The sequence below is a fragment of the Echeneis naucrates genome, chromosome 13 (genome assembly GCF_900963305.1).
Source record: "Echeneis naucrates chromosome 13, fEcheNa1.1, whole genome shotgun sequence".
Lineage (NCBI taxonomy): Eukaryota > Metazoa > Chordata > Actinopteri > Carangiformes > Echeneidae > Echeneis > Echeneis naucrates.
Window position 1 is genome coordinate 3,079,923 of NC_042523.1, and position 59,683 is coordinate 3,139,605.

Genomic DNA, 59,683 nt, shown 5'->3' on the forward strand with positions numbered 1-59,683 from the left:
TGCACTACTCCCAGTTGAATTTACCTCTGCTCAGACTGACACACAACTGCAGGGAATGATGTCATCATATGCAATTACAGAGATACACAGAGAAGTTAGCAACTGTGCAAAAAGATAAAATGTATCTGTTATGTATAATCCAGAGGTTATAGAGTCTGAAAAAAATGTAACACCTGTGTAATGCCTTCAAATCCAGCCTTCTTTTCCTGGGTAATGGAAGATGCGATAGGTGGACCATTTGTGGTCATACCTCATCCAACATGCATTGCTCGCTGAATAAGGCAGAAAACAACAACTGGCCTGAGTATTTTATCTTTAAATGGAAGTTTTGGGTCAGCAGGCATATAAAAACCAAGCAACTGAGCCACCTGCATTTTAGAGAAAGAAAGTTAAAGGTTGTCGGGGTTGTAATAACACAAAAGGTGAAATCCACTGTTGGCCAGACTGTCTCTCATTTCAGTTCAGCCTTGGAGGGCTAATGTCTTCTAAAGTCAAGCTCACGAACTCAACATCAGATAGCATTTTAGTGTATAATGGACAGTGTTTTGAATTGTACCCATGTTGTTAACTGATGGCACCTTTCCAGGCTGTAGCTGTTACACAGTGAGAGGACAGCAGCAGTGTGACAGTTGGAGGTGGCAGGCAGTGTTTTGAAAAGAGAATCCCACCTGAACAGAGATAAAGGGGGGATTGGTAAAACTTTTGAGGCCATGGCCACATGACTGCTTCAGCAATGTATCTATTTGCTTTAATGATTTTTAACAAACAAGTCACATTTGGTTTCTAGCTGTCATCTGTCTTTTCCATTTTCACGATGATCTTATAGTGGTTATCTAAGCTACATTATTATATTTGCATTATTGCAACTCTTCAAATCACTCTTCATAGCAGATACGCATGTCACTGGTGTAATCTATAAATTAAATGTACCAGGTTCAATGTTAAGATCGTGATCAGGACTGCTCTCTTGCAGTTGTGGCCAAATTGCCATCCCACGTGAAGTAGTTCAAGTATCTCATGCTTGGTCTCAAAGGAGGATAATATTTAGCTGTACATCGTCAGAACCAAAGTTAAAGTGTATTATTGTGGTGAAAAAGGAGCTGAGCTGGAAGGCAAATCCCTTGTTTATCAGTTGATTTTTGTTCCACCCCTCACTTACTGTCATGAGATTGGGTGAGTGACTGGATCGGGCCTACAAGCGGAGTCAGTTGAGGTTGTTCCATTATCTGGATCTTCTGCCTTTTGGACTGCCCTCCTTTGGAGGCCCAAGCATGTCAAACTGGTGAGAAACCCTGTGTAAGGCCCAGAATGCTGGAGAGATCTGATCTGGGAACACTTTGAGACTTCACATGGACGAACTGCAAAATGTTGCTATCAAGTTCAGGCAGAAGGACTCAGAGTGGACACAATACCAGGCGAAAGTTTAAGTTTTTAATTCAGAAAAGGTCTGTATACAGTAAGGCAATCAGACATCAAAAACGTTATGAAAGTATCACACAAAAAGGCTGCACTCAGAAAAGTCAATTAATGGACGTAGGAAAAGTCCAACAAAGACGTTGAGGCAACAGGAAGGAAGAGAGGGATTATATAACACGATGGGGAGACAACAAGACATAAAAACATAAGCTCTGTCATACAGGAAAGTTTTAAGCCTGGTCTTGAAAGTTACTAAAGAGTCCGCCCCCCGGACTGATACTGGAAGTTGGTTCCATAGAAAAGGAGCCTGATAACTGAAAGATCTGCCTCCAGATTTATTCTTGGAGACTCTAGGAACCACAAGTAAACCTCCATCTAGAGAGCGGAGTGGCCTGCTCGGACAGTAAGGAACTATGAGCTCTCTGAGATATGATGGAGCTTGGCCATTAAGAACTTTATATGTTAAAAGAAGGATTTTGAATTCTACTCTATATTTTACTGGCAGCCAAGGAAGAGCAAGGAAGAGTAATGAGTTACAGTAGTCCAGCCTAGAAGTTACAAATGCGTGTTTACAACTCTGGGATGGATGGCTTTATCTGCTTTCTGGAAAATACACTAGCAGGGCTGCACCACATTCCATTCCCGGCTACCTTTGCATGTGTTCTTCACTTGTCTGTGTGCGCACTGACACTTTGAGTGACCATCAAATATAAAGGTCTAAATAACCAGGTTTATCAGTTAAACATCCTCTCTTGTGTGCAATACGAAGACTGGGAGGACACACTGGCGGAAAGTCGCTGAAAAATATGGTGCGCAGATAACACATTAACGTAGGCGAGCAGCCGGTGTGTGTGTGTGTGTGTGTCAGTGTCAGAGTGGGCGTGGCTTCTAAACCACCTGCAGCAGGTGTTATGGCACTCAGTGTAGTTCCTGTTGCACGGTGAGGATCGCTCTCTTGCAGGTCTGCTGTTATCACCACATTCAGCCCCAAACCTCACCGCAGTTACAGGAAGTGCCCAGGGACGTTTGGACTGCTTTTTCCCGCCTGTTCCGACGGGTTCAACGGTTCCAAGTTTCCCGAGATTAGCCCATCCACCGGCGGGTAAGTGAGGCATCGTCCAAACCGTCACCGCTTTGCTTTTCCGGTTTACGTGTCTACCTGTCTTGTGTGTCAATTGTTGCGAACTGCTTTGTCGGTTTTGTTTGAGGAAACAGATTTGAGTCGCTTCCAACAGAAACGCCCGCGGTGCTGTTTCTAGAGACATGACGTCTTACGTGAGGCTGTGAGATGTAAGTGACGCTTTAAGAACCGGTTTTATTAGTGTTTGAGCTGCCATCAGAGTGTGCGCCTGTTTGTGTGTCCTTTTGTCTTTGTGAGTGACCGCTTTGGCTTATATACAGGGTGTTCATAAAGTGTCTTTACAACTTACAAAATGTATTAAAGAAATGAACAGAAAAATATGTGGAAATTATTACAAAATGAAGAGTAGATACAGATTTTTTTTTTCTTCTACATGGGCACCATTACTTTCACGAAGCACATCAACACGGTAGGGGAGAGCCAGTATGAAAGTAACAGTTTTCACATAAACGTCATTTTCAAAGATACGGTTTCAGACCGGAACATTATTTCATGATGATAACCTACTTGCACGTGTTGTCTGTCAAAATCAGGTCCTATATCATACAAACGTGTTATGACTGCGTTGCAATTTGACATCGAATGGAGGCTGCGCATTGCTACTTTCGACCTCGTTAGCCCGGACGAAAGTACATGGGTGGGACAAAAGCAACACGATCAAATAAACTGGAATTGCTTACATTTTTATTTATTTTTTCAAACATCGGACAATTTCCTCGTTAATTAGCAATTGCAAATATGTAATGCGCTTTCATAATTTTATTTACTTCAAATATGTCAAAAGTAGGGCAGCGGCGGCGTAGTGGTTAGCGCTGTCGCCCCTACAATAAGAATGCCATAAGTTCGGTTCGGCCAAAGTAATGATCGTTACTTTCGTCCCGACAGTGACTTCCAACATTTACGCCAGGTTTTCTCCTTAACCTTAAAACTCCGACATTTGAATCTTCAGGGTATGTTCGAAAACTAAATGACCTGTCAAATCACCGTGTTACTGTCATATCGGCTCTTCACTACTCTATTTCTTGCCATGTTCGCTGTAGCATAGCCTCATTGATGGTCGCAATGGCATCAGTGATCTTTGGCTTTAGGCCAGTGATGTCCCGTATCTTTGTTCGACACACAAGATCTTAAATAAGTTCAGGGGGATATATCTGGTGAATGAGGTGGCTAGGGATTATAAACAATTGAGGATTATATTATCCTCACATTTTTATGTTGCACTACTCTAGATATCGTAATATCGCACAGCACTAGGTGGAGGAGTCTTTTATCCATTTATCATATCTTCTATTGAATGAATGGAGTGATGTTAGCGGTCTCATTTTGGAGGCAAACTCAGTAAGATATATATATATATATATATATATATATATATATATATATATATACACACGAAGGTATTGATTCAAGTTGTTGATTTACTTTTTATTAATGTTATTAATGAAACCTGAAATGGTCCAACAGATATTTCCATCATGTTAAAGGAAAAAAAAAATTGCTACGTTAAATATTTCTGTTATAATGTGTGTGTGTGTGTCTGTGTCCTTGTCTACACAGTTGGTATGGCCCTTGGTTCATGAAATAACACTGTTTTGTTTTTTGTGGGTTAAATTATCACTGAAACAATAACATGATGTCACTGAGCTCAGGTGAGATAACCTGAAGCTTTTAAAAGTGCGACAGTGTCACATTTCATGTAACTGTGTCACCTAGTGTTTCACTACAGCCTGCAGGGTGTGACTTTGACCTGAGTTGTGGATGTTTAGAGTTACCTGGGAGGCTGAATTGTGTTGGGAGATCTGTTTCACCTAGTTGCAAACTGTAACTATTGTGATCTTGAATGTCATTTTATGTTCGCCATACACAAAATATTTTTCTATGAAGTGTTTGTATGTAAAGTATGAATTCATTGAAATACCTATAGGGCAGCATGGCAGCATCTTGGTTAGTGCTGTTGCCCTGCAACAAAAAAGGTAATGGGTTTGGTTCCCGGCGTGGGGCCTTTCTGTGCGTTTGCATCTTTTCCTCATGCTCGCGTGGGTTTCCTCCAGGTGCACTGGTTTCCTTCCACTGTCCAAAGATATTGGTGACTCTAAATTGCCCGTAGGTCTGAGTGGAATTGTGAGTGGTTGTTCGTCTCTCTGTCTCCATGTGTTGGACTTGTGTCCTGTCCAGGGTGTACCCTTCTCTCACCCAATGTCAGCTGGGATTGGCTCCAGCACCCCCCATAACTATCACAAGTTACCAGCGCTCAAGGTATGTCTCAGACATAGGTGACGAGGTAAATATTTGTTTTCAGACATGATCCCAACTTTCTTATTCTTGCTGAAAAAATTGAAATGAATCCCATCAAACTTACTCATAAATTATTCTTCCTTTTGAATGAACCGATTTGGCTCCTATCCACAGTATAATTTGCTGGAAGACAGACCCTGAAATGAATCTCCTTGAGAAAGGATACATAAGAAGTACTGATAGAAAATGGTGTGTGGGAGGAAGAAGGACAGAAGGAAGGCTGAGTGTACAGCAACAGAGAGAACAGCAGTCACAAAGGTGCAAAAGTAATAGCAGAGCAAGATTTGATCTGGTAAGTTTTTTTTTTTTTTTTTTTTGAAAGGCATTCATTGTGTTTTTATTAGTGTTGTTGAGGCTGCTGTGTGTCATTATGACTTAGATTACCTTTATTATGTGCTGAAGCTCCGCCCCCTAACGCAAAGGGCTGCTTAGAGTCTCAGTTATCTGCAGGCTAATGTCCCGTGTGATGGCCATAACAACACAATATTAGTACACCATTAAACAGCCTGCTACCTTTCACTTTATGGCTGCTGTTACCCGCTGCAACACTGTCAGGTAGCCTGCTTCCACTACAGGACTGGTTGGACAGGGCATTTTTCACAAATCTAAAGAAAATTCGATCAAACATGCTAGCCTCCCTGAGTTTTATTACTGTTGATGTTCATGCTGCAGCCCTGCTGTCTCATCAGTGAATGAATACGTTCGTAGGTTTTCTTTGTGGAGTACCAATGTTCATGTGACTATGACAAAACATGGCTCACTTCATTTGCTAAAGAGGGCTACATACTCCTTCCTTACTTCTCGGTGCACAGTCAAATAGGGATGTGTCTCTGAAAAGAACCAAAGATGGCTAATAAATTTCAGGCCTTTCACCTGAATAGTATGGGCCAATCAGTGTTAGCTCCTCCCACTCCTGCTCTCTTGCTCTGCTATCATGGATCAATAAATGACCCCATTCTTAAGATGAGGTGCTTTTGTAGATTCAGCGTAGAGGGCTTTGATGTTTATAACTTCAGTGATATTTGCTGTCAACTCTTATATCTGCTCTCGAATAAGAACTGCTCCAGTTTGTGTTTGTATATGCAGAGAGTGGCAGTAGGCCATTACTCATCATGAGGAGTCAATTAGACGGTTTTGCAGTTAAGAGATTGTTCGACCTCACAGAGTAGTGACTACAGACTGGAACATTATCAGAGCCAAAGTAGTACATTTTAAATTAATTTATTTAATTGGTTAAAGATAACAATACTGCTGATGAGAAATTTCTGATTTATTTATTTATTTTTTTTGCTCCATTAACAGCTGGCTGGTAATCGCTTGATCCTTAGTCAAGAGTACAACAAAGAACAGAAGCTGAGTCAAACAAGACTATCCTGTTCTACTTACCCAGTTCAACCTCCGATTATAAAAGCAGCTAACAGGCTGGCACAGTTCTTTTCCCAAGACACAAAGTTCATGAGAAAAAGGTTTTTAATCTGGTTTCCTCTAATAATTGAGGTTGAGGGTTGTTCGCTGGTTTCAGTAATGGTAATGGAAATGATAGGTAGTCTTGTTTAGAAAGTAGCTCAGTGTCAATATTAATCAACCATAAGTAGTGGTCCACCTGGCCAAATAGTTCTAAAGCAGTTCACCTGTGAAATGGAAAAGGGGAAGCAGGGTCAGCTGTATTCAGCTGAAGAAGGTTAGCTGAATCTCTAGCCTGAGGATAATCTGATGCTATTACTTTATAAAAACTAACATTAGCCAGTCTGGTTTCTCCTATAAATCTGAGCCCACCTGATCTACCAAATCAAACCAGGCCTCCTTTCTAAGTCTCACTGTGGTTCTTGGGTCAACATTTGATTTAGAGTTTTGGTTTTGTGCAGTGACAACAGAGCAGGTTTTCCACTGGAATTTATTGTGTGTGAAGTGATATTTCTCTTCAGTGAAACACTTGTTTTTCATTGCTTGCACTAACATCTATGAGCTTTATTTCTCCCACAGTGAATTCACCCTCAGTGCATTGTGGTGTATTTAATAGAATTATAACAATGAAGTCTTTCAGTCAAACACTGTATGGAACCGACCCTTATTACTTGTTATTTAAAAAGTAAAGCTCATAAAAAATAGACAAGTAAATACAAGTATTTATCATTTGTCAGAATGCTCATTGTAGCATTGTGAAGAACTAACACATTCACTGAGCATTTAACACCCTTGCTGCTGGGACTTTTATTTTGAAATGGCTTCTGAATTTGTATCCAGTTTAACAGTATTGACTACTACTCAAAGGAATCAGAAATTGCCACAGGGAACTGAATGATGAAGAGATGAAGAGAATGAGCTGTTTTTTAGTTTGTAGTAAGAGTTAGCACCCTCTCCAACAGTTGATGAAATGTTGTAGATGTGCTGTTGTGATGCCTTCCTCTGTGCCAAATTGTGATGAGCAAAACAGAAGTGCCATGCCAGGGCAGGATGGCGTCACAAATGTAATTCAAGTGAGGCCACTGTTACTCATTTCCTGAGCTCCTGCTCTGGAAGTAAATGCTTTTTTGCATAGGATTTGTATCAGAAAACGTGCTAACACAGACTGCACTTGAGTTTACTTGGTCTAAAAGCTTTGTTTTGTTTTGACAGTCATAGCTAAAAGAGTTATTTTGCAGGATGGAAGCCCTCCTTACCAGTTTCTTGCTCTTATTCCAGTCTTAATTGGAGGAGTTGGGGTGCACTTCATTTTGGTCATCTATCTATGAACAGAGAGACTTCTGTCTGTCCTTCAATTTCTGGAAAATCATTCATCTTGTTGATGTCAATTTCTCCCAATTATATGGGAAAGGTTCAGTAAAAACGGTGGCGGTCCATAAGCCCATTATTGCCAAGCTTACTGGGATTTTTCCAGGAACATCATCTCCAGCTATGATCATTACAGAGATGAAAATTATGTGAAAGAAATTTGGAGTCCTGAGGGTGGGGTGGAAGGTCACAGGATTCGTTCTTACCCTCCTTCAATTGGAGGAGGAAATTTTTGTTAACCATATAAATATGATTTTATTCTCTTCACTGAAATGAAGTCAAGCCAGAATGTCTTCACCAGAGTGTTATTGTCACTCTCTCCTAAGTTGGCATCCTCTCCTGTGTGTCTGTGATCCTCTCTGCTTATCCCAACCTCAAACGCTTTCTCCCTTCACTTTGTATAATTCACTGCACCCCACTGCCTTCTGACACCACTTCCAGCTTAGTTAGTTTAACATTCAAATCTCTGAAGAAACGTTAACGTATTTGGGTCATGAGATTAAGATCTCTGCAATAAAAAGACTCCCCTGACACCTTTAGAATTTTCTAAATCCTATTGTGCCTGAAACCAAATTTGACGTAATCACTGAGCTTGGAACGATGAAGTCATATCTGTCTGACTTGGTTTTAGAAATTAACTGGAGAAGTGATGACACCTCTTTTTTTGAATGTATTGTGGTATTTTATCTGGTGCAATGTGGTATTTGGACATTTTTACAAAAGGGAGTGTGTTCTAGTTGGGTGTTGTTTAGTAGCATGACCTTGGTACTAGACACAAAACCTCAGTTTTTGTTTAGAATCAAACAGCATGGTTCAAAATGCCAAACGATTCACTAAATGAACTAACCTGCATGGGGTGAATATGGGTGAATCTATGATTTATAATGTGACAAAGGCTGCTTGTTTGCTGCACAGTTGTGTATTACATTCAGCTTTCGAAAAATCGACATTCCTAATTTTTAGGAACAAAGCACAATAAAAGTAGACAAGTGTAGCAGTTTGCCTCTTTCCTCTTATACTTCATTATTTGAAGGGGAATTTGTGAGAAAATAATTATGTGGTGCCTCTTTAATTAGGCCTGACAGAAGGGATATCAGTTTCCTTTTTCAAGACTGAGCATCAGGATTCAGTCACATAGGAACCTTACATTGGCTGCTTGTGGTTTGGGATGGAGTTATTTGTTCTGAGTTGAAGCCATCCCAGTTTTCTCTTAATACAGATTCTGAATAATTAACAATTATCATATTCATCTGAAAAATTATCTTTCATTCACAAAATATATCTCTCATTTGACACCCAACAAGATCCACTTGTGCAGTGCAGTACAGTACATACAGCAGTAAGGGATGTGACCTCTTTGTTGTGATATCACACAAAGTTGTGAAATTCCCATTTCTGATAGCTGCCTTTTGGAAACCTTTGAGAACTTGGACTTTTTAAGAAAAAGAGATTCTATTTCAATGAAAAAATAAAATTTGAATCTGAGGGCATTGTTCAGAAATCCTCTTCATGTTTATGTACCTTCTGCTATTTCAAGTCTGGAGAAACAAGCTCATGTTTCTCTGAAGCACCATTGCTCAGTAGGTGACAGACACATAATACATGGAACTTTTAACATTCATAAAGATACTGTAAAAATAAATGGTTTTAACCTTTGTTTTTTGGAACATAGGGCCTTTTAGAGCCTCTTTCTTGATTTGGAACAACAATTGTAAGTTGAGAAATTGCTGTTCAATGCCTCCACTACTCGTGAAAGATTAAAGTAGCTCTGGTTAAGTGTCACAGTGATGTTTTGATTTTTGAGAAATACTCTGCTCGAATGACTGTGCAGCCTGAAAGAATGAATAAAAGAATGAAAAGGTTTAATTACATCAAACTCTGGCTATTTCAGATCAGGGGACAGCAAATTATCAGGTCCAAAGGAGGAGCGGCGACTATACAGTTGTGTAAACACAGCTGTCAACCTTTCCAATCAGATTGTTCTTAGTGTTTAGCGAAATGAGTTTAGAGCCAATTTAGCTCTCTCAGTTAAATGTGCTTATCTGATATTTAGTCATGATCAACATAATGTATATATTTATACATCTACGAAATAACCTATTGACACCGTTGTTGAACTGAATTTAGAGCCCAAGAATTGAAATAGAATTGTGAGATTTTTGAATGGTGCCCCAATACAATACCTTCTTATGACAGCTAAATTAATTTACTTTAGTTTTATTAAGGATGATTTCAAAACTGTACAACCAAACATTGTCACCATTTCCTTTCTCCAAAATAGTTGAGATCCAGTATCTTTTACTCCCTTGCTTTTCTCTCCCTCTGTCTGATTTTTTTTTTTTTTCCCCTCCGAGTAGACAAGGATTTTTTTGTTCCCTGCTTGCCTCCTTTTGTTCATAGAAGACAATGCAGTAGCTCTGTAGGAGAGGGGGAAGGGCTGAAATGAGCAAATAATGTTGGCTGGACAATAGAGACAAAGGTTAGAGATCAGCAAGAAACACAAACCTAATTGCTTTTTTTTTACGAATAGCAACAAAGAAAATGTTTTCCAAAGCAATTTCTGTTTATTACTCATTATTCAAGTGGCAGGTGTGGTATAGTGTACATGATAAACACTTTACACTACACCGTTTGTGTACTGGCTATCTCTGTAGAACAACAGGGCTTGTGCCAAGTTATTAATTTGTTTACATTTTGTTCCTTTATTCTCCTATTGTTTGTTGGAGCTGAAGTGGCTAAGGAGGTAATCTGAGGGCAACCACTTCGATTTCAGTTTATTCTATTTATTGCTATTAAAATAAAAATATCTAGAAGCTAAAAAATAAAATAGAAGGTTTTTTGCTGTTGTTGTTTTTATAAATTTGTTTGAAAAAGTATTGTTCCAGGACTGGTATGGAAGCCAAGGTATTGGTAGCCATATCAAAAATTTTTAATGATATCCAACAACTAGTCAGAGGGTGGGGATGTGCTGTGATGCTGCTGTGGACAGTAAGCACATTTACATGACACCTAAAAAGAACAAATTATTGCTTTAGTCTGAACAAATTGGACTTTTAAAGTACATGTAAACATGGTAGCGCGACTGAAATCGAGTTTAAAATGATCAGACTAACACACCCAGATGTGATTGAAAGTCAAGCTACTGCTGCATGTATACGGACAATCGGACGGGTGCTAGAAGAGGTGATCTGTGCATGTGCTAAAGTTTAATGCCAAACTATGACCCGGAAGTCGAATGGCATTTAAAACGTAAACGTAGGAGGTCACACAAAAGAAGCCGGCTAACTGCTAAGTGTCGAACATGGCAAAGTCTTCAGCAAAAGTTCATTTTTGGATGGATACAGAGGCTAAGTTGCTAGCTCACCGGTCTTTGTTTCTTTCCACCTCTGGTGTGTTTGGTGACATCATAGGTCAATCGGTAGCCCATTGCCCACAAGCCGAAAGACTGCATATTGTCACCTATTGTAGTGGAGGCGACATGATTTCAACAAATAAATAAATTTCACTCCTGTGCATGTATACTGGGACAAGGACACATGAGATGGCTTTATTGAGCTACAACCATAGCTAGACTTAACTTTGCATGTAAACATACTGACTGAAGCAGCTCACACAGGTTGCAAGTCTTTTTCAGGGAAACCATCTTGGAGATGAGCAGTGACAGATCCATCATATCACTTTGCATTATAGCAATAATGCTCCTGCTCCCTGTATCTCTATGTGTGCTGTGATGACAGTGCTTAACAATTGTTGTCCTCATTCTGAGCAACTTTGTGGTGGCCAAAACAGTATTGGAACTCAATTCATTTGTTCTCCTCTTCAGTGGGAGTCTGGTGGTTTTCTAATAGTCTTGACTTCCTCTCACCTTTATCACCACCTTGGCTGAATATCGCTTTCCTTCTAAAACAGTTCTAATAGGAGCCATTCATCTCTTTTCCTACACGGCTAAAACTTCAGGTAGTGATGCATTTTGCTGCTTTCTTCCAGCATTTTCCTAACTGCACAAACTGACCTACAATTCTTTTCTCCACCCACATCACACTGTGCACGGACACACATACACAAAAATTTGCCTCATGCCAGTTTGATTACAGTTCTCTGACCTCTTAAGGTCACAACTAATTTAAAATGCCACCATTTTTTTCAGCAGGTCATGGAGGCAATATGTAAAAAAAATGAAAACAAGATTTCTTTAGCTCCATGATAACAAATTTTATTTAATGCTGCTTTCATCATGTGTGGGGGGGCGGGATTTTCAAATTCATCATTGCCCACTCAATCTCAGTGAAGCTCTGAAATCCTATTTAATCTTTTTTCCGAATGCCTGTTTCAGAGTGATATTGATACTGACGTGTCCAAAATACTCTGAATTTTGTTGCTATCTACCTCTTAGGGTAACACCTGACCTGTTTCATGTGAAATCACAATATTACACAAACCAGCTAAATTTGATGACTTCAGGCTGAAGTGACAGTCTAGTGCGTGGCATTAAAAGTAATGTAAATGCATACATTTTATTCACACGCACACAATTAAATGACTTCCTTATATTAGTACTCACCCCACCCTGCGATCATTATTTTAAATGCCTAATACACGTGCTGAATGGTTCACAGGAACTGGCCAGGGGCTTTATTCATGATCACCCAGCATCATTTTGGATAATATTCTATCTTCATTCACATTAAAGTCTCAAATTATTATAAGATTATATTATTATCTGATTATAAAGTCAGCCTAGGTCCTATGTTAATACAGTGAAAATATCAAAGTGCCAAACAGAAAAATGTTTGTTTTTTGTTCAAAACGTGGGGCCTTTAAAGTTGTATTTTACATATTTATGAAACTACTAATATTATTAATCCTTCTGTTCTCTATTGGACAGTGGCTAAATGAACAATGTATCAGGATACAAACTTCACCTCACTGTGCTGCTGTGAATTATACTCATTTCACCTCATTCACCTTCACAGTTGACATCCAGTTTATACTGCATGCCTTATACAGTGCTGTGAAAAGGTATTTGACCCCTTACCGATTTCTTACTTTTTTTGCACCTTTGTCACTCTTAGCCATTTCAGATCAAGCACACTTAAATATAAGTTTATAAGATAACTCACAAGTAAACACAAAATGCAGTTTTAAGTGCCGATTTTATTTATTAAGGGGAAAAAAAAAAGCCATCTGAACCAAGATGGCCCATGTGAAAAAGTAATTGCTCCCTAAACCTAATGACTGGTTGAACCACCCATAGCAGCAACAACTACAGTCAAGTGCTTGCAATAATTGGCAACGAGTCTCTCACATCGCTGTGGAGGAATTTTGGCCCACTCTTCTTTGCAGAATTGCTTTAAATCAGCCACATTGGAGGGTTTCCGAACATGAACCGCCTTTTTAAGGTCATGCTCAATGCTCAATTGAGTTCAGGTCTGGACTTTGAGTAGGCCACTCCAAAACCCTCATTTTGTTTTTTAAGCCATTCAGAAGTAGACTTGCTGGTGTGCTTTGGATCGTTGTCCTGTTGCAGAAACCAAGTGCACTTAAGCTTGAGGTCACAAACTGATGGCCAGACATTCTCCTTCAGGATTTGTTGGTAGAGAGCAGAGTTCATGGTTCCTTCAATCACAGCGCGTCGTCCAGGTCCTGAAGCAGCAAAGCAGCCCCAAACCATGACTTTATTTTCCCAAAAGCTTCGGGGATCATCAAGATGTTTTTTAGAAAAAAGCCTTTAAGAAAGCCTTTAAAAAAGCCTTTATTTTCTTTTTTTTTTTTTTATCAGCAGTGACTTTCGCCTTGGAACTCTGCCATGCATGCCATTTTTGCCTCGTCTCTTTCTTACGGTTGAGTCATGAACACTGACCTTTATTGAGGCAAGTGAGGCCTGCAGTTGTTTTAGATGTTGTTCTGGGTTCCTTTGGGACCTCTTGGATCAGTCATTGCTGTGCTCTTGGGGTAATTTTTGTAGGCCGGCCACTCCTGGGAAGGTTCACCACTGAACCATGCTTTCTCCATTTGTGGATAATGGCTCTCACAGTGGTTCGCTGGAGTCCCAAAGATTTAGAAATGGCTTTGTAACCTTTTCCAGACTGAGACATGCCAATTTCTTTTCCTCTTATCTGCTCCTGAATTTCTTGGGATCGTTCTATTTAAGTGATCTCTTGATTGGAAGGTCTGGCAGCAATCAGGCCTGGGTGTGGTTATGAAATTGAACTCAGCTTTCCACAATAATATGATTAATCACAGTTACCTCATCATTTAACTGGGGGGGGGGCATTTATTTATTTATTTTTTTACATAGGCTCATGTAGGTTTGGATAGTACTTTTCTCTTGACAAATAAAATCATCACAGAAAAACTGCATTTTATGTTTACTTGGGTTATCTTTGTTTAATATTTAAATTTGATCTGAAACAGTTGAATGTGACACACATGCCAAAAAGTAAGAAATCAGGAAGGGGGCAAATAATTCACAGCACTGTATAATAGCTCACCTCTGAGCACCATGCTAATTAGCCTGCATTGAAATAAAGCCTCACCTTTATCCATCTGTTATTTAACAGAGGGGTACACAAGGTAAGGGTTTCAGGTTTCTGTCCCAGGGCATGAATTTGATTTTAAATGAGTCCTGCTTCTTTTCCTTTTATCTTAATGTCCTCAGCTCCACATCACCATCAGGTCGTACAAAACCATTTGCTTAATCGTAATAACACAAATTCTCTTTCTCTCTTGCCACAGTATATCGCAGAGAATGATATCCACATCATGTCAGCAGGGATTAACAGTGGAGATAATATGCCTCCTCTCATTGGCTCATGATCTGTCTGTCTTTGTTTTCCTGCAGGATGAACAGCAATGGACACAGCACAAAAGCTTGAGGTAATTTAGCTGGTTTAAAAATTTTGATTTAAAAACTTGAAACAGGTGCGATCTACTATCCATGGTAGAGAAGGAAGGGGGAAGGACAGAACCTGGAAAGGCAGAGAAGAAAAAAAACAAACAAACAAACACCCACAGCGCTATGGTAATAACAGATAGTGACAAGGACACTAGGAAAACACATAACTAGAAATGAATTAATCAGGAGGGCCAAGGAGAAAGCAATAGTCTGTGACCACTATTTGCACAACCATTACCTTTTTGGGTTGTGTATTGGTGTTTCCGTTGCACCTGCTGCTACTTTTATTTGCACCAAAAAGATGAAATTGATTTCTAAAGCAGAGTCATTCCCCTGAATTATGAAGACATTATCTGTTTTAAAAAAATTAGGTGGGTGGACAGACAAAGGAATGGACTTATTGAACTGAACATGCATGGTTAACAATTAAAATGTTTTATTCATTTACTTTATAATAAAAAACCGAGAAATATACTAGGACTAGATTTGCCCGAATAATTGATGTCACAGAGCTGTTTCTGTATCTAGTTTTTGTAATCAAAAGGGACTTTTTTTATTGATGGATGGCTTGAGAGAGGAAGCTGTTTCACCCTTGATGAGTCTGGATTCCTGCTTATGACTTGTGCTTCCTTAATGGACAGATTGATGTTCCTCAAGTTTAACTGACTATAATGAAATGCTCCCTTCCTTTCTTGAGCAGTGCAGATATGAAAATATTGTTTTCTGTCAGCACTCCAACAAACTGTAGCTTTTTTCAAGGGTGATTGTTTTTCCAACTAATCTTTGGCAATTTTTTTTTTCCACTGAATAGTATTTTATTAATGTTCTTCTTTAAGAATTCTGATTATTTCACAGTAAAAAAAGACAAAGGACAATGGTTTTGAACTGTATGCAATTTGTTGTCATGATCCCTTATTTGATTTTATTATTATCAATCTTTATTTATTTATTTATTATTTTCTACTCTGAGTGTGTGTTGCCAGCAGATATGTTACTTTTGGTCACCCTTGTTAGGTTGTGACTATTTTCCTCTGTCCTCCAGGTGGAGGGCAGAGGAAAATGTAAAGAAAGGACACTCCTGTACATCTAATACAAAAGGATTTTGGGTGACTGTATTGGTAACAATTGATATTTTTGTGTTATGTTTTGATTTATCATTGATGCATTCTGACCAACACCGTGAAAGAATCTGTGTGTACTACTGACTTTAATGAATATATAAGTCTTCTGTCATGTGTCCTGACTCTCTCATATGACCCACAGGACCCACGTCTCTGTTTACAAAAATAAAAGTGCAGTGTACCAGTAGGAGTATAAAGGACCTTTTGTTGTTAGATTTACAATGATAAATATGTGGTAAGGCCGTGGGTTTAGACACTAATATGACACGGTTAGGTGTAGGCAAAAGTAAAAAATAACTATGCTTAAGGTAATGGAATGTTCATGGAGAAGAATGGAAAAAAAGAAACTGCCAGCTTTTTTCAAATGAAGCCCATCCAACCATGTCAACTTCCTACTTACATGGAATCTGCTGTTTTTTATACCTTACCAAAACATTGTAATTGTGGGTCATAAATAGCTGTTGGCACAGAAGACCCCTGCAAACCTTTGTACAGGAAGATAGTCTAGCGTGATCTGTACGTCGCGTGTATTGTGTTGCATGGACAGGGAGCTCTTTTTGCATTCTTTGGAAGGATGTTGATCCTTTTAAAATCAAATGTAATTCTCTAATATTTTGTCTGGAAAAGCTCTAATTCTGCTTGAATTCAGACGATACAAATCTGGTGTGTGTGTGTGTGTGTGTGTGTGTGTGTGTGTGTGTGTGTGTGTGTGTGTGTGTGTGTGTGTGTGTGTGTGTGTGTGTGTGTGTGTGTGTGTGTGTGTGTGTGTGTGTGTGTGTGTGTGTGTGTGTGTGTGTGTGTGTGTGCGCACGTACATGCCTGCATTGCCGTGTCTCTCTTGTCTCTGTCTTGTTCTTACAGTGAGGTTCCATGTGGAATAATGTTATTCATAAACAGGATTACACAAAGTATCCTGAACTGATTAGCACCAAACTGAGTGGAGAACTGGTTCATGGACCATGACATTTTGGTCATTGGGAGAACAGGGATTTTCTTTCTTTTTTTCTTTCAACTTTTCAAGAAACTTCTCCAGGATGCACTGGGATGCATCATCGGTGTTGTAACCTGGGGTCATAAGGTGTTGGGGGTCTCACAACATATATGCTTACCCAGGCGACGCAGCCAGGGTTGCTCAGGCCCCCACTTCCATCCCAGCAGCTACCCATGGATCAGCCTTCTTCGACCAAAGCCACCTAGTGGCTTTTTCTGTGGCCCCACTGGCAGATTGAATGCCTTTCTTCTTGGCTGCTCCTGTGATGCCAAACCAATTGAGGAACTTGCAGAAAGAATGTCCTGCAAATCCTCTACAGCCAACTTCTATATGCTTGTAGAATCAAAGTTTGAATCATGGGGAAAATTCAAATGTATTTGTAGTTCAGTTGAATTTGTGCAATTTGGTGAAGATGGAAGAAAATATTTGTCCTTGGTGGACCAGCACAATCTACAGGACCATTCAAGCTGGCCTTTCACTCAGGTCTTGAATTGATTTAGCAATTAGTTTAAAGGACCACTTTTACATTTTTGGAAATCTGCTTCTTGCCATTCTAATGCAATGTTCAAATAATAACTGTTCTCATATGCAGCTACAGCCCGCATGCAAAAGTTATATGGTTGTTGCGCTTTAACCCATGGCTGTTCAAATCTTTTATGAATAGTTAAAAGTTAAATAAGAATACATAAAAATCCAAGTTACAAAAAAAAATAAAATTCTGTATACACAAGCCTCTTGATCAGAGTTAGGAACGAAGATTAGTTTTGATCTCAACATTTATACAGCTTCATTCATAAAACAAGAACCCGTTGCATGAACAGTAGGGGGGCTTGACTTCAAACATTGGCTGTTGTAAATAAAATGTGCAATTAAGCTATATGGCACAATATAAACTCAGACACAAAGTGCAGCATCCTGATCAGAGACTAGACAGAAGAAAAATCAAACAAGTCCCTGTAATGTAACTACTTTCATTACTTTTCACTACTAGCTTCTTGACAACATTAAGCAAAATTTACATGTACGTACGCATTGGTAACAAACAAATATTACATTCAATAACAAAAACAAACTGTTAAATGAAAACAAGGATTACTGGTCATTACTGTACACTGTAGACTCTTCCACAGAAGAAAAGGTTGATTGAATATAAGAATAAAAGTATCTAAGTTTTAACAATTTTTATAGCAATATATATATCTCCCCCTCTTTTTGCCCATAATGGTCATCAATTTAGCTGTGTGTGTGAGCGAGAGAGGGAATATATGTGCCCGTCAGGAGTACAGTGTATTGTTCAGCTCTGAGCTGTAGGCAGCTGGTGACTCATCAGCAGATAAAGAGCAACACTGTCTGGAAAATCTGCACAATGAAGCTCCATTCACACTTTCAGTTCAGTGGAGTATAAAGGTGTGTGTGTGTGTGTGTGTGTGTGTGTGTGTGTGTGTGTGTGTGTGTGTGTGTGTGTGTGTGTGTGTGTGTGTGTGTGTGTGTGTGTGTGTGTGTGTGTGTGTGTGTGTGTGTGTGTGTGCGTGCGTGCGTGCGTGCGTGCGTGCGTGCGTGCGTGCAGATGTTCTTGAGACTACGGTGGTGTGTGTCATACTTGTTTGCAGACCGGTACAAATTAAAATAATGGCTTCATGTCTGTCCACCACTCAGACATGTTACAGGCTATCTCTCTCTCTGTCCCTCTCTCTCATGTGTGTGTCAAAAAGGTATCAGTAAAAATATCATCACTGTGAAATGATGCTATTTTGAGTTATGGCTTAACTCTTAACCACCATAATTGAATTATTTCAAACAAATTCCCAGAAAGCCTCACTGAGATCCCACATTGGAGAGTTCACCTCTTTCTTAATTTTGGCTTATAGTTAAGCCTTTCCAAGAGAGCGAAGGAAGAACAACGCACACCAAGCTTTAAAATCGATCTTCAGAAACCACGTAAATGATAAATGGGACTCATATGACTGCAAGAGTCTTGCATACACAGACATGAAATCCACTTGAATGCACGCAGACACACACATTAAGGCAGAGAGTGAGTTGGATGTAGGCTGCCCTCTTAGTAGTTCAGGGCTTAAGCCTTGGACAAACATACAAACACATGCACGCACGCACAAACACACTAACACAAACCAGCTCAATTCCTATCAAGTCCCCAGGGGGTATTTTAGAAAATGAGGCCTTGGCCTGATCAGCCTCCTATGGGATGGGAGGAAGAATCACTTGATTTATGAGTCTGGCAGTCTAGCAGTACTCGCAGACCAACAGATGCAGTTCCCGGACAGAGGAATGAACTGACAAGTGAGATATTTTTATTTATTTGAGAAAGCATCAAGTGTATGATATGACAGAAGGATAGGATAATAAGCAAAAATGCCCATGAATGACTGAGGGAAATAGAAGGATTTATGTAAGGGAATACTGAAATATCGAGGGTGGGTGGGTAATTACATAGCATGTAACTTGGTGCATTCTAGAACAACATCAAAATTGCTGACTAAATAATAATATAAATAAAGCTTCTGCCAAGCAAACATCGCAAACGTTTGTAGAGGTAGTACAAAATTACACAAACAGGTGGATCACACACACTGACACATTCATGCTCAACTGTATGACAAATAATACAGTACAGTCCAAAGGTTTGGACACACTTTCCTATTCATTTGAATGAGAGGGTGTGTCCAAACTTTTGGCCTGCACTGTAAATGTAAATATCTGTTTATATTTTGTTTATATTGTTATCTGGGAGTAAAGATGTGGTTGTTAGTAAGGTGGTTCCAAACCCAACCAAGGGGAGAAAATGGAATCCAAGAATAGCAGTGCAGGAAGCAGAAGCAACTCTTAGGCATACAGAGATTGTGGGTAATGTACAGATATGGCCGTGGAGGCTTGGGGCTTAGCCCAGGCAAACTGGTTTGGATTAGAGCAGGTTCCAAAGAGAAGAGGAAGCTAGTTGTAGAGCAGGTTCATAGACAGGAGGAAATATTAAGGAGTGCGAGGGCAGTGGCTCAGGCTAAACAGGGACAGTGGTTGAACTGGGAAGGTATAGAGAAGAAAAAGCTCAGTTGGAAGGAGCTGTGGAGTATGGAGGAAAGTAGTCTTAGATTTTTGATAGGGGCAACATATGATGTATTGCCAACTCCCCAGAACCTAAAACTCTGGGTAAATGGAGACCCGTTATGTTCGTTGTGTTCAGGTGCTGCAACTCTAAAGCACATCTTGTCCGGTTGTAAAGTTAGTCTGTCACAATGATGAGGCAGTAAGATCCAGCCAGTGGATTTGGGTTAGAAGAAGTAATAGTAGCTGGGGGCCCAGCAGGGGGAGCTCTTAACATAGACAGACTCTAGGGAGAAGCAGAGGAAGAAATCCAGGAAGGGGAAGTGAATTTAAGTGGGGGTGTGGCCTGTTTGAGCCTCTTTGACACCATGTGGTTAGTCCAGGTGAGTTGGCCTGGGTTGGTGTGTTGGGTTTGTTTGAGTATAGGGCTGTTCAGGTGAGTTAAGTTGCTGAATCTGCTAGTGTAGCTTGTCCTCCACCTCCTGCACCATCTATACTTTCATGCCCCCTACCCGAACCAGGGTCTGTATCCCCACCCTGCTTTCACTGGTGCAGTTGGTGAGAGGTTAGAGTAGTTGACAGTCGTGCTGTTTGAGATGGTTGTCTTTGTGTGAGGAGTGGTGATGGCTGGCATTAGGGGGTGAATCTGGGACGCTAGTGTTCACGAGGTAGCCTCCTGGAGGTTGACGAAACACTGACAAAAGGAGGTTCCCACCTGATGACCCCAAAGACATGATAGCTATCACCGCTCACTGGCCTAGTTGGATATTATCTGTAGGGAACATAGAGCAGGGCGAAAGTTTGTTGCTAGGAAGGTAATCACTGAGTCTGGTCCATTTTTTGTCGCACAAGTTTTCTCAAAATAAATATAAAATATTTTAAAAGACACACATACTGGATTACATCCCCCTGTTTATTTCTAGTCCTTGTTTATTTATAGTATTTTATTTTATTTATTTATTTTTTTTTTTATTGTGCATCAGTGGTACAACACAGGCACATTTTTTATCTATTGTACGCCTCATCTATAATTGTAAACATGCTTCATCTGCCTTTACAAAATAATGCAAGGTAGAGTGTTTGACCTTAGGCTATAAATAAATGAACAGCTGTGACTTCCACTTGTTGTGGGCTGTGTGCGTGGAGTCTGGCCAACATTAGCACACATTCCTATCCTCTGGTTGTACGCTGTGGGAGAAATACCTTTTCAGGGTGATGGAGATAATTTGCTGTGTTTCCCGTCTTCATTGGCGCCAGCTGCCAACATATTCTGCAGACCAACTGCACACTCAAGTAAACTGTAAACAAACTGAAGATGAAAGCAAGCAGAAAGAGCACACAGCAATCATAACTAAAAATATTAGTTACTGTAATTTCCGGACTATAGCGCACACCTGAATAATAAGCCACACCCGCTGAATTTTGTTTATAAACTATTAAACAATAAATAATAGGTCACAAATAATAATAAAATTAAATAAATGACTGATCTGAAAAATTTAGTGTGGATGCGTTTTAATTTAATTCAAACAATTTCATTGGTCCACTGTGACCACTGTGACCGGTAAGGTCATTGGTCTGATGTGACGCTATGTATTGGCGGCATGAAGCACGTTACCTGTAAAAATCCATAAATTAGCCACATAGTTGTTTAAGCTGCAGGCTTCAAAGCGTGTGAAAAAAGTAACGGTTTATAATCCGGAAATTATGGTACAATGACTGTACACAGTATCTGTCCTATTCTATCAGACAAAGCCCACACAGGGAAGCAGAAGTCTTATGTTCATTAAACTCGGGGTTCACTGGAATGTGAAATCACTTAAGAATAAATGCAATGCACTTTTGCACTTACGTCTGTCTTTGTTAGTCTTATGGTGAGACATCAGAGCTACTTAACTGTGCTCTGTTGCGTACCACTACACTGAAAATACTTTTTCACTATCCATGTTGCATGGGCAGGTTGTACAGCTTACATATCAACACCATCCCCACAGCATTTCCTGCCCTACTCACAGATTCTGCTAAACAGCCTGATGTGCATTTAATTAAGTCATTCATTATCTTCAATGATGATTGCATGAGTTCAGAATCATCCATGCTAATTCATATTATGTTTCAGTTGCAGATGAGCAGTTTTTTGATACTCTTCATTAATTAGTGCAACATTCCCCACAGTGTCATTTTATATTTAGACAAGGGGTAAAGGGTTAGGGTTAGCTAATATCTTACATAGTTTTATAACCGGTTTTCTAGACTTGGCAAACTGTTTTTTGTTTTCTTTTTTTTGTTTTCTTTTTTTTGTTTGTTTGTTTTTTTTTTCCCCAGAAGGTAGTTGGTAGTTTTTCTTTGATTTTAATAATATTGATAGTGGAATTGTATCATATGAACCGAAATCAAGGAATTCTTTTGTGATATAGTCCCATCCAAAATGTAAAATAACTCTAAATCGGGAGTTGTCTGTTGAATTGCCACACAGCCAAAGATTAGGATGATGTCATTGGCCTCAGGAAAAGAGATTTTCTTTGTCCAGGCTGACTGGACTGTTTTATTTTCTCAATGTGGAAGGAGGATGAACAATATGCCAGTGAACTAATGTCAGTCACTAAACAATAAAGAGATGTTTACACACAGATTGTGGGCACAGGCTAAATGAAAAATGTAGAGTCAATGTGTACATAAAACATCCAAATCATCAGAATTGTTTTGATCTTTCCAACATTCTATAATGTCCCTATTTTGCAAAGTATGTGTGGGGAGAACAACAAAAGACCAAATTGAAGCCAGCATTAATATGAAAGTGATAGGAAAAACTTGCAGTTAAAAAATTGCAATTTGACATCCACTTAAATCAACTAAAGGGTAATTGACAGCATCTTCTATAAAAAAAAAAGTTTCTTTTGACTTTGCATACTTTTTTAAACAGGCAGACAATGACAATCTTCTCAGTTGTGGTTAAGTGCTCAAGGTTGACCATAAAACAGTGGAGATCCAACTAGATCCATGCAGACCTTTCCCCCCTAAAGCAGACAAACATTCAGAAGGCAGCGCTTAAGGTTAATTGTAAAGACAGTCAGATATTCCCATATGACCACTCAGATTTTTAAAGCTGTATTCAGTACACTGGAAAAATGGAGCATTAAAATAATCTGGATTGTTGATGAATAAATGAGCAAATGTGATTTTTAAAACTGATCACCAACATTTCTTTTTTTTTGGGGGGGGGGGGGGGGGTCCAACATAATTTTTTAGGAGGCCTTTCTATGGCTTTAAATGCCCTGGCAGGATTAGGAACCCATAACACTCCTACAAATCCTGTAATGCAGCGCACCGGCTGCTGTGCCAAGTAATTGCTATTGCTGGTATACTGGTAGCATTATACAATTAATAGTTAACACAGTTGCATTTAAAGTGAGTCCCTAAAACTGGTGAAACAAAAAGTGGGCTTTGACAACAGTTGTTTTCAAAACAGGTGGGGGACTGAGTACCGTATATGTTTATTTACTTTATTACTTATTATGCTTTTATTTATTTACTAACCCGTTCCTCTTGTTCATATGACCTAAACTTTGTGTTTCAACAGCCAAATGTGAAGGGAAGTCAGTATGCCATTGTGACATAATTCCCACCTCTGAAGGAAGTGATGTTTGGCTTGAACAACTGAGGGACATGGACAACATGGAGTTCCTTCTTACCTCTCCTCATATGGAGATGGGTGGGGCTGGTGTCTGGTGAGTGGATGTACAGTGAATGTTTTTCAGAGTTGTATTAAAAGAATCGGACACCAGACTTAAATAGTTAAAGAATTAATATTTATGCCTTAAAAATCTGAACGAAAAAATTAAGAATTGACCTTATTCACAATTGAAGACATTCATTCAGAAGTGTTGTAATCAAAATGTTTTTGGAGGAGTGGAGTAAAAAACACAATTGGTCATTGAGAAAAACTGGTTTATGGAGAGATGAGAATGTGACATTATATTTTTGTTGCACTGCTACTCAAAACATTTCCATCATTTAGTGTGACATTCCCATGTCCATTGTATGCACCACCAGTTTTGTCTGAACCGGAAACCTTTCCAATAACTTATTCTATGTTTTATGCTTTGTCACTTTTTTGTTTTTGACAGGTTAGAGAGGAGGTGGGTCCTCTGGCATGAGTTCATGGAGGAACACGCCCATTTGGAAATATGGTTGCAATCAGCTGAACAAGCTGTCAGTTCCCAAAGCTCCATCCATGTTACCTATGCTGCTGCTAAAGAAGAACTGAGGAAGTTTGAGGTGATGAGTAAGGGAAAGAAATATTCAAACAAAAGAAAAACGTAAAGATGTGTTCTCATGGAACCTGGCATTCAAGCTTAATTGATGTCATATTTAACCTTTGCAGTTCGTCGCTAAAGGGATTTAAAGAGTTTGAATTCTTTCGCACAGGCAAAAACTTCAAGGATTACAAGAATTTATTTTCTCCCTGTGATATTTTAATCACAAAAAACAAGCACATGCACACTAAATTGCTTCTGCTGCTGCAGCAATTCCAGACGCTGTTGGTGTCATTTTGTGTCAGAGCCAAGTCTTCTGCATGGAGCAGGACACAGAGCAGAGTGACTGTGTAGTGAATAGTTCCAAATAATTTGCCCAGTGTACATGTTGAATAATGGGGGGTGTTTTTAATCATGTTTCCTATAAGGTCCATTTGTAGCTAGTTGTTTAAATTTTTCCTCTGGTATTTTTCTCATTAATTTGTCTTTGTGATTATTCAATTCAATTAGCCTAAAATGTCAGAGCACAAAGAAGCTGCATTGATTGGAAAACTGTAAGAGGGAGTTAGATTTTAAAACCGTAAGAGTGTGACCGCTTTTCCCAGCATGTGAATGAACCCACTCACTTCTACAATCATATCCTTGATCTTGTTCTAACATATGGCATTGAAATTGACAAGCTAACAATTCTTCCCCAAAACTCTCTCCTGACTGACCATTACCTTATTACATTTGAGTTTAATGGGCTCCACAGCATTGAGGAATACATTCAGCTATAGAAGATGTTTATCTGAAGCTGCTGTGGCTAAATTTAAAGAGAACATTTGGTCATCATTCCCAACAATGCCATATCTAAATTCAAATGATGGTTGATGACCTTGTGACAAGCACTATGGCCACACTGCGACAATGTTGCTCTCCTCTTGAATGCTTTCTCAAAAAGAAAGTATTCAATCTGAGGCTGGCTCCCTGGTATAATTCCCAAATCCATGCCTTAAAGCAGACATCGAGGAAATTAGAAAGAAATTGGCGTTCCAGTAAGTCAGAAGAGTCTCTCAGAGCCTGGAAAAATAGCCTAAAAACATATAAAAAAGCTCTCTGCAGTGCTAGAAGTTCATATTACTCAGCACTCATAGAAGAAAACAAGAACAACCCCAGGTTTCTCTTCAGCTCTGTAGCCAGGCTGACAGAGAGCCATAGCTCAGTTGAACCAGTGATCCCCTTAGCTCTAAGCACTTTTTTACAGATAAAATTCTCATGATCAGAGAAAGAATTTATCAGCTCTTGCCTACATTAGATAAAAAATCTCCTACTGAATACAGCAACTCCTGAATCAGCTGCGACGCCTCTTTTACATCTGGAATGATTCTCACCTCTGAATCTCTCAGAGCTAGCTTCTATAGTCTCATCATCCAGACCATCAACCTGTCTATTAGACCCAGTACCAACTAGCCTCTTTAAAGAGATTTTATTTAATTGAGCCGTTCATTCTAGATTTGGTTAATCTCACTTTATTTCTGGGTTATGTACCTCAGGCACTTAAGACTGCGGTCATCAAACCCCAGCTTAAAAAGCCTAATCTTGATCCAGATGTTTTGGCAAACTATAGACCCATATCAAACCTTCCATTTATTTCAAATCATTGAGAAAGCTGTAGCAAAACAACTACAAGACCACCTGGATGGGAACAGTTTGTTTGAAGAGTTTCAGTCAGGATTTAGAGCCCATCATAGCACAGAAACAGCGCTGGTTAAAGTCTCCAATGACATTCTAATGGCCTCAGACAATGGATCAGCCTCCATACTTCTCCTTCTAGATATTAGTGCTGCATTCGACACCATAGATCATAATATTTTACTACAGAGACTGGAACATGAAATTGGAATTAAAGGAACTGCACTAAGGGGGTTCAAATCCTACTTATCAGATAAACGTCAGTTTACATCTTTACGCTTTATCTGCTTCCTCTAGGCAACATTATCAGGAAATACAGCATCAACTTCCACTGCTATGCAGATGATACCCAGCTGTACCTATCAATGAAGCCAAATGAAGTCACTCAGATAGTCAGACTGCAGGTATGTCTTAAAGACATAAAAGTCTGGATGACTGGAAATTTTTTACTTCTCAACTCTGACAAAACAGAAGTTATTGTACTCGGCCCTAAGCACCTCAGAAAAATACTATCTAATCATCTCATCAGTCTGGACGGCATCACTTTGGCTTCCAGCTCCACTGTAAGAAACCTTGGAGTCATTTTTGACCAGGACATGTCCTTTGTCCCTCACATAAAACAAGTTAGTCGGGCAGCTTTCTTCCACCTGAGAAACATTAGGAAAATCAGAAACATCCTTTCTCAGGATGATGCAGGAAAACTAGTCCATGCATTTGTAACTTCTAGGCTGGACTACTGTAACTCATTACTATCTGGATGTCCAAACAAATCTCTGAAAGGCCTTCAGTTGATTCAGAACGCTGCTGCACGAATATTAACAGGAACTAGGAAAAGAGATCATATCTCTCCTGTGTTAGCTGCTCTTCATTGGCTGCCAGTAAAATATAGAGTAGAATTCAAAATCCTTCTTTTAACATATAAAGTTCTTAATGGCCAAGCTCCATCATATCTCAGAGAGCTCATAGTTCCTTACTGTAATAGCAGGCCACTCCGCTTTCTAGATGGAGGTTTACTTGTGGTTCCTAGAGTCTCCAAGAGTAAATCTGGAGGCAGATTGTTCAGTTATCAGGCTCCTCTTCTATGGAACCAACATCCTGAATGGGTCTGGAGGGCGGACTCTTTCAAGACCAGGTTTAAAACTTTCCTGTATGACAGAGCTTATAGTTAAAAAGTTAAAGTCCATCTACTCTTTAGCTATGCTGCTGTAGGCCTAGGCTGCTGGGGGAAGGACTGAGCTTCTCTCTCTCTCTCTCTCTCTCTCTCTCTGTCTGTCTCTCCCTGTCACCCTCCCTCTCCCTCCCTCTCACTCGCTCTCCCTTCCTCCCCCCTTGCATGAGCTGATAAGAACCATCCTTCTTAAAAAAAACACAGTTTCACCCAGTTCTAAGCATTTATACTGCATTTACTAACCATGTTCTGCCAAAGTCTCTGTCTCTCCCAGTTCCTCTCCCTGTCCTCATCCTGCAGGTGGTGACTCATCTCCATCCCATGTTCCTGCAATACCTGCTGGTCCCATATTTCATTTAATGAATTCTGTACTACAGCTCAACTCCATGAACTTCATGCAGCAACATGTTCCTGCCTATCTCTCTCTCTCTCTCTCTCTCTCTCTCTCCTCCATTGTTAGTACCATAAAATACCCATAAATAATTTTCTCTGGGAGTAAATTGCATCAATGTCCTCAATGAATTTTTTCTTTCAATGAAATAAAGCTGATCATTCCTGCTATCACAGTATTTGTTGGAATACCAGTAAAATGTTTTATTTTACACGCAGTTGCTCTATGTAGAGATAGGTCAAGTGTTTGCATCTTTGTGGTGTTTCATGTCAGAAATGGCTGTCTCTCCTTTTTTCTTTTTTTCTTTTTTTTTTTTTTGTTCAGAGGCTGCAGTGCGAAGCAAGATGTCGACTTGTGCAGCTGGACAGGTTGACCCAAAGGAATCAAACACTGACTTGTCTCTTTCAAGGAACCATGCGGGCTCAGCTGCTGGCAACTGTTAGGGAGTGTGGCCGAAGGTGGGACGATGTGAATGCCAACCTGGAATCCACCACAGCACGACTGAAGGTCAGCATCACCACTGATATTTTCCCCAAAACTACTTTCATTTAAATAGTTGCTGGGTTGGCTGTTAACTTCATTTCATCTATGAATTCTCATTTGGTTTCTGCCCTGTATTGAGTGATGATGTATACTCAAATGTTATCAAGATGTAATTTCTGAAAGTGTAGTTTCTATGATTGTTATAGTGCTTAGCACGAATAAGTATACCCCAACAGATTTTTCAGAAAAACACCCATCTCCCTTTTAGAATGAATAGTTTCCATGGGAAGTAGCATATTGCTGCTTTATTAATAATCTGCTTTATTGGTTTTAAATGATGAAAGTGGCACCACACTGAAGCAGAAACAACACTTGGGGGAAAGAAACATTACAATAAAAGAATAGTTTCTTTACACACACACTACATACATTAGTAAAGCATTGCTAATATGTTGGCAAAAATAAGACTGGCAAAAGTAATCCAAAGACTCTAAAAAGGTTGGACTTACCTTCTGAAGCTATCACTTCAGGATAACCATTTTGTGAAGAGAGGAGTTTAATAAAGTCATCCAAAATTCATCACAGTTAGCATAACCATTAGAGAGTCAAACTATAATGTGCGTTTCCCCTTAGACATTAGTCATTTTTTACATATATTGTAAAACCTTAACTGTAAATCAATGACCCTACCTGAGTAGACCTTAACAAAATGGTTTGTGACAGTCCAACAACAATTGCTCCTGGAAACAGCTCTTTTCATCATGAATCACTCATTTATAGCTGACAGTTTTAAAAAGCCAAAAACTCAAAACCCTGTTTCATATGCGCTTTATGCTGTAATGAATATGGTGAAGATTATATCTTCTTTCATTATCATTTCATTTTCTTAAAAATTTCCCTTCTATTGAACCTCAACTGAATTTAATCAAGGTGTTTGATAAATAAAGAGGACTTTTATTATTAATTTTTTGGTGACAATACAGTTTAAGTGAAGCCAATCTGAAAGGATGTTATCTTTGAGGTTTGACTCAACGTGCGCTGTAAATGTGGTAAAGTAAAAGCAGGGCAGAGCTTTACTTTAATTACAGTGTTTCCTAAGCAATTCACGCTCTCTCTCTCTCAGGTCCTTGTCTCAGAGTGGGAGGGGTTTGAGGCACAGAGGGAGGAGCTCATTCTCTGGTTGGCTGACATGGAAGTCCGTCTGACAGAGGTCGATCATTTGACTGGCAACAGTTGTGAAAAGCTGAGACGCCTGCAGGTTTGTCATACTCACACAAATGAACACGTCTCTTTCCCAACATCAGGCATTGTAACTTTTATTTATGTCATTCTGTTTGTGTACATAGTCCTTTCAGCACTGTGTATGCGTGAACTCGGGCCGTGTGAGTGCCCTTCTGCAACGTGGTGAGGCTTTGATCCAATGCAGCGAGCAGACTGATGCTCAGCACATAGAAAGCCAACTGCTGGAGCTTCTGCGGTGCTGCAGCCACATCTACAACAACATTGCACGAACACACACACGACTACTCAGCATGAGACTGGTACATACATGCAAATGGACAGAAACACACAAACTTAATTGAATGACATTGGCACACTAAGGTAGATTTACATGAGAACATGACTAGAAAAATTGTGTTTTAGCTGCACTGAGGATAAACAAAAGTATTCAAAATACATCGATCAGGCATAACATTATGACAGCTGACAGCAAAAATGGTTCAGGAATGGTTTGAGGAGCACAACAATCAGTTTGAGGCGTTGGCTTGGCCTCCATATCCCCCAGATCTCATTCCAATCAAACATCTGTAGGATGCGCCAGACAAAAAAATACAACCCATGAAGGCCCCACCTTGCAACATACAGGACTTAATGTGCTGCAAACATCTTGGTACGAGATACTACGGTACACATTCAGTAGTCTAGTGGAGTCTAGGCCCTGACGGGTTGAAAAGTTGGGCCAAAACAATATGAGGCAGGTTGTCATAATGCTATGCCTGATCAATGTAATTCAAAGACATAAAATATATCAGATTGATAGATTTCATTTTTGAAACACTTAAATTACAAACTGTATCCACAATGAACCCTTTTTTTTTTTTTTTTTTGTACCGGCAACTCACACATAAGTGGCTCATGTTTTTGATTAGACATGATTAAAATCCATATTGTGGAGACTCTTAAAGAGGACTTATGCTTTTCTGTCGTGTTTTGTGTATGTATGTGCATGCAAGTGGTCCAAAGTACATGCCAAAGGGAGTAATTGTGTCTGAGTATTCAAGTAATTAGTATTATCATAAGAAGTTCATTGCAGATAATTGGGTGACTATTTGTTGCATCTCTTTCTTCATTTCCTCCTCTTCCCTATTCCCTTTTCCCTATTTGTGCCAGTCCAAATTGCAAACGTAACCTGGTTTGGGTCCTGCACAAACAGTTTTCAGAACTGACTGTGTTTACACCTGCAAGACATGGTTGGAACATGTTGTTACTGGCAAGCTGACCAAGGGAGGACACAGAGCTCTAACAAAGCTTTTCACATAGTGTACATCATAAACATTTAAATCCATTTTTACAGACACCAAGAATAAAATAATGAAAATAATATACACTTTAAGCACCTTGGCTTCTTTTTTTTTTCTCTCTATACAAACCAGTTAAGTTGAAATGTTTCATCATAGTTGTTTGCTTCTTCTACTAAAGTGTTTTTTTTCCTCCTGTTTCACCTGCAGGTGTTTGAGGATGACTGGATTCTGTCTCAGGCTACTGACTCTGGTTGCCCCTCTGAGACTCTATTAGAGGAGGAGGGAGGGCTTGATAAACCTCTGGAACTCCCTGCCTCTTCAAACCATCTTAAAGGTAAACCATAATATGAAACGTGCAACCCAAGTTTCCACTAGTTTCTCCAGATTTCAACCGATGACTAACTCCACCTTGGCCTTCCCCTCAGTCCTCCCCTCACCTGCTCATCATACTCCTCCTCCTCCTCCGACCTCTCCTACCCATGAACACCTGCTGTTGGAGTGGGACCCCTCAGTCGATATTGGAAATTTTGTCTCCTGCGATGTTGGTGACTCATCATATTTCAGTGCCAGCACAGGTATGACAACATGAGAGCATTCGAAAAAGAAGTTTTAGCATCTTGCTAACCAATTTATTTTTCATTTTACTGTGATCTCTCTCTCTCTCTCTCTCTGTAACTGCTACCACGTCATGACACATTCATTTTCTCTTCTGGCCCTTTACAGAAGGTATTGATCCTGACAGTCTGCTCCAGAAAGAGTCCAACTTGCCATTTTCTATTTGGTTGACTGTGTCCACAGTGTCAGTTTGGTTTTTTTAAGGATCCTGCTGAGTCATCCAACTATGGAATTCCTTCAAATTAGAAATAAACGAAAGACACACAGAACACCTCCGTGTTATTACAGAAATGCCATTTTACCTCATCCAATATGTCACTCTTAAGTTTTCCTTTTCAAGCACAATTAAAGCCCTGAAAGCAAGTTCGACTACAAAATTTCTGCTAGGTATTAAACCTTTGCACTGAGGACTGTCATGGATTTTTAGTGTTGCCTGTGCTTGAATTATAGGACTGCATCACAAAGATGGCCAGAAGAGGTGGAGTTACCTTACTTCGCTCAGTTCTCTCTCTGATATCACAAACCAGGAGGCAGACCTGGTGAGTTCCAACAGCCTTAGTTGTTTGGCTGAGAGTAAAAGTATTTATATGTCAGGATAAAACATCCTGACATTTTTTGCCACTACTTCTCCAGGAATACCCGTAAGAAGACATCTAAAAGTACGCAAAGAAGCAACACCATATAAAGAAAACCATGAGCTGTTTTTCTTCTAATTTCATTTGGTCTCTCTGTTGTTCTACTCTGACCCAGATGCCGCATTTGTCCATCTCTCTCTCTCACACACACACACACACACACACACACACACACACACACACACACACAGCAAATCACTTCCTCGTCTTTTGATTTATTAATAATACCGGGGGGTTACGGCACGTTTATATGTTGCTTGGTACATTTTTTTTCTTCTTCTTTTTTTTTTTCTTTTTGGCAATGCACAGGAGTATTAATATCAGTATTAAAGGAAGAAGGAGGTGTAGATAAAGAAAAATGTAGGAAATACAAACAAACAAGATCTGATTTCAAAGGGAAACAAATAAGGACTTGTATTGTGTGTATTAGCTGCAGCATCCCAACAAAGACATCAAAGTGTTACCACTTGTGCCACCCTACAGCATCTTCTCTTTTATTCAATCTGCTTTATTTATTGGACATCAGATGCCATCACCTCCTTGCACTCTGCAGAGAGGACCTGACTGGGTTCAACTTCATTAAATCTGTGACCGGGTGATCTTGTCCTGGGGTGCTTGTACACCACATGAATGATGACTGCAGTTTTAAAATTGTGTCAGCAAAGGTTTTTCTATTTATCCCTCACCACCATTTTTGAAAGCTGTTCTGGCGCTTTTGATAATGACATTTTTCTGAGCAGATGGAATTTGTCATGTTTCCAAGAATACTCATAAACCAACATGCATGGAAAAGCTCACAGCAATATTTTTGTAAGCTCCAGAATGGCTACTCCATGAAGCTTTTGGGGCAAAGCAATCTGTAGTCTCAAATGGAAAATTTAAGGATATTTCTCATACATCTGAGGGCTGACATTTGGCTGCTAGGACCATTTAGGACCATGAATTTTCATTCAACAGTGTCCCTGTCATTAAGTAGTTTCCAATTTAATGAGTTTTGCAAATGCTGCCATTTATGCAACTAAAAACAATTCACATAAAAACTTTTTAAAGGTTGTAGAACTTCCAATAAAATTGGGAAGACATTGCTTATCTCATTCTTCATTTCTTATTTTTAACTCTAAATCTATGTCTTTGAATCCCTGAACAAGTGTTTTTCGAATAGAAAAACACATATTGCAAGTAAAAACCCATATAAACTACATAAACTACCCATAGACCAAGACCATAGACCTAGAATTGAACTCTGATGTCCTGCACCTTTAAGGACAAAACCTAAGTTGGTAAATCGCTATTATCTCTGTCAGGATGCTAATATCGAAAAACCATTCACAGCCTGGATTCCGCTGGAGAGTTACTCTTCTGTTGTGTTCTCTCTGCAGGGACTCAGATGGCCTGACCTCAACCACTCTGATGTCTTTTCACCAGTAGCAACCCAGGGAGAGGATCCACAGCTGAACAGGGACCAGTGGATAACATCCACTCCTGACCGTCAGGAAAGCGAGCCAATCAGCTTTGATGGTGAGCGAGTGAGGGCGTGGCTTGGAGCACAGCACTCAGCCCTTCAAGAGGGAAGGACTTCCTGTTCCAAAGCCGTGCAGACTGACCGAGAGGTGAGGGTGGGTGAAGTCACCTGTATTCAAACTGTCAAACCTTTCTGCACTTTTTTTTTTCCAGTTTTTCAGCATCTCTCAAAATATACAGATCATAGTGCTGCCCCACAATGATGCCACCCATTGGCTTCTGAATTGCTTTTTTGATCCCATAAGTGTGTAATTTTTGCTATTGCCATGTTTGTTTTTTGAAACGGAAGAACACATTTTTTAGAAGGTGTAGCTGAGGAGGTTGAAGGGGTTGATCAGACCTGCAATGAGTTCTAGGCTGAATATCAGGCAGGTTGCTGTTTTATGCTACTGTTAGTCTGTCAGTCAGTACCACAAGCAGCAACAGTAGTCACATGCCCAAATGCTTACTTTGCGTAATAGTCATTTAATACTAATTTGGCAGCACTTTAACTGTATTCCAAAGAATAAATCTGCTTAGACTCAACAGGACTCAAACCAGCACAAAACAAATGTGAGAGCTTGGAGGCCCAGATTTATGAGGAGAGAATCTGTTTTATATGCAGTGAAGAGGACGTTCAGTTGGAAGGAGTAGACTCGACAACTGGACTTCAGTAATTTGACTCTGAACAAACTCATGCTGTCTTAAAACCTTAATGTGCCAGCATTAGTAATTTAACAAAACACTGAGATTTTTATTAGCCACAGTAGAGGCGTGGTGCTGCGGATGGCAGTGATGCTTGGTCCTCCATTCGACTCATGGAGTGAATTTAGTGTCAGGCTTTCATAATCTCCTATCATTTATTTAATTTAGAAATGAATTAATTCATTCATTCATTCATCTTCTACCGCTTATCCGTTTCTGCTTTGGGGGCTGCTGGAGCCAATCCCAACTCACATTGGGTGAGGGTGGGGTACACCCTGGACAGGTCAGCAGTCCATCACAGGGGCAACACACAGAGACAGACAGACCAAAAACCACTCACACCTACGGACAATTTAGAGCCAATTAACACCAATTAACCCAAACATGATTTCTTTGGACAGCAGGAGGAAACCGAAGTACCTGAAGCCCATGCAAGCATGGGGAGAACACACTGCACAGAAAGCCCCAGGCCAGGAACCAAACTTGCGACCTTCTTACTGCAGGGCTAACAGCACTAACCACTATGCTGCAGTGCTGCCTGATTGAGAAGTTTTGAGGGGAAAATCTCAACTTTTGAATGTGTTCAACATTCCTGTTTTTTGGTGATCATGATAGTTCAGTTGTCATCAGTATTGTGTGCATTGTGTTTTGATGAGGATGTTAAGACCAGAATTATTTTAGGAAGCTACAGAAACTACACAATAAGATGGTGAAAGGTGGGAGACCCCCGTTCATAAGAAGGACAGCCTCAACAATTCTATACTGACTTATTGGCTAATATTCTGGCTAACAAATTGTATATTAATGGCAAATGCAAGAAAGTGTTGTTCATTAGGAAACGTTAGCATGCTCCACTAAAATAATTCATGTGGTTACACTGGCATTTCATTGGTAATGGAGCATTCATCAAGCTAACATTTAGCACAGCTGTCCCTACAAAGCCTCACGGTGCTGCTGGCATGGCTGCAGGGGCTTAGTGTGGTTTAAGATGCAGGGTCTAACAGGAGAACATTTCACCTCCCCCTGCTCTCATGCTGCCGATTTGAGAGCAAGCAGCTTTGATGATTGTAAGCTAGAATGCTCTGTAGGAGGTGCGGAGCAGCGACTTCAAAGGTCTGGGGGGATTCACTGGTGGGGAATGAACCCTCTTGAATCAATAAAGTTTTTCTGATTCTGATGAAGGTTAGTTTGTATCTGGTTTGTTAGTTCAGTTCAGTAACTGTTAGCTGAGACATCACAAAACCAGACAACATTTTACTGTTTTCTCAGCTTGTGGTTTGCTCAATGGCTGTGATTGGCTGCACTAAACTTTTCTGGAGAGAATAACACTGAGGCTTTGTTGTGTTGGTCTTTGCTTAATACATATCCTGCAGCCAGGGCCACTCAGTCACACCGGAACTCTGTAGCAAGGAGTGAGGAGTCTCTGCAGATACTGTGTTCAAGGTCATGATGAAGTCCAGAGTACACTCCCACATGAGCACACATTCCCTGCAAGGGTTACAATAATAATGAGCACATTCAGAGAGACAATAACAATTATTACATTTGAAGAGTAGATAATCGTCCACAACCTATACAGAGTATAGTCTAGTTTAGTCACTACCTCACTACTGATGGATGGCTGGCTATGCCAGACTACTCCCTCAGTGAAGAGTTCAGTTGGGCCGAACTGATTTGGTTTACTCAAGATTTTGACATAATTCTCATACACACATCCAATTCTATGCCGGTATACTCTTAATTGTTTTTCAGGTTGAAAAGCACAGAAACTTGTTTTGTGTTTACTCTTTCTTTATGACTTACATATTGGTATTTCTACCTTCTAACTAACTTCTTTTTGTCCGTAGAGGTGAGTCAGCGACAGGGACTACCCTGTAAGGTCTTCAATTCATGTCAAGTATAGTTTTTCACTTAAATTTGCCATTGTAAAGGAGCTCTAACAGAAACGCACGCACGCACGCACACACACACACACACACACACACACAGCAATGTCTCCTGTCATCATAGTCTGTCAGATTGCATAGTTATAACTCTTTATTTCACTCTACCCAGAATTCTCTGATTCATTGGTCTCTGTTCCCACTCTGTTTTCTCTCTCCATCTTCCTCTTTCTATTCAACTTCATTGGCCCCAGCCTTCATTCTCTCTCGCTCGCTCTCTCATGACTGGTGAAAGCGTCTATTTATTCGCCTCTTCCTCCGTCTTGTCTGCTGTTCCTCGAGCCACTGAATGAATCCATAAAGTCTTGATTTATGCGTCAAGCCCTGGCTGCACTTTTAACTGTCGCCATAAAAACACAGAGGGAAACAACCTGATTTCCTCCTTTCCTGCCTTCATCCTATCTTCCTCTTTCCCCTATTTGTGTTTTTCCTCCATTTAAAGTGCAATAAATCAGTCAGGAATTTGCAAAAACGGGCAAAGAAAAAAAATAAAAGTTGGTTGAGTTTTTCAGGGTCACAGCTGGTGACAAAGTGTGTCTGTTACTGTAATCAGAGTCATTTGCACATATCCATTTGCAAGATGAGGGTTTGATTGGGCGTATATTTGCCTGCATTGGCACCTTCTAATGGTAGCTCATTACTGACAAAACTATTGACCAAGCACAAAACAAATTGGAGCAGAAATCAGCCATTACATCTAGATCTGAGAGCAGCAAGGGGGAGATAATCAAGTTTAATCATTGGTTTAAAGGAGCTTGGAAACAACACAGACCAAAATTTAGTTTTAAGCATAATTCTCACAGACTGTTATTCTCTGTATGCTCCATCATGTGTTAGATGGGCCTGTGCCACTTTCAAGCAAGCACAACTGGGCAACGATGGACAAGCTCAGTCACTGATGGAAAACATTCAGAGAGAGAATCAGTTTACTTATGTCATAGCATCAAACAGCAAATGTGACTCAGCAGCTCTTGTAAGGCTGCAACAGGCCATCGCTTTCAGTGTGAGGGACAAAGACAGAAAGCTCACAATCTCTAGTACCTGAAAACAACTTTCTTATATCTGGACTCCACTATAGTAATTATGGTAGCTTTAACTAACACCATTAACATCAGCAAACCAACACAAAACTAGGTTACATGTGTCTGTGAGCAGGGAACGAAGCCCAATCGGTCACATTATGACCACCGGTTTGAAGCTATGCAGTGCCCATATGCAACAAGCTATGATATTTTGTGTGTCCTGACAACTTTTTATCAGAATGTGCAGGTGGATATTTTTAAGATGACATATTCTTAAAAAGTTTTAAATGTGATAGTGTTGAGAAAGGTGCCTGAAACCAGTGAGGATTAACAGAAACTCTCTGTTCTTCAGGCTAAGGAAAAGACATCCTGTGGAAAAGAGGCCAAGTGTGCTCTCTCCGAAAAAAGGTGAGAAAACAGAAACTTTCAGGGCTGCACACAGATGAAGCTGTGATTTGTATCACATTAACAAAACCACAGAGATAAGCAAAATAGCTCCTTATTATTCAGACTGAGAAATAGTGTGGCAACACACAGAAGCCCAGCAGCTAACAAAATGTGAGTTGTGTGATTCAAGAATACTTGGCAGTGTTTGTGTTATTGCGCTAACAACACAACAAAGGGAAATGAACACATTCTTGGGCCAGAATTCAAATTAGTGAAGAGACTTAATGTTAAAATACTCTGCAGTCAGTTTCATCAGTTAGTACAAAATTATACAAACTCTTTATTTTGACAAAACTTAAGTTTCACTTTCAATATAGGGACCGGGACCAGGTCAGAATTTAAGAGACATTCACTCAAAACCCTCTCAGCCAGCCAAAAGAAAACTTGACATCAAATTATTTAAATAATTTTTAGTAGTTATTTTAAAGATGAGTAAGCTCTTCAACTAAATTTTCTGAATAGTTTAGTCAATAGGAGGATCTTTTGATTCTTTTTAATCTCATGAAAATAAAACAAACACTTAAAATCAATTGTCTCAGGATCTTATGTCTGTTTCCCCTGAAATGAAGTTTGATATTTCTAAAGAATATGAACAGTGGTCGAGTGTTTTTATCTGCCTGTGTGTGTGTCACAGCCAAGCTTGTTGTTTGGGGAAAAGGGAAGCAACATAAATCAATTGTGGGAACAAATTTTTATTGACAGACCATACTGTGAAGAGGTAAACTAAAGGATCAATATAAGAAAAAATAACTGAAGGGGGGTAAACTAAAAACAGCGTATAAATTCTGCCTAAACAAAATTATAGCAAAATGCACATGGTCATACTAGAAATTTATTGAAGCAAAAGAACTTGCTTGCACCACCATGACAAAACAAAATTCGATCTTATCTGATGGGTACAGATCAGTGGCCCTTTTCACCCAATCCCCAATATTCACTTTTTTTCCACTGCTGTGCATCTTTGTTTTCTGACTCTATCAAACATGCAGAGAAATGTTTGGTGGTCCATATTTTGGTTTCTCTTACGGCTTTACATGTTAACACTGTGTGTTGGGATCAGCACTGTCATCATCAACATCTATTAGCATCTTGAACTTGATATTAACATTAAACAAGTTTTTCAAAGCTGTTAGGCATGTGGAGAATTTTACACACATTATCAAAAGCCCTTACTCTTCTCCACGGAGTTTTGTTGACAGAGATATTCTGCCTCCAGTAATAGAGAGAATAAGATGTTCGCTCTCTAGAGTGGATGCTAACACCTCTCCCACTTTGTGACCTCCAGAGGGGAGGCCTCTTCTTCCTTCTCCTCCCTGCTTCTCTACCTCCTCCTGGCAGCAGCTCTGACCCTGATGGGCTGTCTTCTCTGCGCTGCTCTGGAGACACCATGCCATCGCAGCAACAGGATGTCACAGAACTTTCATCTGACACTGAGATACATTAATGGGCCCCCACCTACTTGAAGGTTGCCTAAAACGCTCATGGACAGAGATTGGACCAAGCACTTTCCTCAGGCTCTATTGATGAGAGATTTGAAAATCATGTGATGTCAAAAATTTGCTTATTTTTATCAACAGCCAACCGCTCTGCTTTGAACTGTACAGAACCTGACAGAAACTCCTTCCTGGTTGACTGGAAACAAAACAACACCTTTGCGAGATACAAATAAATAAGACAGTGCATTATGTTGATCCACAATTGGTGCACCTTTCATTGCCAGCTTTATTTCCTTCCTAAAATTCATTGTGCCAGTTTAAACAGGAGAGTTGAGATTTTAAATAGATCATCATTCTGGAACCCTATCTGAGACATTCACTGTGATCTCAGGGCAGAAATTTTTCTGAGTCACTGCTGCCTTATTCACCAGACTACAGTATGTAGTCGTAGCCTTGGCAGATTAATTGTTTAAACTCTAAATCTGGTTTTGATGGCTGTTGACTCAACATCTTAAGTTAGCACAGAGAAGACCAGTTGGAGCTGATCACGTTTGATGAAGTGAGGGTTCAATTAATGAAGAAAGAAATCAGATCATGCCCCCCCCCCCCCCCCCCCCCCGAATGTAAGAACTGTAGAAATGTAGCAGCAGAAGTGTTGGTGAAGCAAACAGTCACACCCAGAAGATATTTATATGATGCATGTTATTGTGCAAATATTGATTAGCACACTAAAGGTTATGTCATAATTGCTAATATTGCTAAAGTTAATCCAAAGCATGCAGCTTCTAGTCAACCTAATGCTGTACTTTGAAGGATTGTATGTAGGTTAACACTTTGGCAGTGTGATGAGGCTTATCTTTATTTACATCTACCCATCCTGTCTTCTCAGGACAGCACTTGAATTTGTGATTAACATGTTGCTTTGGGGGTTTGTTTGTTTGTTTTTGTTTTTACAGGTTCTGGTTTCACTATGTAATATTACATGGCTGTTTTTTGTTTTATCTTCTTTCTTTCTAACTACAAATCATCCACTCTGAAGATTACTGCTGAGCTTTTTCTGAAGCACATCCGTGTTTTTAGATTTATGACGGTGGTTTATCCCTCATTCACTCTGAGACATTCCACTTCTGTGAAAATCCTCATGCAGCAACATGAATCTTTTTGAAGAGATAATCCATCAGTTGCGTTTCTGTTGCAATCATAGCAGTGGCTGGTGATGCACTTGTAAAAGGCTGCACTGTTTTTCCAAAAAACTATAAATTCCACTTGACCTGAAGCATAGACACTATAAATGATCAATGTATGGGGAAGTTTTAAATCCTAGAAAACATCTATCTGTGCGTGTGCTGACAAATTACTCTTCCTTTTTACGAGTTTTTTACTTTAATTATTTAACTTTGTCAATGTTGTTTTGTTAAAACCTTAAATGCAGTGCAGTCTGGTTTATTGTTGTATTTTAGACATTGACATAGACTGAGTTAAGACTGAACTACATTCTGTTATACTGTAGCTGCTTCATTCATCAACTCAGTAAGTTTCGCTTAGTGTATATTCACCGGTGATGGTTTCTCCTCTGATCATTGAAGCGTTTTTTCTCCCCCATTGATTCATCTTTCTCACATCTGCATGTATGAATTGATGACACCAGAACCTCTCAATATGTATGTTAGGCCTAAAAATTTCTTTAAAATGGAAACGAAGTAAGCTTCCATCTGAAATGATCATTCAAAAAGTATTTGTTGTTTGTTTCTTAGTTTTTTGATTTTTTTTTTTTTTTTTGGGGGGGGGGTTATAAAGAAAAGAAAAGTTTTTTGCTATAGCTGCATCCTACAGAGTTGAGATTCATACTTTCATAAAATCTCACTTAACTTTTTATTTCTTTCATGTAAAATGTTTCAGTTTTATGCAAATCAATATGTCTGGAAGCTGAATCCATGGAACACAGCCTTTGAGAAAAATTTGTCCAAAGTGGGCTTGAATGCAAAATCTAGTTTTCTCTTGCACACAACTTGGTGGATAAGTGAAGAACAGCAGCAGGTTTTACAGCATCCTCTTGGTGGATTTCAATGCTGTATCCTTTGCTAAACTCACGTGTCCATAGAATACAGAGTAACTGTGATCAGTGACACAGCTAATGAACTAAGAAGGGTTTAACAGTGCAGGACATGGAGCCAGCGTATATGTGACCAGGCACATTTTCGGCATTGAATTGTCAAGGTTATTGTCAGTGGGAGGTGTTAAGATGTTTTATTTGTGTGCAAGTAAATACCTATCTTACACACTGTCAACTGTACTATAGAGTTGAAAGAAATACCTTTTGATTATATGCTCTTGTGATCTTTGTGAGAACTGACTCTAGCTTATTGAGGACATTTTTGCAAATTCAGGACATTTCCTTCCGTGATTATGATAGTTTCTGATAATTAAATCATAAACGAAAAGTTCATTTAGTCATGTTAAATTTAAGCGTGAACAGTTGAAAGCATCTCCAATTAAGTATGACTGTGCAGTGTGTGTTCCCATTGAGAACTAACAGACAAGTGTCAGAGTTCAGTTTAAATCGGGGAAAAGATTGAGGTTGGGAATTTTTTCTTTTTCTTTATTTCTTTTATTACAGTGACTGCATTATGTTAGTCAGCGTTCTCACAAAAATGGATGCAGAAACATGTGGGTGTGTTTGTGTGTTTGTCTGTGTGTGTGCAGCCACTCTGCACCCTGATCCAGTTAATGAATTTCCTCCATCTGTCTGTAGGACTAGCAGGCCTGCAGCAGGGACAAAGATATGTGCTCATTCAGAAAAAGAAAAACCCTTTGATGCACAACATATGCACACCCCTTGTAATGCACAACATGGGTCAAAAATTACCCGCATTCATTTCCCAGGTTATTTCATGCTGGCTGAGGTTTTCTTTGTTCTATCTTTTGAAATCAATTTACCTGATTGACCCTGATATCAAATGTGATGGAGAAAGTGAGAGAAAGCTGAGAGTAGGGCAGAACCGACATTGCAGCTGTAAAGCTGCCATGTTTGGGAATTTAAGAGATTTCAGCATTTATTTGTGTGGAGCACACTGACTGTTGCTGTTGTATAATGCGGGCTCTACATATATATATATATATACATATAATGTATATATATGTATGTAGTGTGTGTGTGTGTGTGTGTATGTGTATATGTGCCACAGAAATAGTCAGTCACATTTTGCCGTCATTCAGAAATTAAAAATGTATAGCTTGAAGTTTGAGCGGCTACTGGGAAAACTATACTATATCAATGGAATTGTTCTCCCACATGGGTTCCTGCTTGGTGTTCGCAGCTCAAACATAATCTAAAAATGCGACGATGGTATGATACAGTCCTGCCATATTTTGAGCTTGATGAATAGAATTAAGATTGCTATTGTGGACATGAAACTAGCATACATATCAAATAGATTATTTTTTTTTATTTGATGATATTCAAGTGTCTGACTGAAGCTAGTTATAAAACACGTTATTTAGCACAGCTGAATAAAGGGTCAACGCGAGGCAGGGATCACCCTGGACAGGTCACCAGTCTGTTGCAGGGGCAACACATCGATACAGATTGAGACGAACAACCACTCACACTCATAGACATATAAAGAGTAGACACCGCATTAGCTGCTGGGGTGCAAGAAGTACGGCCGCCATCTTGAACCGGTCATCCAACTAGTTGCCTAGCAGCATAAAAAACAAGAAAGATGCCAGGGCACTGTGCATCATATTCCTGTTCCAATCAGTAGACTGTTATTTCTTTGCATAGGAAGTTCCTTATTGGTGTTACAATATTGTTTAAATGAATCAAATAATGTAAAGGACACTTACCTCCAGGCCTTTTGGCTGTGTCACTGAAAGAACTATGTGTTAGTGAGTTTGAATTTGTAGCTGCTTAGTATTAATATCGTATAGTAACACTTTACCAGGAAGTTTAGTGCAGTAGTAATTGGGCTACACCCACACACTCACCAATTATGGTATGATAGGATAGGTATGGGGTTTGTGTGTGTGTGTGTGTGTGTTTGTGTGAGGTCCGTCTAAGCAGTGTAGTACAGCATAAAGTCAGGATGTTCCTCTTCCTAATGGCTTTGGATGGGAGCCTGCACTGGCAAAACTGACTGATCAACTGACTGTGAAGTGGTTTGGTTTACACACACAACACACACACACACTTGAGACATTAAGCTCATGTTTGTGTGTGTGTGTGATGTGTGGACATTATCAGCTTTGTGCCACACACACACACACACAGAACATAAACACAAAAAGATGTTGGGGGTTTTTTCAGTATTTAATCGTTATTATGCTCCTGAGCAATCTATAGATGAGCAGGATGATGAGAATATTGCTTCCAGCTAATGCTTGAAGCAAGAAGTGGGTATTTAGACATTTAAACATTCCTATTTTTGTTTTTTAAACAATCTGAACTGTTTGGGATTCATGAAAAGTCAGTTAGAATTGAGATGCATTCACACTGGATTGGAAGAGTAACTTTTTGAAGTACTTACAACCAAGTCCAGATGCCTGTCAGGAGAAAGATTTAAAAACAAAGACTGACGGTGAAAGTTGGAAAATCAAGACAACTAGATAAAGGAAGATGCACTAATATGTCACCTCACAGGACGCAGGCTGAGGATGCATCTAACCTTGTCGTGCATTCTCCAGCACAATGACTGCGCAGTCATCTTTGGAGTGGTTTTCTGCCCGGTCCAGCTTAATTCTGTTTGCTTTTCTGTAATTAATCATGAAATTACCAGCCTCCTCTATCTGACTGGAAAGCAGCAGCAAAGCATGGAGTTGGAAATTTTATACACTAAAAAGTTCTGCTTGTGAATTCAGTTAAAAGGTGGAATGAAATATGAAACTCTCTTGGTTAAGAATAAGTACAACTGCTCTGTCTGCAAATTTTTCTTTTGCTTAATGACGTGTAAAAGGTGCGAGCCTGATGGAAAGGAGTCAACTACTCCAACACAGTTGGCCTCATCCAACAATATTTATTGAAAGAACAGCTGGTTGATATGTAGGCCTTCAATTCATATTGTCATACGTCACACGTACATGGCTCCTTTTTACAGACAGGATGAGCAGTCAGTCACCTCAAAAAACAAAACCTGGATCTACATGCATTTGACCCAATATGCTGTGGGAAGAGGAGTTCAATTGAACAGTAGGTGAAGACAGGAGGCTGTAACTGTAATGGACACATAGTAGTCTTCATTCAGCTAGCTTGGGTTAAAGGTTAACTTGCTTTAAAGCCTCAGTAGATTAGGCTGGCCCAGCTCACTGCTCCCTCCGGTTCAATCATTCAGTCTGGAAGGAAATCTATGTCAGATCTGAGATTAGGGCTGCGTCGCCTCGGCCTTCCCTGTTGAGACCAGAACACAGAGGTCCTTCAGTGGATTGGGACTCGTCTATCTCTGCAAGTTTTCAATGCCCAGCCCGATTAGTCCCAGCAGAATGGTAATTCAGTTGGTCTGGGGAATTTGGGAGCTGGAAGTCATCTGATTATTGTTAAGGTTAACAATTTCATATTATATAAAAGTACTCTGCCATCCTGGCACTCCAAAACATGCACTACAATCTCTCCCAGTATCAGCCTGGCTATAGATTGTTTATAAAAGCAGATACAGACGCTGGAACTGAAAAGTGTAAGTTAAACCTGTATTCTAGCTAATGACCATCAGGAGGTGACTCCACTCACTGTAAAATGCTGAAGTCTATGGGAAAATGGTCCTATTTTGCAGCAAATGTTTTCCTATTGATTTTTTGGTCTCAGTGTCATCTAGCCCCCAATATAACATGGTGATGCAGTTGTGCTGATACAGTCATTTCACCTTATGACAGGCTGCAGTGACGTGCTGCTACTTTCCAAAACCAGTCCAGTTGGTTTTCATAACAGGTCCCCGAGTGATTACTCAAGATTTACAGAAACTGAAAACTGTTATTTCATTTTAGTTCAATTTGAAATATTGCATACTAAAATATATAAAGTCCCTAGTAATGATTTAATCAAGACTAAACTACAGACTATATCAGGGAACAGCAGCCAGCTATCTTTGCTAAACACACTGCTGTATCATGGCCTGGCCTAATTACTATATTGTGATTGTCTGAACATGATTGTGGTATGGCTCTCCTCCTGTCTCTACCTGCCATTGAGGATACAAATGTATCTGTTGCTCTGTCTCTCGTCCACTCAGTGTCCACTCAGTACAAATTGCAATGAGTTCACTCCCCTGGGGCATTACGGATAAAATCACAACAATATGCTCTCTATTGAGTGGTGGAGTGCACTCCAGGGACTATGGGAACCCTGCAATCACACACACAAACACACAGAGTACTGAACACAAACTGGATCATATAAATATATATAAGACACATTCTGACTTTGATCATTTAAACACTTTAAACATGTCTCACACATGCACGTATGCACAATAACGCATACGCTGCTATGAAATTTGGTAAGAAAATGGTGAGTCAGGATTAAGTGAGAAAGTAGTGGAATGTAACATGAAAAAAAAAAGGGTTTCCTTACTAATCATTTTCCCATAAATTTGCACTGACTGTGTGTCAGATGTGTGGAACAAAGCATTTCCTGGATCAGTCCAGTATGAAAAAGTCCCAGTTTCCATCTACTGGGTGAGTCTAATCTTTGTTTAACACTATTAATTTTATCAGTTGGTTTTATGGTTTTTTATGGTACAACGTTACCACAGAAACCTGGAGCCTCCCCTGTTTCCCGTGTCACAGTCAAAGACATTGGATGTTTTATTGATCTTGAACTGGTGTCCACATTTCAACAACTTTCCACATTACTCTCCTCTTAGTGAGGAAACTGTTTCCTTCACCTTATTTTCCTCACTTTGGATATTCCATACACACATAAACAGTGTAACTGCACACATGTAGCTGCCTCCTGTCTTATCAGACAGCTCTGTTAACAGTTGCTGAGAAGTAGAGTGTGAAATAAAGAAAAGTGTTTTTAGGCCAATCTTATTATGACCTCACTGTCCCAGTTGAACAGAATATAGAGCTCACACTTGAAGATGAGAGCTCTGTGTGTGTGTTTCTCTCTGTGCGTGTAAAGTCAGTGGTAGGCTAGTCTTTGGGACAAATCTCAGCAGGGGTTGCAGTGACAGCATAGAATGAGTCTTTGTTCTTAGTCTGAAGCAGTGAATTTGACCAGCATCAGCAGAGGCACTTCATTGGTCCCTTTTAAAGCTTTAAGACTTCTCACCTCATCAGTATTAAACCTGTGGCGTCATTTAGTCCTCATATTTACAGGCTGTCAGCAACAGCAGAAAGCAAGAGCTCACATCTTTGAATCAGTGTTTCAGAGTCGGTTCCAGACTCAACATTCAGTCAAATGGAATGATGGATGCAGGAGCAGGTGAATAAAATCTATTCAGAGCATTTTCATTTATGAAATTCATCTGTAAACATCTTTGTTGTGGCAGACTGAGAGCTCAGGAGAGTTAAATGGAGCAGTGGTGTTAGTGGTGTTCATTTACTATCTAGTTTACCTTATACCACTAGTTTAACTAACTCTGCTGTTCAGAGTAGGAACTGTTACTGATAGTCCAGCTTTCATAAATAAGTTACTGAGAAAGAGCAGCCATCCAAATGAGAGACGGTTCACCATTTTTTCTGTCATATTAGTCAGAGCATATTTCTTCTAATTTTAAATTTGGTTGCACAGAAAAAACAGGGAGCACCAGACAGAGACATGCCGCTTCACTCTGAGCCTTTACTTCGTTTGTTACCTTACTGAGCTGGACTTGTGGATGTTTTCCATGGAAATCATTGACTGTGCAATTTAATTTCAAACTAAGATGTCTGTCAATGACAAAAGACCATAAACCAAAATACTCATCCATTTTGAAAACAAACTTAAGCCATATTACAAATTAAAGTTATCTTAAAGAACCACAGGTACATATTTGCACATTTTTACAAAAACAGTGTGTGCCTGAAGTGCACATTTTTCATTTTCAGGTGGTCCCAGGTTTTAGCTGCAGCACAATACAGCCATAGTCCAGGATCATCAGTGCATCAACCTGGTGCGACTTCTAAGTCTGCCCTGCCGTCCACGGGTTGTGTATCAAGCAATGTTTACTGCCATCGGATTAGCCTGCAGTAGCCTTTAGTCTGCTGTGTACAGTTGACCGCTGGCAAGCTAACACTGGTCTGTGTTAAGATCATCCCGAACAACAGCAAGTCTTTTTCTGTCTATTAGGTTCATCCAGAGTAATTCCATTTGCGTATGGACGCTATGACAGCAGCGGCAGCAGAGGTATGAGAATGTGGGGACTTTTAGTTCTCCGCAGCTAACATATGACCTCTAGTTCACAAGATCTAACGAATAAGTGGATCCGTTCAGACCTGCTACCAACATTCATCTGAGGAGAGGAGCAAAGTGGACAGCATTAAGGACACCTTTAGGGCTTGATTACTTCCAGAGGTCACATTTAGGGATGGTCTGGAACACTGGTGCCCTGGTCAACTTCGCCATCCAGGGTCACAGGGAGGACAGGGCTCCATTCTATTTAACATTCACACCTAAAGGTACCGGTTAACCTGGTATACCAGAGTGCTGACACGAACGAACAGACAATCTGAGAGAAAGGAGGGTGAATAACACAGGTGAGACCCATGCTAGACATAAGTGAAGCACATTAGGCTGTTTTTGGTGGGAAATGTGGGGAAAAAAGAAACCTTTCAAAATAAAACAGAAAGCAGAACACATATTAAACCCTGACAATCTGTTGTGAATCGCACTTATACTGAATCGGAACCTGGATTGACGCTTTTACAATGAACTCTAATCTGCGAACCTCTGCCCGTTTCTGCCTTCAGGTGCAATGAAGTTATAGCATCTGCCAGTTCATATGTAGTACGTATGCCAAAATCCATCATTTGCACTTTGGAATGAACAGCTGTCGATGCAGGATGCAGAAGAAAATCTATGCACGTTGACAAGTGAACTCAAACTAAGAAAAGATGCAGTGCTCTGCGCAAATGACCTAAGGTAAGCGTTTGATAGGACTTGAGGCTGAATGAGGAGGATGAGTGTGAAACATGTTGACTTTCTATGATCTCAAGGCCTCCCTCCTTCCGCATGCTAACCTCACCCTCAAGCCTCCACCCAGCTTAGCACACACAATCCATTTATAGTAGAGGGCACAGCAGATGACTCCACCTCACTGGGGGGGTTAGAGTTATGGAGTTTATGAAAAGTTAAAAGTCAGAAGTATATAGTGGCGAAACTTACTGCACATATATCCACAAGCTTTTCGGTGACCTGCACAGGCGAGGGGTGAAGGTTTACAGGCACAGAGGAAAAAACAGGGCATAGAGGGGATAAAGGAAACAATGCTGGCTAAGCTGCTTTTAATTGATGCTAATGAATATCCACTTGACCAATATTCTCCAAATAAATCATCCGGCAAAGCTATGCAAATGACTTCAGCTTTGCAATGGGAATTGAGTTTTATATCATCAAATATCTCATTAAATATCTCATTAAATATCTCTGTCGATTTAAATAGAAGCTATAATCAGTATAATATAACATTGTAGATTGCAGAAAAAATTTTGAAAGAGATTGGGGAGAAAGGAAAAGCTGAGCCACACCTCTCATCTGTCCAGGCACATTTTTCCATTGTGTTGGTGTTTGAGAGCAATACACGTTTATTGATTATGATCAAAAATGCAACATAGAAAGAGGAAGAAGCAGAGAAAGATGGTGGCAATGTCCTTGAGCTAACCATCAGAAGTAGTGGTTAAGCCTTCAAATGCCAAACTCATTCATCCCCTAAGCAGTAGTGTTTTCGTGCAACTAATACAGATTTTCCTGATTTTAATGACTAACAACACAGTTTCTGAATGTACTTCCAATATTTTTTCCAGTTTCCCTCTGGTACAAAGCATGGTTCAGCATAAAAGGGCTGATTGTTAGAAAATGTGACAGGTGGTGAAAATAGTAGGGCAACAGGAACACCAGGTTACAACCGATGACCTTCTTGCTGACAAAAGTCAAAAGTCAAGCATAAGTGAGGGGTTAAATTAGCAGTGGAAGTAGGGGCTGCACATGCATTATAGGTCATGTGGACTGGCTACACTTGTGTTGGATCACTGACAAAGCAGGTGTTAAAATAGTTAAGTTCAAAACCCTTTCTCTCCTCCTCTTTCTCCCCATTCTAGGCTCTGTGCTTTCAATCCCTCTGTTTCTTCTCCTTCGCTCCTTCATTTGGTGAGAGATGGCGTCTGGATATGAGGTCGGTTTTAGGTCTTTAGTTTGATTGAACCACCCTGGTTGCAGGTGCAGGAGCAGGGATAGCCAGGCGGATGTCATTTTTGTTTGACTTCAGCAGCCACTATGACTGTGCTCATGTTTGTTTTTTTCTGGAGACACAGTTTCAATGGGTACTGTGACTGTAACATTAAATATTCCCAAAATTCCAACCAGAAGCATGCAGATATGTTAAATCAAACCAACTCAAACTGTTTTATAAGTGGTAAAAGGTTTTTTCTGTTGATCGGGACATTATATCAGAACACAACTCCATGTGCAGCGTGCAATCTCTTGTTTCACTTGTGAATGTGGTGACAGTTAAAAAACAGTTTAAAAACAGATTTACTGCGGAGATATGAAGGTGGCTTTCCTTAATGAGCCACTTCTCCTGATGAAACTAAACGAGTCAGTTAAAACACAGCTGAAGTAAGAGGTCCTTCTGAATAAAAAAGAAGGTCTTCCTGCTCATTTCAGCTGTGGCCCATCGAAGGCTGCCAGAAGGTGTTGCATCACCTGAAAATCCTTTTGTGCTTTTCTGTGTTTCCCCACCTACCATTCCTACAACCACAACCACAATCCCTCCATCCTCACAGCATCTCTCTCTTGTAGTAGGCAGAGCCAGCTAATGAGATCACCAGTGGCTAATCAGCAAGGAGGGTCCCGATTGGCCAGAAGCCCACGGGCCGTCCCATGGCGGTAGGTTGGCATGACAACAACACTGATTGACATTGACAGGTCATTGCTACACATAATGGGATTATGAGGAGTGAGGGAGTGAAGGGAGGGGCATATAGAGTCCAGGGGGGCAAAAGAGGATGCTTCAGAGCACAGAAAGAGGTGAATAGTGTTAGTGTCGTGGTGTATTGGTTCCATAGACATTCTGTGTGGTTGGTTATGGTTGTCTGGAACTAGCTACATATTGGTTGTGTCCATATTACTGTCCTGAGTCTTCTAAATGTACTGACAGGACACACACCCATAATACAACAATTCTCTGCAGTCTGGATGGTTTGGCTCATAATGTTACTGTTTTTCAATGAAATTTTTTCATTCCCGTTTGAAACAAGCCACTTGAATTGACCACCCTGCCTCATTTGTTACAGGACTACAGTCTCTTCTGGGCCAGACTGAGCCTGGAAAATCTTTACCGAATTTGTATCAAAGAGGGTGAGATCCACAAAGAAAGTTATTTTTCTACACATCCATATACACATTTCAGCTGGTCATACCTGTAATTCTATTCTTTTAGTTGGTCATGACTGTGGGGGAGCAATGAATATTGGTGTCCTCACAATTCATACCTTCAATATTGATGTATATCTTCCTGGGCTGCATGTAAACACACATTGGTTTGTCCTGTTGCAAAACATTTGCTTGTGTATTCAATTTGATTCATTATTTAACCAAAGGAGTGATGGAACCTTTCTCTTGTTGATGGGTGAAGAGCTGTCCAGGTTGCTCGCTGCGAAACTAGATGCCACAGTTTCAGCCTTAGCAGTAATATAAAGTGCCATGTCTCTTCAGTAAAATCTAGAAACACAACAAGAAATGAAGCCATCATTTTATTAATGACAACAAAATCCAGATTTTTCTGCCTTAACCTGGTTTGTCCTTCTGCTCTGCTAAGAGTCACAGGCTGTTTGGGGTTGTGACCCAAAGAGAAGGAGAGGGCCAGTCAGCACACACACACACACACACACACACACACACACACACACACACACAGAAGCTGAGCAGCCAGCAGGTCTTGTGCCTGAGTGCTACTAGACCGACTGTCATGTCAGTGCCTGCAGCAACACACAGAGACAGATAGAAAGACACACAGGAGGACAGAGAGATGAAGACAAAGAGAAATGGGTGTGAGAGAGAGACAGGGGGAGAGAAATACAGACAGAAACAGAATTATCTAAGTGACTTATCTCCCTCTCAGAGTTTACAGCACATTCCCGAGGCTAATGATACACAGACGTTGCAGTTAAGCCACAAAGCATGTCAAAAAAATTAACACTGATTAACAGAGATTGTGTTATGGGTGGATGAAATAATATATAATGGATGAGGAAAATATGAATTCTGTCCTTTAAAATGAGGAGCTAGACTGTGTGTTTGGACTGCTGATATGATGATTTATTGGAAATTGTGGATGGATATAAAGCGTTATTTTGAGCTTTTAAAGTTTATTATGCTTTTATAAGTAGCGCAGACATTCTGAATTTCAGAATGAGCACCTCACTGTTTTTCTCGCTTTGGACTGCTTTTTGGTTGGTCTTGACCACTGCAGACCAGGAACATCCTGCAGAGCTTCAGTGTTGGAAACGCAGCGACCCAGTGATCTACACATCACACATTTGCCCCTGTCATAGTCACTCACATCCTGCCTTTTTTGTCTCCAGCAAAAATGTCTTGGCAATATCTAAATATATTGACCTGATATTTGTTTCAGAGGCTCATCATTTTTCCTCCAGACAAGCTATAATAACATCTTTGGTTTCCTCCAGCGTCATCATCATGAGGTCAAGGTTTGGTCAACATTCTGCTTTATGATGAAGTGTTGAAACTAAAACTATTGATGCAGGTCTTACTTGTGCTATTTAGCATGCGCGCATTAAGCTAGATTGGTGACCATGCTCTTCGCTCTCCTCACAACAACACAGACACACATGAATTCCTTCAAAACGGTTCCACTGCCTCCACACCTTTGCTGCCTTTGTGAGTCTGTGAAAGCTATTTATGAGTGTACATAAGAGAGAGACTATTACACTTCTTGTTGCTCAAAACTCCAAATGCTAATATATGACTTCCAATTCTATCCATCCCCGCCTCGTCCTTTCAGTCTCTCTCTCTCACTCATTCTCATCAGACAGGATGTGCCAGCTACTCAACATCTACTTAAGCCATTCCCTGTCTTTCTTCATTCCTTTTTCTTTCACCTATCACTCTCTTCTCCCACCTTAAGTGATCACCTCTCTCAATCGCTCTTAATTCAATTGGTTTTTAATTAAATAAAATATTGTCCAATGCATAGAGTATAAAGAGAGACATCATGTTTGGGTTAACTGGTGACCTAAATTGTCCGTAGGTCTGAGTGTGAGTGGTTTTTGGTCTGTCTGTCTGTTTCTGTGTGTTGGCCCTGTGATGGACTGCAGACCTGTCCAGGGTGTACCTCACCCTCACCCGGTGTGAACTGAGATTGGCTCCAGCACCACTTGCAACCTGGAAACAGAAAAGTGGTTGAAGATGAGTGAGTGAGAGTCTTCATTCTTCTTCTTCTTTCTATTTGTATATCCCCAAATCATAGCAAAATTACATCAAGGCACTTGGCATATAGAGCAGGTCTAGATCAAACTCAGATCCCCCAATGAGCAAGCGCTTGACGACAGTAGCAAGGGAAAACTTCCTTTAAGAGGCAGAAACCTCAGGCAGAACCAGGCTCAGGGGGGGCGGCAATCTGCCTCGACCGGTTGGTTTGAGAGTGGGGGAGAGAGAGAGAGAGAGAGAGCAAGTGAGAGAGGCACGGGAGGGCTGGAGTGTAGGGTGAGAATGAGAGCAGGAGAGGGAGATACTCAAATTTAAAGGTGTAGGCAGGAACATGATGCTGCAGGAAGTTTATGGAGATGATGCTGTAGTATGGAATTCATGAAGATATGGGAGCAGCAGGCGTTGCTGAAACATAGGATGGCAATGAGTCACCACCTGCAGGATGAAGAGAGGACAGGAAGAGAGAGGAGAGGAGCTGGGAGAGACAGAGACTTCAAGGAAAACATGGTTATTAAATGCAGTACACTCAGTCCTCAGTCCTTTAACTTGAACTTGTTAACTATAAGGTCTGTCATACAAAAAAGTTTGAAGGTTGGTCTTGAAAATTACTAAAGAGTCCGCCCCCCAGACCGATACTGGAAGTTGGCTCCATAGAAGAGGAGCCTGATAACTGAAAGATCTGCCTCCGGATTTACTCTTGGAGACTCTAGGAACCACAAGTAAACCTCCATCTAGAGAGCGGAGTGGCCTGCTAGGACAGTAAGGAACTATGAGCTCTCTGAGATATGATGGAGCTTGGCCTTTAAGAGCTCTATATGTTAACAGAAGGATTTTAAATTCTACTCTATATTTTACTGGTAGCCAGTGAAGAGCAGCTAACACAGGAGAGATGTGATCTCCTTTCCTAGTTCTTGTTAATATTCGTGCATGTCAGACTGCGTTTTTGTTGTCTTCTTGTACACACCTTTTTTATTTTGAAAATGTCGTTTTCCATGGTGTTGTCTGCTATTTACTTCTCCTCTTTGTCCTTTTTCCTGCCATAAGTTGATTACTAATTGAATACTAGTTGAATACTAATTGTTTCATCTGTGTGTTGCTTCCTGGTGTATATAACCCCGCCCCACTGGGCCTTCATAGCCAGATTGTCTTTGTTACCTCCTGTGTGCTAAACTCTCTCTTGCACCCTGTTGTTTGCTCCTTGTGTAAGACCGGATTGTTTTTTGATGTTGACATTTTTTTCTGCCTGCTCCTTGCCTGTTTTGTCTAGCTCATCCTGCCAGCTTTTTGGGTATATGACTGCCTCCATTTGGAGTTCTTGCCTTACTGGACTCTGTACCTCTGCCTTACCTCCCCTTTTTGCACCTGGGTTCACCTTCACCAGCCCTGAAAGTACAATCTGGCCATGACCTGTCCAGCAGAAAGGGGATGCTATCCACCATGCCCTCAGAGCGCTGGAACAGTCTCTCTCCAGTCTGGGGCCCAGTGTTCGGTCACTCTCTGAGCACCTGCCAGCCTTGGCTGCTCAGACTAACCAGACTATGGCTTGCCTTGATTCAATGACTCCAGCAGCACATGGTCCTGTTGACTCTTCTCTTCCTCGTGCATCTCCAGCTCCACCAATTCCTAGATCTCATTTAGAACCTAAAGTGCCACCCATTGAGAGGTATGATGGCTCTCCTGATACATTCCGCTTCTTTTTGACCCTATGTTCATTGACTTTTGAACTGCACCCTGTTACCTTCGCCACAGAATGCTCTAGGGTGGCATATATGGTGACTAACCTCGCTGGCAGAGCTCGCAAATGGGCTACTGCTGAGTGGGCTAAGCAGTCACCAACCTGTTACTCTGTGACAGCTTTTTCTGCTGCTTTAACCCATATCTTTCGCCGATCTACCACAGGCCAAGAGGCAGCCTGAGCCCTTGGTAACCCCAGGCAAAGCAGGAGTCATGTCTTCAAACACACCATCCATTTTCGCACTCTAGCAGCTGAGAGTCACTGGAATGAGGCACTGGCAGATATGTTTTACCTCAGCCTTTCTGAGGATATTAAAGTCTCGTGTCAGACTTTGAAGCTTTAGTGGAACTTGCTATCAGAGTTGACAACCGGCAGTATGACCATGAGCGGCTCTGTGGACATTCAGACCATAAGGATCGTCATTGCTGGAGGCAGTATGGCACTACTATGACCCCTGTGGTCAGCACCCCAGCACGACTCCAACCGCCTAACCCAGGGGTTGGTCCTGCTACATCCCAGCAGGAGCCCATGCAGGTCGGTCAGACTCGACTAAGTCCTGAGGAATGGCTACGACACCAACGTGAAAGATTATGCCTCTATTGTGGGTGTTCTGGCCACTTCCTCGCCCAGTGCCCAGTGAAAGCCCAGGCTCACCAGTAACTGGAGGCCTACTGGTGAACCACTCCTCTGTTGCCCCCAACCCGGTACGCTCACTGACACCAGTCCAGCTTTCATTCTACTCTGAGTCTCTCTTGGATGTATCTGCCCTCATCAACTCAGGAGCTGATGAGAGTTTGATGGATAGGAACCTGGCTTGCCAACTTCAGCTCCAGCTACAGCCGTCTTGTCTGAAGTCTGAAGCTGCTTCTGAGTTTCCAGATTTACCTAAGGAGTACCTTGACCTGAAGCTCAAGCCAAGTCCTTACCACCCCGTCGACCATATGACTGTTCCATCGAGCTCCTCCCTGGAACAGTTTTACCTAAGGGTCGCCTCTACTCCCTCTCTGGTCCAGAAAGGAAAGCTATGGATGAATACATCCAGGGGGCACTTTCTGCAGGGATCATTCATCCATCCTCCTCTCCTGTGGGTGCTGGATTTTTCTTCAAAGAAAATAAGATAAGACCCTGCGGCCTCTTATTGCCGTGGCCTTACTGACATTACAGTGAAGAATCGCTACCCCTTGCCATTCATCTCCTGTGCCTTTGAGCTTCTTCAAGGGGCTAAGATTTTCACTAAGTTGGACCTCCTTAATCCCTACCACCTGGTCCATATATGGGAAGGCGATGAGTGGAAAACTGCATTCAATACTCCAAGTGGCCATTACGAGTATCTTGTAATGCCATTTGGACTCACTAATGCCCCTGTTGTCTTCGAGTCCCTGGTCAATGACAGCCTCTGTGACATGTTGAACAGGTTTCTTTGTGTACCTGGATGACATCCTGATATTTTCTTGGTCTGAAGAGAAGCACATGGGACATTTCTGCCAGGTGCTGCAGTGGATGCTCCAGCACCAATTGTTCGTCAAAGCAGAAAAATGGGAATTTCACAGGTTCACTGTGTCATTTCTGGTGAATATAATCAATGAAGATGGACCCCGCGAAAGTCAATGCTGTCCTCAACTGGCTTCTACCCACCGACTGTAAGCAGCTCCAGCACTTCCTTGGTTTTGCCAACTTCTATCAACGGTTCATCAAAAACTACAGTCAGATCGCTGCCCCTTTGCACTCACTGACCTCTGGCACTTCCAGGTTGTCTTGGTCCCCTGAGGCTGAGTCTGCCTTCCAGACTCTCCTGCCCAGATTCTCTTCTTCTCCTATTCAGCTGATCCCTGACCCCAAGCTCCAGTTCATCATCGAGGTGGATGCCTCAGAGGTGAGAGTTGGAGCTGTCATCCCAGTGCTCCCCTAAGGATAATAAGGTCCATCCTTGTGCTTTTTTTTTTCCCCCAGAAACTCTCATCTGTAGAGCACAACTATGATGTGGGGAATCGAGAACTACTGGCTGTGAAGTTGGCATTAGAAGAGTGGAGACATTGGTTGGAGGGTGCAGACCATCCATAAAAATATTGAATATATTCAGGGGGCCAAATGACAGAACTCAAGACGAGCCAGGTGGGCTCTACTCTTCACCTGCTTTTACTTCACCTCTTATCGCCCAGTTTCCCGCAACATCTCCCAGCAATTTGAGGGAGAAGATCACCCCTGGGGTGCAGCCAACATCTTACCCCCCAACTGTGTAGTTAGGGTAGTGACCTGGGACATTGAGAGGGATGTCCAGATTGCACAACAGCCCACCCTATGGGAGGATGTCTGAGAATTTGTCTCTGCCTGTCCTGTCTTTGTCCGCAGTAAGGTCACCCGTAGCCCCCTGGCAGGAGACCCCTACCTATTCCGCATCGGCTATGGTCTCATATCGATGGACTTTGTCACAGGGTTGCCTCCCTCAGAGGGTAAGACAGTGGTCCCCTCATTGACCGTTTTTCTAAAATGGCCCATTTTATTGCCCTGCCTAAGCTGCCCTTCGCTCGGGAAACGACAGAGGCAGTTCTCTTTCATGTTTTTCGGCTCCATGGATGCTGTGTCGGACAGGGGTCCCCAGTACATCTCACGTCTATCCACGGGCATGTCACCCTTCCAGTGTCTCTATGGCTACCAGCCTCTGCTGTTTCCTGATGTTGAGGGGGAGATCTCTGTCCCATCAGCCCAAGTTCAGGGTCGCCGTTCTCATCTGACTTGGAAGAGTGCCTGGGCAACTCGGCTGCGCACCACTGCGGGATACCAAAGAACTGCTGACCATCATCGTATATCAGCTCTTCCCTATTTTGTGGGACAAAAGGTTTGGCTCTCCACCCGTGACTTACCTATTCGGGGGGAGTGCCATAAGCTGGGTCCCATATTTGTTGTGGGCCCATTCCCGATCTCCAGGATCATCAGCCCAGCTGCTGTTTGTCTTCGCTTCCCTCGCACTATGAGGATCCATCGCACATTTCACGTATCCAGGGTGAAACTTGTCAGGACCAGCCATCTGGTTCCTCCCTCTGACGCTCCTCCTTCATCCCAGTTCTTTGCTGGTGGCCCTGTCTACACGGTGAGGAGACTGGCAGGGGCCATCAGTATCTTGTTGACTGGGAGGTGTATGGCCCTGAGGAGAGATCCTGGGTTCCTGCAAGGGACATTATTGACAAGACTGTCATAGACTCAATTTGAGCGTTCCTGGAACGTCTGGAGACATCTGTTGAAGGGGGGGGGGGGGTTACTGTCAGACTCTGTTTTTTTTTTTGTTGTCTTGTACACCTCGTTTTCCATGGTGTTGTCTGCTATTTACTTCCCCTCTGGACCTTACTTCTCCTCTAATTTCTAATCTGTGCATTGCCTCCTGGTGTATATAACCCCACCCCATTGGGAATTCAATGCCAGATTGTCTTTGTTACCGCCTGTGTAACAAAAAGCTCTCTCAAGTAGCCTGTTTGCTCCCGGATTGTTTTTTGACATTGGATTTTTCTGCCTGCTCCTTGCCTGTTTGTCTGCCAGCTTTTTGTGTATGACTCACTACCTCCATTTTGATCAAAGTTAAAGTTCTCGACTCTGTACCTCTACCCCGCTTCCCCTTTTGCACCTGGGTTCACCTTCACCAGCCCTGTCAGTGCAGCAACATTCTGAATCAACTGAAGACCTTTCAGTGATTTGCTTGGCCATAGATAGATAGTCATGAGTTACAGTAGTCCAGCCTAGAAGTTATGAATGCATGGACTAGTTTTTCTCCATCATGGGTTAGGGTTAGGATGTTTCTGATTTTTCTAATGTTTTTTCAGGTGGAAGAAAGCTGCCCTACTGTTTTGTTTTATGTGAGGGACAAAGGATATCTCCTGGTCAAAAGTTACTCCAAGGTTTCTAACAGTGGAGCTGGAAGACAAACTAATGCAATCCAGACTGATTAGATGATAAGATAGCGTTTCTCTAAGGTGCTTAGGGCCAAGTACAGTAACTTCAGTTTTGTCAGAGTTAAGAAGTAAAAAAATTTGAGTCATACATCTGCTCATCAGGGGCCAAAACACTGCATAAAAGCCAATTTACATCTCTGGACAGTTATCAAAGTTTTTCCTCCCTTTTCAGCATCTGTTGTAGCGATGTTCACCATTATTTTTACAATGTAGTCACTGTCTGACCCCAAACTTTATGTTTATATCAAGTGCAATACTAAATCACTGAAATGAGTTTTTGCCTTCCATTATAATTTCCATTATGTAGGTAGGTTATGTTATTTGAAAGGCTCATTCTGGTATGAACTTTTTCTCCTTGCTTCTTGATAAAGGCCAGGAGTGGGTTATTTGCCATCTTGTCGAATGTTTTTGCATAACATTGGAAGTCTTTGTGCCAACCATATCTGTTGGTGGCTACTATTCCTGTGACAACAAACATAATCAAAGTTTCATTTATAACTTTTTCTGATTCAAAATGAAGGGCTGCATCCTTTAGAAGACAATGCCTTCAAAGGTTTGGTCTTTCATGGTTGTCGTGGGGGCAGCACAGCAATGTAGTGGTTAGCGCTGTCACCACACAATAAGAAGGTTGCAGCTTTGGTTCCGGCCTGGGTCCTCTCTGTGCGGAGTTTGCATATTCTTCCTGTGTCTGCGTGGGTTTCCTCCCACTGTCCAAAGACATGCGACATTAACTGGTGATGTTAGGTGTGAACGCAAGCGTGAGTGGTTGTTTGTCTCTGTTTGTCCTTGTGTGTTGGTTCTGTGATGGACTGGTGACCTGTCCAGGGTGTACCCCGCCCCTCACCCAGCTGGGATTGGCTCCAGCAGCCCTGCGATACGGATAAAGCAGATGAAGATGAGTTCTTTTTACTTCACATTGCTGGCTGTTCCAATCTGTGTGTCGCAACGCGTGGGTTCCTTTTGTTCCATTGGTTAAACCAAATACTACTGTTGATGTTTTTTTGCTGCCATATTATAATTACCAACTTGCAATGGATGCTATGATAGGCTGGCTACTTGTGGAACCGTTGCTTTCCACTTTGACACAACTAAAGTTAACCATGTTTTTTTTATTTTTGGCCGTGATAACAACTGTGGTCTAATGCATTTATAGGAAATCTTATTTAAGCCCAAATGACCTTTTTTTTTTCCTTAAACCTAATTGCACTGTGACACTTAGTGAACGTGCTCCCCAGGGTGCATATGGTTGTAGGGTACGTATTATTATAAATATGATCATCAAGCTCTCATAATCAAGGCCTGGTATGTCATTACAGGGTTATCGAGATACTCCCAACAGTCATATCAGAGAGTTAGCAAAAACAGCCTATGCGGTTGTTCAGGTTGAGGGACTGGTTGGTTTGGGCAGATAATGAGCCACAGAATTAGGAGAAAAGAATCAGGACAATGAATTAATATCCTGCAGTGCAGCACAGTCAGCGGTTCCTGTTATTTTTAAATGTCCAATTGTTTGTTTTTATTTTCATTGAGATTTTAAAAATACTGATCAGCAGGTTATGTGTGTTTTTAATTTTGTTTAATTTAAAATAAAAAAGGCTATCAAATCAAAGTCTTTCTCAATCAGTTGTTCCTCAAGCAGTTGCCTTCAACTTTTCACTTTTTATGTCACTGCCATTATGTGTGTGTGTGTGTGTGTGTGTGTGTATCATTGTCCTCCTGAGCGATGCAAGCCATTCATTGGAACTAAAGACTGCCACAAAAGTATGACTCATCAACCCCCCCCCTCTCCACAAACACACACACCATAGTTTAAATTCATGTGAATGGGGGGTTTGTGAGATGTTGATGAACAGCAGCTGAAAGAGGAACCCCCCCCCCCACGCACACACAAACACACAGTTTCCTCCTTCTTTTTCCTCCCTTAGTCCCTCTTTTCTCACCTC

The 59,683-nt window shown here is 40.8% G+C and overlaps 1 protein-coding gene across 6 annotated transcripts; it reads left to right on the forward strand.

The window, feature by feature from the left end:
* Positions 1-2,336: 2,336 nt before the first annotated feature.
* Positions 2,337-39,083, forward strand: LOC115053019 (nesprin-2). Of its 6 annotated transcripts, none has more exons than XM_029517568.1 (13): positions 2,337-2,518; positions 14,466-14,500; positions 23,272-23,419; positions 23,819-23,969; positions 27,505-27,687; positions 28,787-28,921; positions 29,010-29,204; positions 30,393-30,519; positions 30,611-30,760; positions 31,251-31,339; positions 32,815-33,051; positions 36,958-37,013; positions 38,338-39,083. In XM_029517568.1, the coding sequence occupies exons 3-13, from the start codon at positions 23,358-23,360 to the stop codon at positions 38,513-38,515; spliced, it is 1,563 nt and encodes a 520-aa protein (XP_029373428.1). In that variant the 5' UTR covers positions 2,337-2,518; positions 14,466-14,500; positions 23,272-23,357; the 3' UTR covers positions 38,516-39,083. The 6 variants fall into 6 exon arrangements, with proteins under 6 accessions (XP_029373428.1, XP_029373431.1, XP_029373430.1 ...); XM_029517571.1 differs by having other exon boundaries at positions 32,815-33,045; XM_029517569.1 differs by lacking the exon at positions 2,337-2,518 and adding an exon at positions 2,600-2,706.
* Positions 39,084-59,683: the final 20,600 nt, after the last annotated feature.

What these genes read in the sequence shown, in the direction of transcription:
- LOC115053019 (XM_029517568.1), top strand. Translation starts at nt 23,358, where the DNA reads ATGGACAACATGGAGTTCCTTCTTACCTCTCCTCATATGGAGATGGGT. An exon ending in AAAAGCTGAGACGCCTGCAG is followed by an intron (nt 28,922 to 29,009) that starts GTTTGTCATACT and finishes TTGTGTACATAG; the next exon opens with TCCTTTCAGCACTGTGTATG. An exon ending in TGTGCTCTCTCCGAAAAAAG is followed by an intron (nt 37,014 to 38,337) that starts GTGAGAAAACAG and finishes TGTGACCTCCAG; the next exon opens with AGGGGAGGCCTCTTCTTCCT.